The sequence below is a fragment of the Delphinapterus leucas genome, chromosome 2 (assembly GCF_059928025.1).
Source record: "Delphinapterus leucas isolate spDelLeu-1000000601 "Yukka" chromosome 2, BTC_Dleu_Yukka2, whole genome shotgun sequence".
In the NCBI taxonomy this organism is placed as follows: Eukaryota; Metazoa; Chordata; class Mammalia; order Artiodactyla; family Monodontidae; genus Delphinapterus; species Delphinapterus leucas.
The window spans coordinates 131003934-131076022 of record NC_143130.1 but is presented as its reverse complement, the minus strand read 5'-3'; positions in this window follow the sequence as shown (position 1 = coordinate 131076022).

The window sequence follows — 72089 nt, the reverse complement described above, 5'->3', positions numbered from 1 at the left end:
CAGGGCACAAACTCTGGAGCCTGCTAAACCTGGGCTGAATCCCAGATTACAACCACCTACAAGAATATAACCCTGAGCAAGATATTTAACTTCTCTAAACTTGGGTTTCTTGTATGTAAAATAGGGATAATAATACCTTATCCCCAGGATAACTTGGGTTATTTATTTATTTAACTTTATTTACATATCACTTACTATATGCCAGGCGCTGCTTTAAATGCTTTGTAAATATTGTGTGGATTAAATGGTAATAGTGTAGGTAATGTGTCTAGCACAATGTCAAGCCATAGTAAGTGTGAAAACAAATATCTGTCATTGTCACTCTTATTCATATGAGCTCTACATGAAATAATTTTTTTCTAGAAAAATCCACAAATATTTCTCTAGGAAATTGAGACTGTTCTTTAGCAACCACTACTCTCTCTGATAATTAAAGCATAGTATATTGACAATTGAAATTCTGTCAGTCAGAAACTATTTTTTCTATTAAATGTGTGACTTTAAAAGCTTTGCTGTATTCTTTTCTTTTGGCCGCTTGGCTTGCAGGATCTTAATTCCCTGACCAGGGATTTGAAAGCATTGAGTCCTAACCACTGGACCACCAGGGAATTCCCTAGGTTTGCTGTATTTTAAAGTGTGATCTTTATAATGTCTCAGGGACCCCTTCAATGTGAAAACATATTTGAAATACACATAAATCAATTAGAATATAATTTGATTTGCAGAACCATGTCTACATATAAACTTTAGCGTTGCATAAAACAAGGCTCTTCCATCCCACAGCACAATTAACATGTCCTCAACGTGTTAAAGAAAAGTTGAGTGCAGTTCCACAGATGGACACTAGGCGGCACTCTTGTAAGGCAAACTCAGGCTTCCCTACTAAAAATAAGTCTGGGTTTTGCTGGTAAAATGTAGTTACTCTAAGTTGATTCTCTTGTTTAGTAGTAAGATATTCATGAGAAATAGAGAAGAATTGATTTATTCTGATACTCTAAAAGAGACATTACAAGGAGCAATCTTACAAACCCTGTAAATGTAGGACGTAATGGGGCACCATATTTTGTAGAGTTGGCCCAGAACATAAGAAATCATCAAGTACTTTGGTGGAAGTGGGTAGTACTCACTTCTATTTTGAACATTTTAAGCTCAGCACTTACAGATAGATATGTCTTTAAACTAATTTTTTTTCGTTTCCAGTTTATGCTTTCTCCTTCAACTGACAATGTTTGGATGGACTTTGTGAAGAAACAGTGGGAGAGAGAGCACATAGGAATACAGTTTGGGAAGCTTCATTTTCATCTACACACAGTTCAGCAGCAATCCCTCTTTTCAGAATAAATTAGTGCTATATATTGAAGAATATGTGTAGGTTCCTTGCCTCAGCTCTCCCACTGAGTTGTGGTGTGTCTTAGGGATCTTGAGTCTGCGCAGAAAGGAGAGATGTTTATTCCGACTTTCCTTCTTTCTCCCACTGATCCTTCCCCCAGGGCTACTCTTCCCTCTGACTCTCTCCTGCTTCTCAAATGTGCCTTAGATTCTGTCTTCTACAGTCAAAAGGAATGGACTTTTTGTCTGATTGATTTTTATTAATGGTCATGGAAAAAATTGTTACATATTCTAAAGAAAGGAGAAGAGGGAAATCATACTAAAGTAATCAAACTAGTTTTCATTCCTTTAACAATGTTGCTATGATAGAATATTATTTGGTATGGGAGACACTTTGGGGGATCCTTTAGTTATAGGTAATTTTGATATTTAAAAAAGAATTTGCCTTGATGGTAGGAGGGCATATTCTCACCTGTCTCCTCATCTTTCCACAGGCTTTGTAGTCTGCTGAGGATGCTGGGTCTGTTTTTACCCTCATTACTATCTATCCATCTATCCATCCATCCATCCATCCATCCACCCATCCATCTCCCTCACTCTGGTGCCTTTCCCTCAGCTGGAAAACATGCCTCAGTGTACCTTCTGCTCCAGGTGAGATCTTTTTGAATCAGAACACTCACATTTTCACAAGCAAAATTTTAAAAAAAGGAAAAACTATAGATGTATATGTGTCATCCATGTATGTGCTGTTCTTTAGCTACTAATTGGAGATGAGGCTCAGTAGCATTCAGGCAACATAAAGATGTGACCCAAAGAAGCTTCACGCCTAATGCATGGGTTTTGGTTATAGTGGGCGACAGTGCTGAATCCCAGCAATAACAGTGTTCATTAGCACTTTCACATGCTTTTGTGTACATAGCCTCAAGATTTGGATGCCAAGGCAATGCTGAAGCTGTGTGAGGCCGCCACTGGGACTGCAGAGATGCCTTTGGGACTGCAGAGATGCCTTTGGGTGTGTGTGCCTCTCACAGGAGACCCTCCTTTCCGCCTCCGTCATTTCCTCCTCGGAGCCAGAGATCCCATTCATGTGGTTATTTTTCTTTCACAGATCTTTCTCTCTGTCTCTCAGCTCACTTGCTCCAGGGGCTCTTGCCTGGGCAGGACTTCTCCCAGGAGGTAAAGGAGAGTTTAATTAGAAAAAGATCCTCTTGCCTATGGTGGCGATTATCATACTTTATCATGGGCCGCAGTCTTGACCCTGGCCTCCTCCGCAGTTTTAGTGCTTGGCTGGGAAGCCAGTTGTCTAATTCCCACTGCTGATGGAGGCTTCTGTGCTGCTCTCCCGTGGCTTGAAATGCAAAGGCACCTCTCTCCCCACCTCCATCCCTTTAGCTAAGCTAAATGGTTCTGTGAAAAAGCTTTGCACAACGCTTTAAAATCACTCAACCGCGTTTCAGGTAAGGTCAGAAAAAGAGTTTTTGGTGAGGATTTTATGAGCCCAAACTAGGAGGCTGTCATTGCATTTGCCAGGAAATAAGGCCCTAGAAACACATGCTCTCTGGGTGCCTCCAAGGTCATTGCTGTGGAGTGCATGGAGCCAGGGGCTTAGAATTCCTTCTTCTGATTAGATGTGGTAGGCTGATGGCTAAACACTTTTAAGAGATGCAGCTTGTATGTTTAAAGACTAAGGTTGGGGCTTCCCTGGTGGCGCAGTGGTTGAGAGTCCGCCTGCCGATGCAGGGGACGCGGGTTCGTGCCCTGGTCCGGGAAGATCCCACATGCCGCGGAGAGGCTGGGCCCGTGAGCCATGGCCGCTGAGCCTGCGCGTCCGGAGCCTGTGCTCCGCAACGGGAGAGGCCACAACAGTGAGAGGCCCGCGTACCGCAAAAAAAAAAATAATAAAAATAAATAAATAAAGGCCAAGGTTGGGCTGATGAGGATAGAGCACGAGGGCTGTGGGTCTGGAGGTCACAGACTCAATCTTCCCTCTGTGACTTAGAAGCCATGTGCTTTGGCTCTGACATTTTTTTTTGAAGATTTGGGTACTATTGCGGTAAAGGAACCTGCCTGGCTGCCTGTTGGCCCAAGCTGAACTCCACAAAGGGCGGCTTAACTTCCAGAGGTGTGTTCTCCCTGCCCCAGAGGTAGGAGAGGGATCAGTAAGGCCAGGGCTCCCCCGCGATGGGCCAGGAGCCACTGAGACGACATCTCTTACTACACCCCACCCCCGGCCCAAGCCGCACGATCCCAGCTCTGTTAACAAGTCTCCAAGTTCATAGTGGAACACCATGCACAGCCCTGGAGAAGTGGTTGGGGATGTGTATGCAGGATACACCTTGTTCCAAACTTCCTGATGTTCTGGGCATCTGGCTATCCAGACAAAGCCTTCAATTAAAAGAAAATTCAGACTTTCTGTCATCATGAGCTGTAGTTGGAGTCTGCTTTTTCAGGGAAAGGATTGGCAGTCATCAAGGTAGCAGGTTCTCAGAAGGAGAGGGCTCCCTGGCTAAAAATACCTGCTTGTCCTCTTCCTGTTGCAGAATCTTTCTTTTGGGTCAAGGAATTGCTCACTCCAGATCCCCTTTTTAAAAATTCTCAAACCTCTGAGAGGTAAAGGACAGGCAGCTGTTGTTACTCATGAACACTATAGCCTGAATTAGTTGGCTAGTAACTTTCTAAAAAGTTTTTTGGCCCCGCTGCTTGCGGGATCCCCAACCAGGGATGGAACCCGCGCCCTCGGCCGTGAAAGCGGTGAGTCCTAACCGCTGCCAGGGAATTCCCAGGCTAGTAACTTTTTAATGGGAGCGAGGTGGGGGCTTAGTGGGGGAAGCAGAGCTTAGCTGATACATGTGTGTATGAGTGTGCTTGGGGGAGTAGGAGTAAATGAGGGGGGTTCTGAGCACCTGGGGTGGGGGGATGCTCCAAAGACAGTTTCTTCCTCTGGTGTAGTTTTCCTCAGAGCACTGTTTCTATGGCATCCCCACCCACCAGAGGGCCACAGAGCCATGGTGATCTCCGTGTCCTCGGTGCTAACGCAGTTATTGAGCAATGGAGCCAGGTAATGAGAGAGAGCCCGATCGGAGGAAGCATTTCCCTGCACCCGCTCTCTCTTCCTACTTTAAAATGACCTTGGAACTTACTAACTGTATTGTCTTCTTACGGTTTTTACACTTTTCTGCTTGTAAATGAATACAGTTATTTTTGTTTGGAGCTCTTTTTGTGTATGGGAGGAGATGAACAAATCTCACATTTTTGAAAGGCTTTACTTTTTTTTCTTAATCTTTTTCTTGGAGTGGTGTCTTGATGCAGGAATCCAGGCTATACACAGGCTGTTAGCTGGTACCCCTGGCGTGGCCCTGTCTGTTGGTAAAATATTGGTGAACTTTTTATACATGTGGAGTCGGCTGCTGCCCTGAAGTTCCTGACAGCCCTTCCAGTCCCTCATCTGGAAGCCCCTTCTCCCCACAATCCAATAATAAAAAGGTTAATGCCTGGACCCACTGGAGGCCTCCACGCCTGTACCAGCTCCATTGCCAGTAGAAGCTCCCGGAGGATGAAGTTTTGTGATCCCCTTCTCCTTGCCAAGCGCTATTTAAAAACTGCTTTCTTTTTGTTTTTTACTTTTTCTATAAATTTTAAAGCTTACACCGCTCCATTTACAGTTATTGCAAAATATTGGCTATATCCCCCATGTTGTACAATGCGTCCTTGTAGCCTATCTACACCCAATAGTTTGTACCTCCTACTCTCCCCCCCATATTGCACACCCCACTCCCCACAGGTAACCGTTAGTTTATTCTCTATATCTATGAGTGTGCTTGTTTTCTGTTATATTCACTGGTTTGCTGTATTTTTTTAGATTCCATATATAAGTGATGTCATACAGTATTTCTCTGTCTGACTTGTTTCACTTAGTGTAATGCCCTCCAAGTCCATCCATGTAGCTGCCAGTGGCAAAACCTCATTCTTTTTATGGCTGAGTAATATTCCATTATGTATATATATCACATCTTCCTTATCCATTCACCTGTTGATGGACACACTTAGGTTGCTTCCATATCTTGCCAATTGTAAATAATGCTGCTGTGAACATCAGGATGCATGTATCTTTTTGAATTAGCGTTTTTGTTTTTTTCAGATATATACCCAGGAGTGGAATTGCTGGGTCATATGGTAGTTCTATTTTTAGTTTTTTGAGAAACCTCCATACTATTTTCCACAGTGGCCACACCAATTTACATTCCCACCAACAGTGTACGAGGGCTCCCTTTTCTCCACATCCTCACCAACTTGTGTTATTTGTTATTCTTTTAAAAAATTTTTTATTTATTTGGTTGAGTCAGGTCTTAGTGGCAGCAGGCGGGCTCCTTTGTTGTGTCTCGCTGCCTCCTTAGTTATGGGATGCGAGCTCTTAGTTGCGGCATGCATGTGGGATCTAGTTCCCTGACCAGGGGTCAAACCCTGGGCCCCCTGCATTGGGAGTCTTAACCACTCAGCCACCAGGGAAGTCCCTGTTATTTGTTATTCTTTTTGATGATAGCCATTCTGAAAGGTGTGAGGTGATATCTCATTGCAGCTTTGATTTGCTTTTCCTTGATGATTAGCGATGTTGAGCATCTTTTCATGTGCCACCAAGCACTATTTTTTAAAAATGCCAGTCATATCATAATTCAGGGGTCTGCAAATCTGGCCTGTGGGGCAAATCTGGCCACCTCCCTATTTTTTATAAAAAAGTTTTATTTGACATGGCCACACCCACTCATTTACATAGTGTTCTGGCTGCTTTCACGCTACAGAGTTGAGTAATTGCAGCTGAGACTCTATTGCCCACAAAGCCTAAAATATTTATTATCTGGCCCTTTGCAGAAAAAGTTTGCTGACCTCTGTTTATCCGTTCCTCAGACGAGCAGCAGATCTGAGGCATTTGCTTGCCGACCATGCTGTTGACTTGGCACCATCAGCTGGTCAAGGAACCTCTTGTTTTCCTGACTTTGGCTTCTCCCTCCCTCTTTCTTGCCCTGCATCCTGCATCACTCTACCATTAATAAATGAAAAAAGTAATGAAGAGAAGGGAGCTAGTAATTGATTTTTTAAACAAATGTCAAAAAAATCCTTTGCGTATTTCTGACATTTCAAAAAAAAAAAATGTTGGTGGTTCTCTATTTGCATAGAGTTTTATGTGGTTCAGAAAGCCCATCTGTAATTCATTTGAGTTGAAGTCCCATTTGTCACTGCTGTCAGGATGGTAAAATATATTTGAAACCTTTTTGCTTTAAGGAAAATAGAAGGCTTCGCTGCACTTGACATTGAGCTGAAAACTTTACCACTCTCAGGGAAATGTCAATTCTGAGAAAGACTTGTGCAAAATGAGGGTTGGACAAAATAATTATCCTTGCAAAAGGGTTTTGCTTTTTTTGCTTGAATAGGATCCATTTCCCCCAAAGCCCATAGGTTCCTAAAACAACAAGAAGCCGTGAGAGGGTTAGGGTTGGCGTCACCATCACAAGTAGCCTTCACTTCACTTACCCCCTTAATGGGAGGTCAGTAGCATGAATAATCCCAAATGGCAGAGAACCCAGGCAACTTCCATTTAGCTCTGGGGTGTGTTTTGTAGTTACTTCTATTTTTTTTTTTTTTTTTTTTTTGCGGTACGCGGGCCTCTCACTGTTGTGGCCTCTCCCATTGCAGAGCACAGGCTCCGGACGTGCAGGTTCAGTGGCCATGGCTCACGGGCCCAGCTGCTCCGCAGCATGTGGGATCCTCCTGGACTGGAGCACGAACCTGTGTCCCCTGCATCGGCAGGCGGACTCCCAGCCACTGTGCCACCAGGGAAGTCCTTGTAGTTACTTCTAGAACAAAAATTTTATGTATTTAGGTAAAAATGGTAAATCACTATCAAAAATACATCGGTATAGAGAAATACAATTTGGAGAAACTTAAAAAAAAAGGGAATTCTAAATCCCTCTTTTCACCTATGAGAAAATGTGTCTGATAGTCTTGTGCTCTCTGAAGTTGGAGCCCGTTGAAGAGCTATGTTGGGAGGAGCAGGAAATGTGGCCACTTTAACCTAAGGTCTCCTCAGCACCAGACCCTCCTTGGCTGCCTTCTTCTATTCTGAGGAATGACTGTCACAGAAGTAACCTCATCTGAAAAGGTGCATCCCATTACATTCTTGCTTTTTCTGGAGCAGAGGAATGGTTGCAAAGGTCATTTTTCAGCCTTTCTGGTTGATCAACTATGGAAAGATCCTGTTAGGGCCATCCATGGGTTTAGTTACTCAGATCAGAAGACAGTTAAAAAATGGCCAGTGACTTAATGACATCCAATCCTGAGGGAGATAACTTTACAGAGAAGAGACAATTGGGTGGCAGTATTTCCTACAGGACCTGCAGGGGTGGCCCCTGGGCTATCCAGGCTCAAATGCCAAGTAGACAGGGCTTCAGGCAAAGTGCTTTCAATTCACAGATAATCTGGCTGTGCCCTAAAACTGAAGGGTGTTCTCAGACAAGGTTCATGTTAGTATATTATCGCTTCTCTACTGTTCCGTGTTATTTTCTTTTCTCACTTTCTCCCATCCGCCCACGCTTTTTCACATGTGGTAGAAAGAGTCAGGAAGAAAGAAAATCAAGAAAAGAAGCGTGGAGGGAATGGGGGATTGGAAGGGTAAGGGAATGGCAGTGACCATATAGACATTTGAGTCAAAAAGAAAGAAAGGAGGAAAAGAAAAAAAAAAAGAAAAGAAAGAAGACATAACCACTATCATTTTAAGAGGCAGAAGTGATATTGGAAGCCTGTATAATGCGCTTGTGTCCTATCCTGAGAGAGTTCTACAGGAGCCGTCTCACAGGGGATGACTGAGGGCTGTGGAATCTTTAGGGAAATCTTAAGAAATAGGCAGTTTGTATAGACCATTTTGTTTCTCTGAGTAATGAGTTTTTACATGGAGAAGAGTTGACTTTTTTCTAAGAGTGCGAGTACTAAAAGGGAATAAGGAAATAGATGTGTGTGTGTGTGCGTGTCCTTTCCTGTTTCCATCTAGAAATCCTCCCTTTCTTCCTCCCATCCTTTTTCCTTCCTTCCTTCCTTCCCTCCCTTCTTTTCTTTCTTTCTTTGCCAGAGAGCGGACTGCCTCAGATCTCTCTGTAGGCCATGTGAGACTTTTTAATGGATACATATAAAGTACATGTTCCTTATTTAGAAGAGAGACATAAAAAGGAATCGGCACTCTTCTTGTGATGAGAATCCAGGCATAAGCCTTGAGCACACGGCAAGCAGATGTGGAAAAAAATTCTTAGGCGCCCAAGTGTGAGAAGAAAGCAAAGTTTAGGTCGAAGGTTTGAGTTGAGCTTAGTCATGCATTGAGTACCCCACAGAGTCTAGTTATTTTTGCTTGTCAACTCATGTTCCCCTGGGGCTCTCCTCTCTGGTAATGTGACAGGGGGAGGAGGCCAGGTCTAAATCCAGGTCAGTCACGGAGTGTGGGAGGGGATGGGAAGGAGAGCCCCAGGCACTGCAGGGTCACTGTGGCCACTTCCATTTGCTGTCGTGTGCCCGGGAGCTCCTCTGGTCTTCAAACCCTTAGGAAGAAATGATGTTGGAAGAAGCGGTCTCCTTAGTTTGTGATTCACCAGCTTTGGTGTTTGGGGTGGGGGTGAGGGGATGGGGCTGAAGGCTGCAGGCAGCTTGTCACTTGTTTTCATCACACATGGAGAAACTATCCATTTGTTTTTAGAAACTGCTGTAAAGCATTGCCAAGCCTGCGTCATGATCTCTGTTGAAAAGTGTGCTCTTTTGTAGTGCCAGCTTTAGGCTGAGTAGAACTTGCTACAAAATCAAGAGCATAGAAGAAGCTAAGGAACTGTGTCAGCTACACCTGTGTTTGGTTGAAGGCAAGAAGAAACCTGACTTGCAATAGGTTGAACAAATGGGTGTTTATTTTTCTCAGATTGGAAATTTTGAAGTTGATGGCTGCCGCTCTTGTTTCATAGGCTCAGTGATGTCAAGCTGGCATGTCTCAGAGTCTCTTAGCCTTTCCTTTGTTCTTTTTACCTCTTGCCCCAACTCAAGAAATCAGGTTGGAAATCAAGGCAGAAAGGTGAGAAAAGGGAGGTAATGCCAGCAACAACTGTCTTCTTTATCAGGGGAGCAAAAACTTTTCCAGAAACTCCAATCAGACTTCTATTTGTATCTGATTGACAGGAGTCATGTTACATGGCTATCCTTGGAAAGGCTTGGAAAGAAAGTAGGGGTAGATGTCAAAGTATAGTTTTCAAAGAAATTAAAATGTGACTATCATACAGATAAAGAATGTGTGTCAAACATTTATTTAATTTATTAATAAGGCAAGCAGCAGGATAGGTAAAGGAGGTTCAAAGAAGAATTTGAAGAATAATACGCTGAAGTAAGTTTACTAGGTTAGAAACAAAACTGGCTAATAAAAAATAAACCATAACCTTTGGTATTCTACTACACAAAATGATATAACATGTAAAAAACATATAACATGACGTTAACATGTAACAGCACAGATTTCGGGCTTTGTTCCCCAACCACAAAGATTTTACTGAAAGGGTTTTCCAGTGAAAGAAAAAAGAATTATATTCATCTAATGTCTACTGGACTTTTTACATTGTTAAAATTCAGTCAGAATTAGAACGGTCTCCTCAAATCTAGAGGGAATAAAAGAAATTGATGAATGATTTTTAACAAGTATGATTGAGTAAGGAATCATGCCTATGTAACTTCAAAGTCATGAAAAGATATTAATCTTAATCAAATTTCCTCTAAGAAAACACTTGAAACAGAGATCAGATGCCAGGCTAATTGATTACACAACTATAGGACGCTCACCCTGACAGTGGCAGGAATACGATGGTTTAGACTCAGTGTCTAAATATTTAATACCAGGTGGGAAGCAGGGAATTGGAACAAAGGCTGTAATGAGAAATAATAGAAATCAGCTAGAAGGGCAATGGATATGTCCCTATTGATTATGTAGTATGTAAAGAGAAAAAGTGATTAATAGATACAAGAGAATGAGAAGCAGGAGTGACTTTTTGTTTTTTTTTTGTTTTTTTTGTTTGTTTAAGCAGCCAACAGAAACCACACACTTGTAAAGGTCATGTCCAGCCATTTAGAGATAAAATATCTATCTTCAAAAAAAGTAATATTGCTTTAAAATGGTAATGCAGAAACCTTATATTCTGCCAGATTTCTGAATTCTTGTGTTCCTTTTAGTTGTAAAACAGTATAGTTTTCAGCCAGCCAAACTTTTCAGTTTAAAACCAGTGGACCACATAGTTTTTAGTGGATCTAGTTTGGAATTGCTTAAAAGGAAGAGTGGTTTTGGTTTTCTGGGTTCTTATGTTTTAAGGCTCTTTCTTCTTTTTTTAAATTTTTTTTTCTTTTTTTTGCGATGCGCGGGCCTCTCACCGTTGTGGCCTCTCCCGTTGCAGAGCACAGGCTCCGGACGCGCATGCCCAGCGGCCATGGCTCACGTGCCCAGCCGCTCCGCGGCACGTGGGATCCTCCCGGACCGGGGCACAAACCCGTGTCCCCTACATCGGCAGGCGGACTCCCAACCACTGCGCCACCAGGGAAGCCCAAGGCTCTTTCTTCTTATGTGGGCATTAAATGTCCACAGTCTGGAGAAAAAGACAAAAGAGAGTGTTTTTCAGTTGGTGAGATGTTGTCTGGAAGGGTCTGTAATGGGTGTTGGGGTAACTGAGAATTAACGCTAATTTACCTGAAGCTGCCTTAAGTACTTTTGTTTTATGTCATAGCCTTCCTGTGCTACCCATGTGGTTGTCATTTCCTTCTTTGATCTTTGTCCCACGACATTACACACAGCAGTATAAACTGCGGGAAGGACAGGGGAGACACCACCCTGGCAGAACCAACTGTTCCTGTTACACAAGCCATCCATTTCTGCTGTTCAATGAACACCACGTTCATCTCTGGTAGTGACCTCTCTTGCACTCCATTACTGGCTAGTGTGCTTAAAAGCTCTGGTACCTTGGATGGATGTTTCTGGAGAGATTTGCTTCTTAAACTATCTCCCAGGGAGGAACTTTTGTTCATGCCCACTGTCCTTTTCACTTTCTCATTTACTTTTCCTCTGTCCCTTTTCTCTCTGGAGAACTCGGAGCACATTTTTCTCCTAAGGGCTTAATTATACTGTCTTGTACTCTGCAACTACTCCGTAGGTGGCTGTTGATTGTAGGACACCCCATTTGTCTTGAGAGGCTCTCTTTTCAGTGGGCACAGAGGCTGCCATTATTTGCTCCATTACAGCTCAGGACACTGCAATGCAGACAAAGGACACTTGCCTGAAGTCGTGTGGAAAGTTGAAGCCTGAGACCCACCCAGAACTCAAGTCTTTTGACTTGGTCGACTGCTCTCGTGCTTTTGTTGCTCCTGCAACACACACACACACACACACACCCACACACACATGTTGGGCAATGCTACTCTTCTCCTGACCTCCATGCCTATTCATAAAAAGACACTCCAAAGACAAATAAGGTGCTCATTGTGGATGCGTGGACGGCTTCCTCTTGTGTTAGGAATGAATCACCGAGAAAGCCCAGCAATCATGTACATAAGGCATGCTAGTGAGGTACTTAGCACACAGTAGATGGTATTGTGGCTTATCATTTAGTATTTAAAAATGTAGATTTGTCTGTGATTACTTCCTGTATACATGTCACACATGGAGACCACTACAAGTACATGTTGCTTCTCCTAGGTGATGGATTTAAAGATTTATGAATCTTAGCATTGGAAGCAATTTTATTTTATTTAATGTATATATGTACTTACTTGTGTGTGTGTGTGATTCAATTTCCTTTTATTTGTTTTTTTTTTTTAATGGTAGTATAGTTGATTTACAATGTTGTGTTAGTTTCAGGTGTACAGCACAGTAATTCTGTTATCTATATCTATATCTGTATCCATATCTATATCTATTTGCTTTCAGATTCTTTTCCCTTTAGGTTATAAACTATTGAGTATCGTTCCCTGTGCTACAAGGTAGGTCCTTGTTGGTGGAAAGGATTTTAGATGTGAACTGCTTAGTGTGGAATATACTGAAAGCATCATCTCCCTCAAATCAGGCACTGCACTTCAGTTGCTATATTTTAAGTTGTAGCCTCTTTTTTTTTTTTTTTTTTTTTTGTGGTACGCGGGCCTCTCACTGTTGTGGCCTCTCCTGTTGTGGAGCACAGGCTCCAGACGCGCAGGCTTAGCGGCCATGGCTCACGCGCCCAGCCGCTCCGCGGCATGTGAGATCCTCTTGGACCGGGACACGAAACCTGTCCCCTGCATCGGCGGGTGGACTCTCAACCACTGCGCCACCAGGGAAGCCCCAGTTGTAGCCTCTTTTGATTGTAAAGTGAATCACTCTGAACTTACATTCCACTAAGACCCCCTAAGTCGTTTTCTCACAGACTCCGTTAAGGCCCGTTTTCCTGTATCTTGCATTTTTGCAGTTGAATTTCTAAATTCAAGAGCTGGGTTTACATATCCCTATTACGTTCCATTTTTCTGAATAGTCAAGCTAATTCTGAGTTTCTGTTCTGTCATCTATCAAAAATCTTGGGGTCATTCTTGGCTTTGCAATTCTTTTCATCCTTCATGTCCATTCCATCTGCAAAGTTGGTCAACTCAGCCTTTAAAATATACTGGATGCAGTTATTGCTCATGCATTTCCATTATTAGTCTAGTCTAAGCCTCTGCCATCTCTCGCCTGCACTAATGTATTAGCCCCACTGTCCTCTCTGCTTCCACCCTTATTCTCCCACAGTCTATCCTGCTCCATTGTTAAAGTTTAATTATCTTCTTTTGAGGATAGGGGAAAGGGCACAGACACACAGAGAACAGCAGCCTCAGACATGAGTCAGAAGTAAACACAAAGCCCAGTTTGTCAGGTCTCAGCAAAAACTCACCAGTCAGCAGAAGCAAGAAGAACTACAATCCTGCAGCCTGTGGAACAAAAACCACATTCACAGAAAGAGAGACAAGATGAAAAGTCAGAGGGCTATGTACCAGATGATGAAACAAGATAAAACCCCAGAAAAACAACTAAATGAAGTGGAGATAGGCAACCTTCCAGAAAAAGAATTCAGAATAATGATAGTGAAGATGATCCAGGACCTTGGAAAAACAATGGAGGCAAAGATCGAGAGATGCAAGAAATGTTTAACAAAGACTTAGAAGAATTAAAGAACAAACAAACAGAGATGAACAATACAATAACTGAAATGAAAACTACACTAGAAGGATCAATAGCAGAATAACTGAGGCAGAAGAACGGATAAGTGACCTGGAAGAGAGAATGGTGGAATTCACTGCTGCAGAACAGAATAAAGAAAAAGGAATGAAAAGAAATGAAGACAGCCTAAGAGACCTCTGGGAAAACATTAAATGCAACAACATTCGCATAATAGGGGTTGCAGAAGGAGAAGAGAGAGAGAAAGGACCCAAAAAAATATTTGAAGAGATTATAGTCAAAAACTTCCCTAACATGGGAAAGGAAATAGCCACCCAAGTCCAGGAAGCACAGCGAGTCCCATACAGGATAAACCCAAGGAGAAACACACCGAGACATGTAGTAATCAAATTGGCAAAAAGTAAAGACAAAGAAAAATTATTGAAAGCAGCAAGGGAAAAACGACAAATAAAATACAAGGGAACTCCCATAAGATTAACAGCTGATTTCTCATCAGAAACTCTACAAGCCAGAAGGGAGTGGCATGATATACTTAAAGTGACAAAAGGGAAGAACCTACAGCTAAGATTACTCTACCTGGCAAGGATCTCATTCAGATTCCATGGAGAAAACAAAAGCTTTACAGACAAGCAAAAGCTAAGAGAATTCAGCACCACCAAACCAGCTCTACAACAAATGCTAAAGGAACTTCTCTAAGTGTGAAACACAAGAGAAGAAAAGGACCTACAAAAACAAACCCAAAACAATTAAGAAAATGGTCATAGGAACATACATAGTGATAATTACCTTAAACATGAGTGAATTAAATGCTCCAACCAAAAGACACAGTCTTGCTGAATGGATACAAAAACAAGACGCATATATATGCTGTCTACAAGAGACCCACTTCTGACCTAGGGACACATACAGACTGAAAGTGAGGGGATGGAAAAAGATATTCCATGCCAATGGAAATCAAAAGAAAGCTGGAGTAGCAATACTCATATCAGGTAAAATAGACTTTAAAATAAAGAATGTTACAAGAGACAAGGAAGGAAACTACATAATGATCAAGGGATCAACCCAAGAAGAAGATATAACAATTATAAATATATATGCACACAACATAGGAGCCCCTAAATACATAAGGCAACTGCTAACAGCTGTAAAAGAGGAAATCAACAGTAACACGATAATAGTGGGGGACTTTAACACCTCACTTACACCAATGGACAGATCATCCAAAATGAAAATAAATAAGGAAACAGAAGCTTTAAATGACACAATAGACCAGATAGATTTAATTGATATTTATAGGACATTCAATCCCAAACCAGCATATTACACTTTCTTCTCAAGTGCGCACGGAACATTCTTCCAGCATAGATACACCTTGGGTCACAAACCAAGCCTCAGTAAATTTAAGAAAATTGAAATCATATCAAGCATCTTTTCTGACCACAACGCTATGAGATTAGAAATGAATTACAGGGGAAAAAACGTAAAAAACACAAACACATGGAGGCTAAACGTTAAGTTACTAAATAACCAAGAGATCACTGAAGAAATCAAAGAGGAAATCAAAAAATGCCTACAGGGTTTCCCTAGTGGCACAGTGGTTAAGAATCCGCTTGCCAAGCAGGGGACATGGGTTCGAGCCCTGGTCTGGGAAGATCCCACATGCCGTGGAGCAACTAAGCTTGTGCACCACAACTACAGAGCCTGTGCTCTGGAGCCTACGAGCCACAACTACTGAGCCCACGTACCACAACAACTGAAGCCTACACGCCTAGAGCCCGTGCTCCGCAACAAGAGAAGCCACTGCAATGAGAAGCCGGCACACCGCAACAAAGAGTAGACCCCACTTGCTGCAACTAGAGAAAGTCCACGCACAGCAACGAAGACCCAATGCAGACAAAAATAAATAAATAAAATAAATAAATTTATTAAAAAATACCTAGAGACAAATGACAATGAAAACACAACAATCCAAAACTTATGGGATGTAGCAAAAGCAGTTCTAAGAGGGAAGTTCATAGCTATACAAGCCTACCTCAAGAAACAAGAAAAATCTCAAGTAAATAATCTAAACTTACACCTAAAGGAACTACAGAAAGAAGAACAAACAAAACCCAAAGTTAGCAGGCGGAAAGAAATCATAAAGATCAGAGCAGAAATACATGAAATAGAAACAAAGAAAATAGCAAAGATCAATAAAACTAAAAGCTGGTTCTTTGAGAAGATAAACAAAATTGATAAAGCATTAGCCAGACTCATCAAGAAAAAGAGGCAGAGGACTCAAATCAATAAAATTAGAAATGAATAATGAGAAGTTACAACAGACACTGCAGAAATACAAATCATCCTAAGAGACTACTACAAGCAACACTATGCCAATAAAATGGACAACCTGGAAGAAATAGACAAATTCTTAGAAATGCACAACCTTCCAAGACTGAACCAGGAAGAAATAGAAAATATGAACAGACCAATCACAAGTAATGAAATTGAAACTGTGATTAAATATCTTCCAACAAGGGCTTCCCTGGTGGTGCAGTGGTTGAGAGTCCGCCTGCCGATGCAGGGGACACGGGTGCGTGCCCTGGTCCGGAAGGATCCCACATGCCACGGAATGGCTAGGCCTGTGAGCCATGGCCATTGAGCCTGCGTGTCCGGAGCCTGTGCTCTGCAACGGGAGAGGCCACAACAGTGAGAGGCCCGCGTACTGTGAAAAACAAACAAACAAAAAATCTTCCAACAAAAGTCCAGGACCAGATAGCTTCACAGGTAAATTCTATCAAACATTTAGAGAAGAGCTAACACCCATTCTTCTCAAACTCTTCCAAATATTGCAGAGGAAGGAACACTTCCAAACTCATTCTATGAGGCCACCATCACCCTGATACCAAAACCAGACAAAGATACTACAAAAAAAGAAAATTACAGACGAATATCACTGATGAACATAGATGCAAAAATCCTCAATAAAATACTAGCAAACAGAATCCAACAGCACATTAAAAGGATCATACACCATGATCAAGTGGGATTTATCCCAGGTTTGCAAGGATTCTTCAATATACACAAATCAATCAATGTGATACACCATAATAACAAATTGAAGAATAAAAACCATATGATCATCTCAATAGATGCAGAAAAAGCTTTTGACAAAATTCAACACCCATTTATGATTAAAAACTCTCCAGAAAGTGGACATAGAGGGAACCTACCTCAACATAATACAGGCCATATATGACAAACCCATAGCAAACAACATTCTCAATGGTGGAAAACTGAAACCATTTCCTCTAAGATCAGGAATAAGAGAAGGATATCCACTCTTACTGCTATCATTCAACATAGTTTTGGAAGTCCTATCCTTGGCAATCAGAGAAGAAGAAGAAATAAAAGGAATACAAATGTAAAAGAAGAAGTAAAACTGTCACTGTTTGCAGATGACATGGTACTATACAAAGAGAATCCTAAAGATGCTACCAGAAAACTACTAGAGCTAATCAATGAATTTGGTAAAGTAGCAGGATACAAAATTAATGCACAGAAATCTCTTGCATTCCTATACACTAATGATGAAGAATCTGAAAGAGAAATTAAGGAAACACTCCCATTTACCATTGTGACAAAAAGAATAAAATACCTAGGAATAAACCTACCTAAGGCGATGAAAGATCTGTATGCAGAAATCTACAAGACACTGATGAAAGAAATTAAACACAATACAAACACATGCAGAGATATACCATGTTCTTGGATTGGAAGAATCAATATTGTGAAAATGACTATACTACCCAAAGCAACCTACAGATTCAGTGCAATCCCTATGACTTCAGACTATACTACAAAGCTACAGTCATCAAGACAACGTGGTACTGGCACAAAAACAGAAACATAGATCAACGGAACAAGATAAAAAGCCCAGAGGTAAACCTACGCACCTATGGTCAACTAATCTATGACAAAGGAGGCAAGGATATACAATGGAGAAAAGACAATCTCTTCAGTAAGTGGTGCTGGGGAAACTGGACAGCTACATGTAAAAGAATGAAATTAGAACACTCCCTAACACCATACACAAAAATAAACTCAAAATGGATTAGAGACCTAAATGTAAGGCCAGACACTGTAAAACTCTTAGAGGAAAACATAGGAAGAACACTCTTTGACATAAATCACAGCAAAATCTTTTTTGATCCACCTCATAGAATAATGGAAATAAAAACAAAAATAAACAAATGGGACGTAATGAAACTTAAAAGCTTTTGCACAAAAAAGGAAACCATAAACAAGTCGAAAAGACAACCGTCAGAATGGCAGAAAATATTTGCAAACGAATCAACGGACAAAGGATTAATCTCCAAAATATATAAACAGCTCATGCAGCTCAATATTAAAAAAACAAACAACCCAATCCAAAAATGGGCAGAAGACCTATATAGACATTTCTCCAAAGAAGATGTATAGATGGCCAAGAAGCACATGAAAAGTACTGCTCAACATCACTAATGATGAGAGAAATGCAAATCAAAACTACAATGAGGTATCACCTCACACTAGTTAGAATCACCTTCATCAGAAAATCTACAAACAACAAATGCTGGAGAGGGTGTGGAGAAAAGGGAACCCTCTTACACTGTTGGTGAGAATGTAAACTGATACAACCACTATGGAGAACAGTATGGAGGTTCCTTAAAAAACTAAAAATAGAATTACCATATGATCCAGCCATCCCACTACTGGGCATATACCCAGAGAAAACCACAATTCAAAAAGACACATGCACCCCAGTGTTCATTGCAGCACTATTTACAATAGCCAGGTCATGGAAGCAACCTAAATGCCCATTGACAGACGAATGGATAAAGAAGATGTGGTACATATATACAATGGAATATTACTCAGCCATAAAATGAACAAAATTGGGTCATTTGTTGAGACGTGGATGGATCTAGAGACTGTCATACAGAGTGAAGTAAGTCAGAAAGAGAAAAACAAATATCGTATATTATCGCATATATGTGGAACCTAGAAAAATGGTATAGATGAACCGCTTTGCAGGGCAGAAATTGAGACACAGATGTAGAGAACAAACGTATGGACACCAAGGGGGGAAGCCGCAGGGGTGGTGGTGGTGGTGGTGGTGTGATGAATTGGGAGATTGGGATTGACATGTATACACTGATGTGTATAAAACTGATGACTAATAAGAACTTGCTGTATAAAAAAAAAACCCCCCAAACAAGGAAACCCTCACCAGTCAGTTGCAGCACTTTGCGTCCAGCAGGGGGCGACACGATGCATGTCAAAACTGCCTTCGCTGTCATGTTCCTTGACCCAGGCATGAGTCTCTGTTTCAGTGGGGCACAGAACTTTTCTCTATTTTTATTTGGAGTGATTTGAGCTCATAGTTGACAGGCCAAACAGCATGAAGATTTTACTGATAGTTGGAAATTAAAATGTGTAATCTGTGGTTCAGGATGGGACATGAGTGAGTTCTCCACACTGTTGTTGAGACCACCCAGTGACCTGAGTAAAGTACAGTTTCATGACTCGGTGGCAAAGGGACAGTTGTTCCAAGGCCAGGACACATCAGAATTTCTCAAGACAGCTGATAAATAAAACGGTAAAGGATAAGGAGAACAGCAGACTCCCTGTTGTCTGCCACCCAATGGAAACCAGATGGTCAGAGCATAGAACAGAAACCTGTCTCCTGATACCATTGCTACTTACAGAGGAAATGAAACAGTAGTCATGTGCAAAACAGAACCAGACCTGGCTAAGAACCAGACTTACTCCAGGAAGCAAGAGACAAATGGTTAGAAAGAGAAATTGAGTCATTGGGAGTAAAAGGTACATCCCCATAGCCTTTTACTTCAGGAGCTGAGAAAGTCAAGCCTGGAATAAAGAGGTCTGAGTTGTATATTTATCAGGCAACACAGCTAATTAAGCCCCAGTGGGTGAAAGAAAAACTCAGAAATAAAAGCAATAAGAAAAGAAAAGGACCTTTACTTGGAATATTTGGCAAGGAAGACCAGCCTTCAGAATTGGCTTTCCAAGTAAATGACACAGCAAGTATTTAAGAAAAAAAGCCCTTCAAGGTTATCACTGGTTAGCTGTTCATGATGGGAAACAGTGGCAGTTTTCTCATGTAATTATTCTATCTGTGAAAATGGAGAAGTTTTATGTAGATTTATTTTCCTGTGATGTGTGCATACATTCTGTCTCATATGCAATAATTGTACTTTCTCTGTGTCTTAATATTAACTGAAGAAGGTATGAATAAATCATGACTGATAAGATTAAAAAATTTATCTGTAGGATTGTCTAATATCTGTAGATGCTGGTATTGCAAAAGTCAGGGGTCAACATGTTCACTCTTTAGTTAGCAATTTTTGGGAAAGGGCTCAAGGTCTCATTTATTCTGAGGGTTAATGTTTGATAGGATATTCTGTTTTTAAAGTTTACCTCCAGATGTAAAATGCTTTTTAAAAAATTCAATTTTTTAAACATCTTTATTGGAGTATAATTGCTTTAAAACGGTGTGTTAGTTTCTGCTTTATAACAAAGTGAATCAGTTATACATATACATATGTACCCATATCTCTTCCCTCTTGCATTTCCCTCCCTCCCACCATCCCTATCCCACCCCTCTAGGTGGTCACAAAGCACCGAGTTGATCTCCCTGTGCTATGCGGCTGTTTCCCACTAGCTATCTCTTTTACGTTTGGTAGTGTATATATGTCCATGCCACTCTCTCACTTCATTCCAGCGTACCCTCCCCACTCCCTGTATCCTCAAGTCCATTCTCTAGTAGGTCTGTGTCTTTATTCCCGTCTTGCCCCTAGGTTCTTCATGACCATTTTTATTTTTTTGGATTCTATATATATGTGTTAGCATACGGTATTTGTTTTTCTCTTTCTGACTTATTTCACTCTGTATGACAGACTCTAGGTCCATCCACCTCACTACAAATAACTCAATTTCGTTTCTTTTTATGGTTGAGTAATATTCCATTGTATATATGTGCCACATCTTCTTTATCCTTTCATCTGTCAATGGACACTTAGGTTGCTTCCATGTCCTGGCTATTCTAAATAGAGCTGCAATGAACATTTTGGTACATGACTCTTCTTGAATTATGGTTTTCTCAGGGTATATGCCCAGTAATGGGATTGCTGGGTCATATGGTAGTTCTATTTGTAGTTTTTTAAGGAGCCTCCATACTGTTCTCCATAGTGGCTGTATCAATTTACATTCCCACCAACAGTGCAGGAGGGTTCCCTTTTCTCCACACCCTCTCCAGCATTTATTGTTTGTAGATTTTTTGATGATGGCCATTCTGACTGGTGTGAGATGATATCTCATTGCAGTTTTGATTTGCATTTCAAATCAAATGTAGTTTTGATTTGATTTGCATGATTAATGATGTTGAGCATTCTTTCATGTGTTTGTTGGCAATCTGTGTATCTTCTTTGGAGAAATGTCTATTTAGGTTTTCTGCCCATTTTTGGATTGGGTTGTTTGTTTTTTTGATATTGAGCCGCATGAGCTGCTTGTAAATTTTGGAGATTAATCCTTTGTCAGTTGCTTCATTTGCAAATATTTTCTCCCATTCTGAGGGTTGTCTTTTCAACTTGTTTATGGTTTCCTTTGCTGTGCAAAAGCTTTTAAGTTTCATTACGTCCCATTTGTTTACTTTTGTTTTTATTTCCATTTCTCTAGGAGGTGGGTCAAAAAAGGATCTTGCTGTGATTTATGTCATAGAGTGTTCTGCCTATGTTTTCCTCTAAGCATTTTATAGTGTCTGGCTTTACATTTAGGTCTTTCATCCACTTTGAGTTTATTTTTGTGTGTGGTGATAGGGAGTGTTCTAATTTCATTCTTTTACATGTAGCTGTCCAGTTTCCCCAGCACCACTTATTGAAGAGGCTGTCTTTTCTCCACTGTATATTCTTGCCTCCTTTATCAAAATAAGGTGACTATATGTATGTAGGTTAATCTCTGGGCTTCCTATCCTGTTCCATTGACCTATATTTTTGTTTTTGTGCCAGTACCATACTGTCTTGATTACTGTAGCTTTGTAGTATAGTCTGAAGTCAGGGAGCCTGATTCCTCCAGCTCCATTTTTCTTTCTGAAGATTGCTTTGGCTATTCGGGGTCTTTTGTGTTTCCATACAAATTGTGCAGTTTTTTGTTCTAGTTCTGTGAAAAATGTCAGTGGTAGTTTGATAGGGATTGCATTGAATCTGTAGATTGCTTTGGGTAGTATAGTCATTTTCACAATGTTGATTCTTCCAATCCAAGAACATGGTATATCTCTCCACCTATTTGTATCATCTTTAATTTCTTTCATTAGTGTCTTATAATTTTCTGCATACAAGTCTTTTGTCTCCTTAGGTAGGTTTATTCCTAGATATTTTATTCTTTTTGTTGCAATGGTAAATGGGAGTGTTTTCTTAATTTCACTTTCAGATTTTTCATCATTAATGTATAAGAATGCATGAGATTTCTGTGCATTAATTTTGTATCCTGCTACTTAACCAAATTCATTGATTAGCTCTAGTAGTTTTCTGGTAGCATCTTTAGGATTCTCTTTGTATAGTACCATGTCATCTGCAAACAGTGACAGCTTTATTTCTTCTTTTCCAATTTGTGTTCCTTTTATTTCTTTTTCTTCTCTGATTGCTGTGGCTAAAACTTCCAAAACTATGTTGAATAATAGTGGTGAAAGTGGACAGCATTGTCTTGTTCCTGATCTTAGTGGAAATGGTTTCAGTTTTTCACCATTGACGATGATGTTGGCTGTGGGTTTGTCATATATAGCCTTTATTGTGTTGAGGAAAGTTTCCTCTCTGCCTACTTTCTGGAGACTTTTTATCATAAATGGGTGTTGAATTTTGTCAAAAACTTTCTCTGCATCTATTGAGATGATCATATGTTTTTTATTCTTCAATTTGTTAATATGGTGTATCACATTGTTTGATTTGTGTATATTGAAGAATCCTTGCATTCCTGGGATAAACCCCACTTGATCATGGTGTATGATCCTTTTAATGTGCTGTTGGATTCTGTTTGCTAGTATTTTGTTGAGGATTTTTACATCTATGTTCATCAGTGATATTGTACTGTAGTTTTCTTTCTTTGTGACATCTTTGTCTGGTTTTGGTATCAGGGTGATGGTGGCTTGTAGAATGAGTTTCAGAGTGTTCCTCCCTCTGCTATATTTTGGAAGAGTTTGAGAAGGATAGGTGTTAGCTCTTCTCTAAATGTTTGATAGAATTCGCCTGTGAAGCCATCTGGTCCTGGGCTGTTGTTTGTTCAAAGATTTTTAATCACAGTTTCAATTTCAGTGCTTGTAATTTGTTCATATTTTTTATTCCTTCCCAGTTCAGTCTCGGAAGGATGTGCATTTCTAAGAATTTGTCCATTTCTTCCAGGTTGTCTATTTTATTGGCATATAGTTGCTTGTAGTAATCTCTCATGATCTTTTGTATTTCTGCAGTGTCAGTTGTTACTTCTCCTTTTTCATTTCTAATTCTATTGATTTGAGTCTTCTCCCTTTTTTTCTTGATGAGTCTGGATATGGCTTATCAATTTTGTTTATCTTCTGAAAGAACCAGCTTTTAGTTTTATTGATCTTTGCTATCGTTTCCTTCATTTCTTTTCATTTATTTCGGATCTGATCTTTATGATTTCTTTCTTTCTGCTAACTTTGGGGTTTTTTTCTTCTTCTTTCTCTAATTGCTTTAGGTGTTAGGTTAGGTTGTTTATTTGAGATGTTTCTTGTTTCTTAAGGTAGGATTGTATTGCTATAAACTTCCCTCTTAGAACTGCTTTTGCTGCATTCCATAGGTTTTGGGTCATCGTGTTTTCATTGTCATTTGTTTCTGGGTATTTTTTGTTTTCCTCTTTGATTTCTTCAGTGATCTCTTGGTTATTAAGTAGTGTATTGTTTAGCCTATATATGTTTGTATTTTTTTACAGATTTTTTCCTGTAATTGATATCTAGTCTCATAGCGTTGTGGTTGGAAAAGATACTTGACACGATTTCAATTTTCTTAAATTTACCAAGGCTTGATTTGTGACCCAAGATATGATCTATCCTGGAGAATGTTCCATGAGCACTGAGAAGAATGTGTATTCTGTTGTTTTTGGATGGAGTGTCCTATAAATATCAATTAAGTCCATCTTGTTTAATGTATCATTTAAAGCTTGTGTTTCCTTATTTATTTTCATTTTGGATGATCTGTCCATTGGTGAAAGTGGAGTGTTAAAGTCCACTACGATGATTGTGTTACTGTTGATTTCCCCTTTTATGGTTGTTAGTATTTGCCTTATGTATTGAGGTCCTCCTATGTTGGGTGCATAAATATTTACAATTGTTATATCTTTTCATGGATTGATCCCTTGTTCATTATGTAGTGTCTTCTTTGACTGTTGTAATAGTCTTTGTTTTAAAGTCTATTTTGTCTGATATGAGAATTTCTACTCCAGCTTTCCTCTGAGTTCCATATTTGCATGGAATATCTTTTTCCATCCCCTCATGTTCAGTCTGTATGTGTCCCTAGGTCTGAGGTGGGTCTCTTGTAGATATCATATATATGGGTCTTGTTCTTGTATCCGTTCAGCCAGTCTGTGTCTTTTGGTGGGAGCATTTAAGCCATTTACATTTAAGGTAATTATCGATATGTATGTTCCTATTCCCATTTTCTTAATTGTTTTGGGTTTGTTATTGTAGGTCTTTTCCTCCTCTGTGTTTCCTGCCTAGAGAAGTTCCTTTAGCATTTGTTGTAAAGCTGGTTTGGTGGTGCTGAATTCTCTTAGCTTTTGCTCATCTGTAAAGGTTTTCATTTCTCCGTCAAATCTGAATGAGATCCTTGCTGGGTAGAGTAATCTTGGTTGTAGGTTTTTCTCCTTCATCACTTTAAATATGTCCTGTCCCTCCCTTCTGGCTTGTAGAGTTTCTGCTGAAAGATCAGCTGTTAACCTTATGGGGATTCCCTTATGTGTTACTTGCTGTTTTTCCCTTGCTGCTTTTAATATGTTTTCTTTGTATTTAATTTTTGATAGTTTGATTAATATGTGTCTTGGCATGTTTCTCCTTGGATTTATCCTGTATGGGACTCTCTGTGCTTCCTGGACTTGATTAACTATTTCCTTTCCCATATTAGGGAAGTTTTCAACTATAATCTCTTCACATATTTTCTCAGTCCCTTTCTTTTTCTCTTCTTCTTCTGGGCCCCCTATAATTCGAATGTTGGTGCATTTAACGTTGTCCCAGAGGTCTCTGAGACTGTCCTCAATTCTTTTCATTCTTTTTTATTTATTCTGCTCTGCAATAGTTATTTCCACTGTTTTATCTTCCAGGTCACTTATCTATTCTTTTGCCTCAGTTATTCTGCTATTGATCCCTTCTAGAGAATTTTTAACTTCATTTCTTGTGTTGTTAATCAGTGTTTGCTTGCTCTTTAGTTCTTCTAGGTCCTTGTTAAATGTTTCTTTTATTTTCTCCATCCTATTTCCAGGACTTTGGATCATCTTTACTATCATTATTCTGAATTCTTTTTCAGGTAGACTGCCTATTTCCACTTCATTTGGTAGGTCTGGTGGGTTTTTGCCTTGCTCTTTCATCTGCTGTGAGTTTCTCTGTGTTCTCAGTTTACTTAACTTACTGTGTTTAGGGTCTCCTTTACACAGGCTTCAGGTTCGTAGTTCCCGTTGTTTTTGGTGTCTGTCCCCAGTGGCTAAGGTTGGTTCAGTGGGTTGTGTAGGCTTTCTGGTGGAGGGGACCAGTGCCTGTGTTCTGTTGGATGAGGCTGGATCTTGTCTTTCTGGTGGGAAGGTCTGCATCTGGTGGTGTGTTTTGGGGTGTCTGTGGCCTTGTTATGATTTTAGGCAGCCTGTCTGCTAATGGATGGGGTTGTGTTCCTGTCTTGCTAGTTGTTTGGCATAGGGTGTCCAGCACTGTAGCTTGCTGGTCATTGAGTGGAGCTGGGTCTTGGCATTGAGATGGAGATCTCTGGGAGATTTTCACCATTTGATATTATGTGGAGCTGTGTCGTGTTTTGTGGAGCAGTGTCCTGAACTTGGCTCTCCCACCTCAGAGGCACAGCCCTGAGGCCTGGCTGGAGCACCAACAGCCTGTCATCCACATGGCTCAGAATAAAAGGGAGGAAAAAAAGAAAGAAAGAAAGAAGAAGATAAAATAAAATTATTAAAAAATAATTAAACAATTTTTTAACAAAGTAATAAAAAATAAAAAGAAATAACGGAGAGCAACGAAACCAAAAAACAAATCCACAAATGATAACAAGTGCTAAAAACTATACTAAAATAACAAACACACACACACACACAAAATGGACAGACAGAACCCTAGGATAAATGGTAAAAGCAAAGCTATACAGACAAAATCACACACATAAGCATACACATACACACTCCCAAAAAGAGAAAAAGGAAAAAAAAATATATATGTCATTGCTCCCAAAGTCCACGTCCTCAATTTGGGATGATTCGTTGTCTATTCATGTATTCCAGAGATGCAGAGTACATCAAGTTGATTGTGGAGCTTTAATCCTCTGCTCCTGAGGCTGCCGGGAGAGATTTCCCTTTCTCTTCTTTGTTCGCACAGCTCCCAGGGCTCAGCTTTGGATTTGGCCCCACCTCTGCGTGTAGGTCGCTGGAGGGCATCTGTTCTTCGCTCAGACAGGATGGGGTTAAAGGAGCCGCTGATTCAGGGGCTCTGGCTCACTCAGGCCGGGGGGAGGGAGGGGTACGGAGTGCGGGGCGAGCCTGCGGTGGCAGAGGCCGGCGTGACGTTGCAGCAGCCTGAGGCGCGCCGTGCGTTCTCCCGGGGGAGTTGTCCCTGGATCACGGGACCCTGGCGGTGGCGGGCTGCACAGGCTCCCGCGGAGGGGAGGTGTGGATAGTGACCTGTGCTCGCACACAGGCTTCTTGGTGGCAGCAGCAGCGGCCTCAGCGTCTCATGGCCGTCTCTGGGGTCTGCGCTGATAGCCACGTCTCGCGCAGGTCTCTGGAGCTCCTTTAAGCTGCGCTCTTAATCCCCTCTCCTCGCGCACCAGGAAACAAAGAGGGAAGAAAATGTCTCTTGCCTCTTCTGCTGCTCCAGACCTTTTCCCCGACTCTCTCCCGGCTAGCCTTGGCACACTAGCCCCCTTCAGGCTGTGTTCACACAGCCAACCCCAGTCCTCTCCCTGGGATCCGACCTCTGAAGCCCGAGCCTAAGCTCCCAGCCCCACCTGCCCCGGCGGGCAGACAAGCCTCTCAGGCTGGTGAGTGCTGGGTGGCACCGACCCTCTGTGTGGGAATCTCTCCCCTGTGCCCTCCACACCCCTGTTGCTGTGCTCTCCTCCGTGGCCCCGAAGCTTTCCCCCTCCGCCGCCCATCATCTCCGCCTGCGAAGGGGCTTCTAGTGTGTGGAAACCTTTCCTCCTTCACAGCTCCCTTCCAGAGGTGTGGTGCCGTCCCTATTCTTTTATCTCTGTTTTCTCTTTTTTCTTTTGCCCTACCCAGATACGTGGGGAGTTTCTTACCTTTTGGGAGGTCTGAGGTCTTCTGCCAGCATTCAGTAGGTGTTCTGTAGGAGTTGTTCCACATGTAGATGTATTTCTGATGTATTTGTGGAGAGGAAGGTGATCTCCGTGTCATACTCTTCTGCCATCTTGAAGCTCCTCTCCAAAATTTAATTTTTAATTTTTTTTTTTTACTATGTAGTGTGTTTGGTCACAGTGGTGGCAGGGCAAGGTGTTAGTTTTGCTTATTCATTATATGCATTAGTTTCTGTGATTAATGTCTATCTTGTACTTTATCTCTATTAAAGAAAATAACTTGTGTATTTTGTTCTCTGCCATATCCTGTTACCTAGACTAGTGTCCTGGCACATAGTAGGTAAGTATGCAATAAATATTTGCTGAAGGAATGAATGGATTTAAGGTAGCAGGTCTTCGTTCCTGCTTTGGGCATCTATGAATTTGATAAAACTACTTTCTCTGTCTTCAAACTAGTTGTTGATATGACATTGAACATCAAGGGAAGCATCTTTGAGCAGATCGATGTTAATCCACTAATTGATGACTCTTGGGGACAGTTAATGGAGTGATTTCTCTCATACTGATGTCCCCACATTCTTGAATATTGAAAGCTTCATAGTAGATGAGTTGGTAGGGGAGACTTCACTTAGGGCTGAGAGTGGGACAGTAGAGGACAGCAGTGATTGTTCCAGAAAAACCCCTCCAAGGCAAGAGTTGATTCCTTCTTTTCCCAGGCATGGCTCAGTCTAGACAGCACTCTTGATTGTATTGATTATTATCAATACCTTATTCAAAAGTCAGCTCTGTGGAATTAAAGTTTTTTGGGAAGCAGAGTATTTTTTTCACTGCTAAAATTGGTTTCATTGTTAATTAACTACATTTTATTAATAAATTAGATTGGCTGTTAGATATACAAAAATGAAGGTTATATGGTTTCTACCTTGAAAGAGCCAAACGTCCTATGGGAAGAATACTGTATAAATGATAAATAATCATGGTCCTGTGTGCAAAGTGTTTACAATGTGCTATGGGAGTAGATGGGAGGCCAGGGAGCAAGGAGGCCTCTGTTTAAATTATCCAGGTCAGTTGTGATAAGGGCTGTCATGAAGGTAGAGATAGTAGGTATGGAGAAGAGGGGACAGAAATGAGAGATGTCAAAGCAGTCAAGGTTTATTTACCAAAACCTTATTGAGCATCTCCTATAGGACAAGCACTAGGTTAAAGTACTAGATTATAGATATGAATAAAGCATAAACTCAGACTTCAAGGAATGGATAGTCTTCTAGGGTAGATAGACACAAAAATAAGTGCTATGTTGGAGGTATGTGTGTATGCTGTGAGCTCAAAGAGGTGAGTGGGGTGGCAGGTGGTGGAGGGGAGATTATGAAGCTGGTATTGAGTTGAGTCTTATTATGAGTTTCTCAGGTGGACCAGATGGGGAAGGCAACCCAGGAAAAAGAACAGAATGTACGTAGGCAAAGGAGGCTCTGGAAAAGTTGAGTCATTGCTACTTGAGACAAAAAAGGAAGGTGATAACCAAAGGAAAAGATTTAGATAAATCTATCATTTAGTTTTTGGTGTGTAATACACCACCCCCAAACGTAGTGACTTAAAGCAACAACCATTCATGATTCTGTAGCCCAGCAATTTGGGCTGGGCTCAGATGGGCATTTCTTCTGGTCTTAGCTGGGCTCACTTATGTATCAGCTGTTGCTCTCAGGGAAGCTGGGAGATGGGCGATCTAGGATGGCCATAGTTGGGATGACTCATCTCTGCTCCATGTGGTATCTTTCCTCTAGTAGGCTAGCCAAGAGAGTGAGCAGAGCATGCTCAATTCTGCTGAGGCCAAGATCGGAACTTCCACAGCATCACTTCAACTGCATTTTATAGGGCAAAGGGAGTCAAAAGATTTGTCCAGATTTATGGGGTAGGGAAATAGACTTCACCTCTTGATGAGAGGACCTTGAGATTCACATTGCAAAGGGTGTGGATACAGGGAGGTGTGAACAGCTGTGACCCTTTTTGCTATTTACTATAATATGTATGAAAATGAAAGAGAAAGATAACTTATGGCTTCTCTTCTCTGCAAATGTGGATTGGGGCAGAAAGCTTGAGGAAGTTGACAAGTCTTGGGACTATCAGGCTTGGGGGTATGATTGGCCAAATGAATGGCTTCTTGAGTAAGATGGAGGGTCCAGCTGAGAATGGAAACCATATGCTGGAAACCAATCACATTTAGGCTGTTTTTCTCCTCTGTCAACTATGATTAACAGCAAAGATTGATCTGCATCACTATGACTCTGATAGTTTTTCTCATGACACACTTGTAGAATGCTGGCAAAGATTTGATTCTTGAAGCATTATTTACTGATTAATATAAATAACGACTTGGTGGCAGGTTTTTAGTTAAATTCAAGTCATTTTATTTTCAAGTATTACGGCAACAGTTTTCACTTTCATTCACTCACACACTCATGCATTCATTCACTATTTCAATAAATATTTCTATTACATACCTATTCTGTGCCAGGTACTGTTCTAAGGATGGGAACTACATTAGTGGTCCAAACAGAAAAGAGAGCTTTTGTGGAGCTTACATTTTAGTGAGAGGGGCTAGAAAGTAAACAAGATAAATTTAAAAACATAGAGTATGTTAATGATAAGTGTTAAAGATAAAAATAAAGTAAGGAAGGGGGATATGAAAAAAATTTGAAAGATTGTTGAATACAAGATGGCCAGGGATGGCTTTGTTACCAACCAGGGTTCTTGGCCTCTTTAATCAATAGAAATTGATAAGAGACCAGACAAGAAATTCTGGCAAGGCTTTATTGGGGTGCCTGCTGCAGCAGGGGGGAGCAAGAAGTAATAGGTTCCCTTTCTCACTTGCTCAGTGGGGGCGAGCTGATTCCTTATATGGAGTGAGGGTAGTGGTGTGTCCAGGGACTGGGCCAGGGGGTGGCTTAGGTAGTTTGCCCACGCCTTTGGTGGTGTTGTGTGCACGGGGCATCCGCAGTATACTGCTTTTGCTCCTGGCTTTTCAGAAGTGGCAGTTGTTTTTTTTGGTCTTTTTGTATCTTGTTGTCCATAATTTGCCCTCACTGCGCATGCACACAGTTATTTTTAGTCCCTTGTAGTTTCTTTGTATTTTGTTGCTCGATAAGATGTTTGTTCAGGTGCAAGCACTGCAGCAAAGAGTCTCAGGTCCCACGTCCCAGTCTGTCTCAGCTTTACAGAGAAGGCGCCATCTGAGTGAAGACCAGAAGGAAGTATGGAGTAGAGGGGTGCAGGTGGTGACAGAGCTTAAGACCTGTAGTCAATGTAAGGACTTGGACTTTCCTCTGAGTGAGCTGAGAAGTCCATTGGAGCATTTTGAGCTGAAGAGTGAGGTCATCTGACAATATTTTGAAAGGATTAAGTGCCGGCTGTCTAGAAATTAGAACTTCCCCTGAGACGTCGGGCAAGGACAGGGGTGGGCGGGGTGCAGTTAGGAGACTGTTGCTGTTGTACAGTAGAGAGAGAAGCTGGTGGTAGCAGTAAAGTTGTTGAGAAGTGGTCAGATTCTGGACATACTTTGATGGCACAGCCCAGTCTCCATCTTCTCTGTTGGACATTTTTTTTGTTTTTATTTTTGCAGTTCGCGGGCCTCTCACTGTTGTGGCCTCTCCCGTTGTGGAGCACAGGCTCCGGATGTGCAGGCTCAGCGGCCATGGCTCACGGGCCCAGCCGCCCCACGGCATGTGGGATCTTCCCGGACCTGGGCACTAACCCGCGTCCCCTGCATCGGCAGGCGGACTCTCAACCACTGCGCCACCAGGGAAGCCCTCTTTTGGACTTTTAATGTATTGATCAAAATTATTTTAAGTGCTTATCATCTAAATGGTACTGCTTCTTTTCCTTGTTTTTTTCAAGGAACTTTCTATGTAAGTTTTTTAGAAGAGTATCTAGTCTGTGAATGATCCTTGAAGTTTACACTTGATAAACAAGGACGTGAGGAAGCGGGTTAGGTGAGTGTAAAGTGAAGGGGAGAAAAGGGAAAGAGGACATAACTGTCTGATTTGTGCCAGGACTGATTCTAGTCAAGGAGAATAGAAAGTCTTGACAAAAGTATTGCTCTTCTTTTCAGATTGTTTGGTTTTATCCTGGAGAAAGGAATAGGAATGTTTTGGCAGACTCATTGTAAGATTTTTGATGATTAGGCCAGGAGAGTGGGCCATGCCATTCATTGGCTAATATTTGTTGCACACCTACTATGTGCCAGGTACACTGTAGATGCTGGGGCTATAAGGACAATAAGGCACAGGAACAGCCCTCAGGATGCTTTCAGTCTTGTGGGTCACACAGATGAGCACACAGGCAATTTTAATACAGGGCTATGTGACATATGGGAGGAGCATCTGACTTAGCTGTAGAGTGTCAGAGAGGACTTCCTGGAGAAAGAAGGCCGGGATGATGAGTAGGAATACTAGGCAAAAGTGAAGGGGTAAGAGGGTAGTATTTCCGGCAGAAGAACAGAATATGCAAAAGACGGGAGATGAGAAAGAGGTAAATTCGAAGTGTCTTAACTGAAGGATACTGGGAAATGGTAATGGATGAGACCAGATTTTATATATATAGGTCCCGCAAACCACGAGACTTCCACAATATAAGACTTGTGTCATGTTCCTTTCTCCTGGCTTTTTTTGTTTTATTCTGGAAGGAGCTATGTTCACTACTGTACCACCAATGTCTGTTTTTATTTTGTTTGAGCTGCTTGGGTTTTTTCTATTTTCCATCAACAAGGGTATTAGAAACGAATCAAGGACGAATCAGGGTTCACTATCAGCCACTGCAGATTTATTACTGATCTTAACAACTTCAGTCTTAACTTTGCCTACTTTAGTGTTTGCTTCTATTGTTTATTTTAAAAATTATTTATTTATTTATTTATTTTTGCGGTACGCGGGCCTCTCACAGTTGTGGCCTCTCCCGTTGCGGAGCACAGGCTCTGGACGTGCAGACTCAGCGGCCATGGCTCACGGGCTCAGCCGCTCCGCGGCATGTGGGATCTTCCCGGACCGGGGCACGAACCCGTGTCCCCTGCATCGGCAGGCGGACTCTCAACCACTGAGCCACCAGGGAAGCCCTATTGTTTATTTTTTATGAGCATGTAAAAATCTCACAGAAACAGGGGCCCTGCCACTGCACCTTCCAGCTTTTGATGGAGAACATGAAAATAAGACACGTTTCCACATATTATTGGTGAGTCTATTTTCTTTCTGGTCTTCTACCTTCATTCTTTTATCCTTATTTCATTGGACTCACCCTCCTCTGATGACCAGGGCAGGAACTGTGCCTCATGTGGTCCCTGGAAGCACAGAGAGTCTGTTTATAAAGACTTAATAAAGGCATGGAGACTCCAGGTGAGGGAGAAAATGCAAACTTCAGTCCAGTGAAAACTTTTTCTCAAAGGGAGATACTTTATAATGACAACAGTGCATTCTCTCTCTCCTCTCCCAGAAATCCTTCCGTTTGTGCTCAGTCAGCCTTATCCTGTCTTTCCAATTCGCTCTCTTGCTACCCTGCAAGGAGAGTAGATGTTGAATTATTCACTTATTGCTTAGGAGACTTTACATCTAGAAGAGAATTTAGAGATTATCTGGATTATTGTTCCCCCACTGCTAATAAGGAAACAGCCTCAGAGAGGTAAAGAACTGGCCTAAGGGCACATGTCCAGCCCACTGCAGAGCCCAGATAAGCCCTCAGACTAGAAGCCAGGTCTTCTGACTTGAATTTGAGGGTCTGTTCCCTTCAGCTGTTAACTCTCACCAGAGGCAAAACTTTAAAAAAAATGAGGAAAAATGGTAGTCTTGAGATCCCGTAGGCTTTTGCTTGACATGACTACTTGTTCAAGATGCTTAGGCAGTTGGGTGTTTCTGTTAAAGCAATTGACCTCTAGACATTTATGCAAAGTTATAAAATAGGGCAAATAGTATAGATTCTAAGATTAATACAGGGATATTAGAAAGTAACTAGTCATTGTGTAAAGTGTTTTACTGTGTAGGTACTCCTTTAATTTGCTAGTTATATATATAATATATAAAAGAAAAATATTTTAGAAATATAAACCTTTAGACATATCTATATATGGCTGGTTATCTATGATTTATTTACTTATTTATTAATTATTGAAGTATAGTTGATTTACAATATTGTTAGTATCAGATATACAGCAAAGTGATTCAGTTACATATATTTGTACTTTTTCAGATTCTTTTCCCACGTAGGTTATTACAAAATGTTGAGTATAGCTCCCTGTGCTATACAATAGGTCCTTGTTGATGATCTGTATTATGTATAGTAGTGTGTATATGTTAAGCCCAAACTCCTAATTTATCCCCACCTTCCCATTTGGTAACTATAAATTTGCTTGGGTCTATTTCTGTTTGTCTATTTATGATTTATGTGCAATTTTCCAGGAATCTGTTGCATCAAGGGAAGCCTGTTCATGGACCAGGATTTTATAACTCACTCTAGCTGTGTTAAAAGGCGCAATGAAAGTTTTTTATTTTCGTGCTGAATTCTGCAGCAATTTGTGGCAGGTCAGTTACGGTTTATGCCATAGAGTTCCAGCTGAGTGTGTGACTGAGCCAGCAAACATGGGACTTGGGTAGGAAATAGGAGACACTTTCTGTTTTGTGGAGGTGAGAGAAGATTTGACTTATCCTGTCTTTATAGACCTCTGGTGAGCTTTTCTTATGAAAGGATGCTTTGAATCTTTAGGCTGGGACCTGTTCTGTGATCATTACAGCCTTTCGAGTCCTGATATGTACTTATCAGGACTCTCTTTAGGAGGCTTCTATATCCTTTAGAATTTTAACTCTTTATGATGTTGTGATAAGTAAGTAAGCAGTGGGAAGCCACCATCACTATTTCTTCCTGGAGAGTCAAAAAGATAAAAGTTCTGAGTCTATCCAGATGACTTAGGCCCGTGTTAACAGGTATGGATAATCTTTTTAATTAATTAATTAATTAATTAATTTTTGGCTGCATCAGGTCTTGGTTTCTGCACGTGTCAAGTGGGGGCTTCTCTTGTTGCGGAGCACGGGCTTTAGGCGTGCGGGCTTCAGTAGTTGTGGCTCGTGGGCTCTAGAGCGCAGGCTCAGTAGTTGTGGTGCATGGGCTTAGTTGCTCTGCAGCATGTGGGATCTTCCCGGACCAGGGCTTGAACCTGTGTCCCCTGCATTGACAGGCGGATTCTTATCCACTGCACAGCCAGGGAAGTCCCAGTATGGATAATCTTAATGCCTAAATAACATTGTTTTATACTGACAGCTTATTAAACGTGTATAGCAGTTTCTCAAGCCTGCGAAAGCCAAATAATGTTTAAAAAATAGGTTTAATGGTATTTAACATCAAAGAAACAGAAATCCCTTAAAATTAGAATAAATATTGAGGATGAGAGGCAGCTACTGACTAAAGGGTAGGAGCACAGTGTTACAATCAACCACATTTGTTCTTTCTGACACCCAGTAGTTGGGTTGATTAATCCCCATTCTGTGAGATTAGTGAGATGAGTCAGTCTGCAGCATTACCTCACTTTTTCTATAAGTTGTCCCATTATTCTGTCATTAAGATAGGCTAGGTGAAGGCACAGTAACAAACAAGCCCTTACATTTTGATGGCTTAAATGCAACAAAAGTTTGTTTTTGGCCCATGCCATGTGATCAATGAGAATTGACAGGAGCACTGTGCTTATCATAGCCTTACAGAAACACTCAGGATGATGGGAATTCCAACTCAGTCTGAGCTTCTGTGATCCCCAGGAAGGGTGAATGGAGTTCTGCAGAGTCTCACCCTGGTGATTAAATGCTTCTGCCTGGAAGAGACATATCATTTCTAGTCACATTTCATTGGCCAAAGCGAGTCACATGCCCACACCCAGTTCAAGGGGTCAGAGAAACACAGTCCCACCAAGGGTCTGGAAAGAGTGAAAAAGACTAATGATACAACTATGTTATAATAGCATGTTGGTAAGATATCATCTGTAATACTTTTCTCTCCTCTTTGCATTTTCAATAAATGAAATGAAGATATTTCCAGTGATAAGTGATTGATTTTTATTTAAAAGGCCAAGTAGGTTATTCTGAATACCCTCTTTTATTTTTTCTACATGGTTGCAGTGTATGGACCTTGAGCCCATAACCGTTTAATTTGTTTATGTCATACCCAGAAAACTTACTTAAATATTGAATTAAATTGTTAGTTTTATAACTTCTAGAGTTTGAATTACTCTTTGCCGATTAGGTTTCTTCTAGAATTTAAAAAAATTTGTTTAATTGCTTGAGAGTCTCTCATAGAAAAATTAAAAAAATTGTCATGTCATACATGACAATTAGAACCTTCAATCTAAAGGCTATAGCTTGTTGAGTATGTCCTATGTGAGAGGCGCATGACTAGGTACTTTTCCTACATTATCCCATTTAATCACCCCAGCAGTTTTATGTGATAGGCATTATGGTCTCCATTTTACAGGTGTGGAAACAGAGACTCATAGTAGTTAATCAGTTAACCCAGGGACACTCCATTTATGGAGCTGGGATTTGATCCAAGTCAATTGGACTCCACATCCCAGCCTCTGTCCTCTGTAATTTGCAGTGTCCATGTACCCAAATTAATTCTGTAGCATAACAACTGTTATTGTCTATCTGGGCCTATAGATTTGATGATGTTGTTAATGATATATGTACAGAAAGACCTAGAACATCAAAACTCTGATTAGAGCCCTTGAGCTACATGAGGAAGCAGCATGATTTGGTAGTTAAGAGCAGAGACTTTGAAACCAGTCTGTCTGACAGTTACTGTACTTCTCCCAGCCTCAATTTCCTCCTCTGTAAAATGGGGTTAATAATATACCTTACCTACCTAATCATGTATGAGGATTAAATGTGTCATCATTTGTAAAATGCTCAGGACAGTGCCGAGAACAGAGTAGGTGTTCTACAGTTGTTTCACATGAATAAAATCTGTGGGTCTTTGTCATGAGGGTACAGAGTTGTGCTGTGGTCCTTTTGGTTAATGTTGAGGTTCAATGTGGCTACAAAGGCATGTGAATATGTTTGCCCTGGACTGGAGAAAGGGTTTTCAGAGGAATCGTATGAGATCTTTGGGATGAGGGAGAGAAGATCTGTGGTCAAGGCAATTTCTACTGAAGAGGTTGAGTTTTGGTTTGTGGGCTTCTTCACTTTTCTTTGTCGAGGGCAGGAGGCTTTCTTTTGTTGGATGTCCTACGATGTCGGTGCTGCTGGAGCATTGGGTGCTACTGTATCAGAGTTCTTTCACAAGCCCTCAGCCACTGGCATTTGACTCTTTTGCTTGAAGCTGGCCTGCAAGGAGATAAGAACAGAGGGAGGGTATGAACTTTCCTTATGCCAACCTGAAATTCTAAGAACAGTGAATTCTGGGATGATTCTGATCTCAGGGCATGAGACTGGGCATTGGGTTATAGTTCAGGCTGAGAGCTTTGTATCCCCAGGGAAGGGAACTGACATTTATGAAGTGACTACTTTGAGCTAGACGTTGTGTTGGATTTACATACGTTAACTTAAAAAATATCATCACAGCAAACCTATGAAATACATTTATTTCCCTCATTTTTAAGATAATGAAACGGGGACTTAGAATGCTTAAAACACATGCTCAAAGCCACCTAGGTAGTAAAGAGACGAGGATATGGTTTGAGCTGCTGTTCATTCATTCCACAGGGAGAGTGGGACTAAAGGCAGAGGAATCCGTTCAATCATTTCTGTAACTGGATTGTTTTTAAGTTGAAAACTGGTCTGGACCTAGGAGTGTGAGTCTGGGTAAAGTGGAGGTGATGGGGCAGTTGTTACCTATTTTTTTTTAAACCAAAGGGTTTGAAAATGTAAATATACCTGTCACTTAAAAATTTTTGAAATGCTGAACAACAAAGAATTCCCAAGAGAGTAGGGGCAGAAAACCAGGAATATCTTTTTTAGACAGAGGGAAGCTGTCTGGGTTTTGAAAAGAATGGAATAAAACTCTAATCTTCAGTTATATTTTGGAGGAGAAGGTATACAGGCTCCATCTATTTTTTAGGTGGTTGGGTGGCCGATCCTTCTCTCATTTACTTAAATAAACTATTGAGTTACCTGATTAAAACAGAAGGTCCGTAACTAACTTAGGCATAGGGAAGGTGCTTCATTACTTGAAAGAAGGTTAGGGAATGAGTTTCTTGAGTTTCTGTGAGTCTCACCCACTCCTCCCCCCTCACACAGTGCTTTGTATGTTATAGGTTCTTAATATTTGAAACTCAAGTGGGCTGTAGTAGTAGTTTTTTTTTTTTTTTTTTTTTTTTTTGCGGTACACGGGCCTCTCGCTGTTGTGGCCTCTCCCGTTGCGAAGCACAGGCTCCGGACGCGCAGGCTCAGTGGCCGTGGCTCACGGGCTTAGCCGCTCCACGGCATGTGGGATCTTCCCGGACCGGGGTACGAACCCGTGTCCCCTGCATCGGCAGGCGGACTCTCAACCACTGTGACACCAGGGAAGCCCTGTAGTAGCAGTTCTTGATGGCTTCTCTAGTTAAAATATAATGAAACCTCTGTTTAAATTTGCAGATTCTTCCTCTTTTTAAAAATTATGGACAGGATAGCTATTAGGCAAAACTCAGAGCCAAGGATATGCAGCTGTGCAATTTGAAAGGAGCTTTATTATTTATCAAAAATATTCTGTTTTATGTTTTTATCTTTTTATAGTAAAACTGAGGTAATTTCCTTTATTTGACCTATATTTGGTATATTTGGAGTTTTTCTTGTACTTTGGTTCATATCATAACCACCTGGATTTGTTCTATTTTATTACAGTGAATTAAACTGAAACATGATAACACTTGTGAAGTTACATTACTAAAATCAACAACCACAGCAAAACAGCAACATTTAATTCTTAACTGCTTTACTAATGTGTGAAAGGAAAGGCATTTGTTAAAAAAATTTTTTTTTTCACCTTGGGAATAACATTTTAGGACAATCAGTGAAATTTAAAGTCAGTCACCAGATAAAAACTCTCTTTTATGTATATCAAAATTCTTCATTTCTGAATTTAAACCTTATACTTTTTGGACCATCATGCCTTTTCCCTTTTCCCTTAAAAATTAAAAAAAAAAATTGTGGTTGAAATACACACAACATGAAATTTACCATCTTACCATTTTAAAGTGTACAGTTCATTTGTGTTAAGTACATTCAGATTGTTGTGCAACCATTCTACAAAACTCTTTTCATCTTGCAAAACTGAAACTTCTGTGCCCATTAAAGGACAGCTTCCCACTCCACTGTACTTCTAGCCCCTGGAAAGCACCATTCTACTTTGTGTCTCTATGAATTTGACCTCGTATAAGTGAAATCATATAGTATTGTCTTTTCGTGACTGGCTTATTTCATGTAATATAATGTCTTCAAGGTTCATGTAGCATGTGTCAGAATTTCTTTCCTTTCTAAGTCTGAGTATTATTCCATTGTATGGATCTGCCACATTTTGTTTACCCATTCATCCATTGATGGACACTTGGGTTGCTTCTGCCTTTTGTCTAACGCAAATAAGGCTGCTTTGAACATGGATATACAAATATCTCTTTGAAAAGAGACCTTGCTTTCAATTTTTTTGGGTACAGCCCCAGAAGTGGGTTTGACGGATCATATAGTAATTCCATTTTTATTTTTTTGAGGAACACCATACTATTTTTTATAGCTTTTTAAAATTCACTTTAAATTAGTTTTTACTTTTGTCAAAGCAACCTGGTTATGTCACATATTTTGGTTAAATAACCAGTGTTTACATTATTATGACTATTGTAAATATTTTGTGTTGTTGAGCCACTATGAGCCGTATGATAGATTTATTTTCTTTTGCTAATTTTTTTTTCAGGTTGACTATAACATTTCAGGATAATCAGTGAAATTTCTTTTTTTTTTTAATCAGTGAAATTTCAAGTCAACAATTAAATGATGAGATGCCATCTATGTTTCTTTTTATTATTCCTGGAATTGTTAATATCTCATTTTTTATTACCTTTGTCTCTGTGCCTATTGCTATATTTCTCAAATGCTTTAATAGAGCTGTTGAATGCTGTTACTAGTTTTTCCCAAATGCTCAAGCACACAGTTCATCCTATTGGTTCCACTGTTTCCCTCGGCAACCTTTCTGCTGCAGCTCCCACTCCACTCTGGCTGGGTTGAGTTCTAGGCTTGATGCACAGCTGATGTCCCAGGACTTGTCTTCACTCACTTTGTGTGTTGGATGCTCTTCCTCTGTTCTCCTGTCTTATGCTTCCTTTTGCCTTACTCTGCCTCCCTTTTTTCTTCCTGGAAGTTTTAGAATCTTTATTCCTGGTCTGAGTCTTCTTTTATTCACTGTGCTTGGAACACTGTGGGCCCTTTTGTATTATTTCCTTGATGTTTCCTCTCCTCTGTTTTCCTCTGTTCTCTCTTAATGGAGCTTGTCTTATTTCTGGTTGGATCTCTCAAACTAATTCTCTCATTTTCTTACTCATCTCCTATTTTCCATTTCTTTGTGTTTTTTTCAACTTTGGGAGATTTCTTTGACTGAGATCATACTGCAAACTTTACTGAGTTTTTTTCTTCTTGCTTTCATATCTATTTAAAAATTTCCAATAACTCTTTCTTGTGCCCTCATTTAAAAAAAATTAGCTTCTTGTTTCTGTTTCTTGAATGCGCTACATTCTTTTCACTCACTGAGGACATTTAATATGGATTTTAAAAAGTTTCTCTTTTTCTTTGCTTATAGTTTATCCATTTCCTCCAAGTTCTTCTTTTCTATTTGTTTTTATGATCTCACTCTTCCATACTGAACTCTTTTCTTAAATTTCTAATCATCTTTGGTTATCTGTTCCCGTTTAAATGTGAGGCACAAAAACACTGATAGAAAACTCTGTGAACATAAGGTGGACTAATCTGTGTGATCAGGTTATAAGCATACCTTATGTTCAGGGGAGCCTTAAAGATCAGGATTGTTAGGTCTTTTCTCTGCGCCATTCAGTTTCTCCCCCAAATTCCTTGTCTCCTGCCAAGAGATGTGTACCTGGACATAGAATGGAGGTTTTAATAAGCAGGCTTCATTTAATTGTGATTTTTTGTTTGGCATCTCACTCCTGCCCTCAGTTCTCAGTGCCTCTGAGCCTGGTGATTCTAACACCGATTAAACTGCCTTTCTAAAGTGTGTAAGTTGCTGTTTCTCAGTTCTATTATAATTTGCCTTACTGGTGATATCTGAGGTTCTATGACTGATAAGTTAATAGAATTAAAAATAAATCAAACACATTTAACGTTCTGGAAAGACAGCAAGTACTTTTAAAAAGTTACATGCACAGAGAAAAATTAATCACAGAGAAAGGAGGAAGAGATGCCCCTAGGCAAAAATGTTTCCAAGAGATTTAATTTTTGACCTGATAAATACAACTGATTAAAAATAGGAATAACAAGTTACTAAGCTGCTGTTATGTGGGATCTAGCAGTGATCTAAGCCATGGTAGAACTCACACACGGGCAGCCACATGACCAAGATGGAAGTAGTAGTTTGAAACAAAAACAGAAGGTGAAACAGACAAAAACTCACAGACGCACCCTCTGAAACCTGGAGGGCAGGAGGGGTTTGCAGGGGAAAGTGGAAGTTCTTTCTTAAAGCCAAGAACAGGGAGAAACTGCAAGGCAGAGAAAAGCTCTAGCGTGGAGCATGGTATGGCTAATGTACAAGTAGGAGCCTTAAAGGCTAAGACCAAGAGGTGCTGAGTGACCATGATGGCTTTGATTCATGACCATGAACCATCTCCTCCTTGCTAGGGGAGCAGTGAGACAACCCTGTCCTGGGACCGTGCCCCTTACATCCTAAACTACAGTCTCGCCAGACCCTGCTGTAGGATGGTCCCTTGGGTCTGGCCAGGTGGCTGATTCAGGTCTTCCTCATGTCCAGTGGTGGAGGGAGCCTTTCTTTTTGCCATTAAGAGCAAATACAAGGCCTTTATAACTAGAGTGTCAGAAAATATCTCTACTCTTCTGGCTGTTAGCACTTCTGGCAGGCTGCCTCTTATATGCAGAGACTTAACAGTGGCTTTATAGCTCTCGCAAAGAGTTTGTCTCTCACTTTTACTACTTCCCCTCTAAGTTAACCTCTTTCCTTTTCCTGCTTTTGCAGAGGGATGACCGAGGCCTCGGGATTAGTGCCTCCCAAAGCTTGCCCTTTCCCAGACCACTTCTTAGACTCTGCAGGGTCAGACCCAGTCTGGGGGAGGGTGAGTGAGAAGAAATTGGTCCACGTTCATGGGGCACCCTGATTCCCTGGGGCAGGCACTGCTGTGTCTGGGCTGCAGGGAACAGGGGGACTGTGCTTCCTGGGACAATCTGTTGGGGGTCCAAAGAGCCTTCTGCAAAAGCACAACCTTTCTGTGAAGTGTCCTGTTGTATTTTGAAAAACACTCATGCAATTAAAAAATTTAAAATCCATACTATATTTGTATTGTTCTAATATTCAACTATTAGAATGATATAAAGATTGCATAAATAATATTTCCCCTCCAGTCTTCAAGTACACATGATACACATGCTTTATGGTGTGACCGTGAGCCCTTGGTGACTCTCTTCTGTGACCCTCAGGGGTCATGTACAGACTAGTTTGACAAGTAAAGGATTGGAAAGAACATTGAACCAGACATTGCAGTACGTGGCTATGCCCTTTGTTCTCTGCTCACAGGCCATGTACCTGAAGGTCAACTGCCTACTCTCTCTGAATGAACCTCTGTTTTCTCACCTGTAAAACGGGGAGGTTGGAATAGATGCCCTCTTTTTTTTTTTCCTCATTAGCATTTCTGTCTCCTGAATTACGTAGATTTTGTCTCAACTTTTGTCTTCTGCTTCACTTCATACAAAATCATAGCCACCCTGTAATCTCTACGGACCCCCTTATATCTGCAGTATTTGTGGTTAAATGATATTAGTGCTCCCCACAGGGTGGTTGGAAGCCATCAAGAATAAAAGTTACTGCAAAGCTCTTTGCATTAAGTAGAGAATAACATTAAAGTCATGTTAATTGATTTTATGCTTATGTGGTTTCAATTCCATCCTGGCCTTTTCATTTGAACATACATATGTATTTATGTATGGTGTGTGTATGAAGTGTGTAATTAGGTTTGTCAAATTACGTTCTTGGCTTAAAGTCTCTTGCAGGCATAATGCTTAAAAAAATCAAAACAATTAATTAAAAAGTAGAATTGTTTTGACTATTACCATTAGAGGAGAGATGTTAAAACCCGCAGTGGCTCGGAGGTGTTTTGAAGACACATGCACGCAGGTCTGAAACACTGCTCTGCGTCTTTGATGTGACAGAAATTGATACAGTGTTTCCAAATGATTGTGTTGGGATTTAGGGATTTCTTTTTATCCTTGGCATAGCATTCGGTTATTTTTCAGAGGGACCGAAGTCCTGAGGTAGAGTAGGTACCCTTTTATAAGGTATTACTCCATCTTACATGGGATAATCTACAATTTACTCACAAGACTTGGATGCCAGGTCCAAGGGAAGGGAACTTGGGGGATGTTACAGTTTCAAAATTGGCCCCGAGGTCAAAGACTCAGGACCTGGGGAGGAAGATTTTTTTTTTAATTTTAAAAAATTAATTAATTTTTGGCTGCGTTGGGTTTTCGTGGCTGCACACGGGCTTTCTCTAGTTGCAGCAAGTGGGGGCTACTCTTTGGTGCAGTGCACAGCCTTCTCATCGGCTTCTCTTGCTGCTGAGCACGGGCTCTAGGTGCGTGGGCTTCAGTAGTTGTGGCTCGCAGGCTCTAGAGTGCAGGCTCAGTAGTCGTAGTGCACGGGCTTAGTTGCTCCACAGCATGTGGGATCTTCCCAGACCAGGGCTCAAACCCGTGTCCCCTGCACTGGCAGGCGGATTCTTAGCCACTGCACCACTAGGGAAGTCTTAGGGGAGGAAGATTTTAGCAAAACTTTCTGGCCAAGGAAACACCTTAAAATCCACAGAGACATTTGAGCCTTTGTTCTCAGGCTACGAATACTTACCATTTGATTGGTTATACGAGCAGAATGTGTGCTTTCTGAGAACGTGGCTGTTCTCTGAGTGTTTATCAAGGGACAGTCCTGCTCAGATAAGCCTGGAACTTCCCACCTCTCCAGTTCCATCTCCTGCCATTCTGCCCAGTTATCCCCAATCTCTAGCCAAGCTGAACAATTTGCTATTCCTTAGACAAAACCACTATGTACCTGCATGTTCCTTCCTTCTTTGCCCAGCTGGTCAGATCTCACTTACCCTTCAGTGGAAGCTCTAGCATCATCCTCTGCAGGAATTCTCTGCTGGTGGCACCCCTGCCCCAGAGGGAGTGAGAGGACCACCCGCCACGTGCTAACACTCTCCTTGCTCATCACTCTTCTCACATGGGTTGTGATTTTGGGTAATTGTCTGTTTTGCTGCTAGATTGGTCACTCCAACGGGGGGACGAGGGACCGGGTCATATTCAAGGTTGTATCCCCAGACTGACCCAGGCTCAATAAACATTTGTTCAAATGACGACTGCCTGTTGTGCCTACTTGGGTCTGCGTTCTCTCTGGACCATTTTGTCTTTTTTTTTTTCTCCTGCTCACACTTGGCACTTTATTAGTGAGGAGCTGTGGTCTGGGAAAGGGGGGGCTGGGATGGACAGTTTCAGTGCCCATCTCATGGTCTTGCTCGTCTTCCCATGCAAGCAGTTTGGGCATCAGGAAAATGCCAAGAATGAGGAGGTCCTGAATTGCCTCTAGTATGTCTGCCCATTTTGTCTTTAGTCTTCCCCAAATCAATCAGATAGGCTATGTGGGGTAGTGTTTTGAGTGCATGGACTATGAAGCCAGTCTGCTGATTGGAATCATGTATCTACTACTTACTAGCTGTATAACTGCTATCAGCCTCAGTTTCTTCATCTGTAAAATGGGGATAATAGTAGGCTTCACCTTATAGAGTTGTTCTGAGGATTAAATGAGTTAATATTTGCAAAGTCCTTAGAAGAGTTTTTGACGGACACTGAGGTTGTATTCTAAATAAGTAAAATAATTTTGGGGAATCTGAATCAACACAACAGATGGAAGGGTGATAACTGTGGGTTCAGTAGACATGACTCTGGAGTAGATCTCATTGCAGGAGTGAAAACTTTATTATCAACTGAAAAACATCCCAGACCTGTAGCTCAGGAAAAGAAAACAACTTTAATGCCCTTGTCACCTAATTTTTAAGAAATTTGCCGCTCTCATCTGAACATATCACTACTCTGTTTAACACTTTGTCTCCTCATTGCTCCAAATTTCTCACTGTGGCTTCCAAGACTCACAAAACCTGACCTTAGGTACCTTCTACAGCCTCATCTCTCTCTCTCTCTCTCTCTCTCTCTCTCCTTTTTTGGCGGCGCCACGGGGCATGCGGATCTTGGTTCCCTGAGCAGGGATCGAACCCGTTGCCCCTGCAGTGGAAGCGAGGAGTCTTAACCACTGGACCGCCAGGGAAGTCCCAACAGCCTCATCTCTTGGTGCCACTCCCTTTGTCTTTCCTTTTCCCTGTACGAAGTTCCAGATACGCACTCCTGTCCATTCCCAAACGTGCAGGGCTCTTTCCCGACTTCCCTCAGTGCTTCTTCTTCCTTTCGTCTGTATAAACAGAACTCCTCCCGTTGCTCTGGTTTTCAATTCAAGGTAAGCATCATGACTTCTCTACTAGCTTAGGGACCTTGGCTATCTGCTCCCCTAGTACCTGGACCTCCCTTACCAGGTACCATACCTTTTGTCACACCGTGGTGCATTTTATTGCTTAATTGTAAGCCTTCCCCATTAGATTATAAGCTCCGATGGGGCAGGGGACAAGTCTGTTTTGCTCACTGTTATTCCAACCCTAGTATCTTAAATAAGGTCTGGTGTGCAGTAGGCAGTCAATCAATACTTACTGAATGGTGTTTAATTTTAGAAATCAGAAGCTTTTAAGTCTAACCCAACCCAGATGTCAGCTCCCTGGGTGTCCCCAAGTCCTCCAGCTTGTTGCAGTGAGATTGTCCATTAAGACTGAGTGAAATTGCCTAGAATCTCCATCCTGTTTATGGTGGGTCATCTCATCTCTGGGTCTTTGGAGGATTGTTCTATTTCTCCCAGTCATCTCTGCTGACCTTTTGCAATTTACTTCCTTACCTGCTGGCCCTTTTCTCTCCTGCAGCTTTCTGCCAGACACCATCCCAGTTCCCTTAGTACACAAAGCGCTCCCTCTTAAGGCTCTGTGAGCATGGGGTGGTTACTCAGCAGTGCATCACGGCCAGCCGCTTAAAATAAAATATGACACGTCTCCTTTTTGAATGGTCCTATGTCTATTCCCATCTCTGAGCTTTTTCTTATTCATCTTTTGGACTTGGATGGCAACTTCCTGTGATGATTCTGGGTCTCTCTTTGTCTTTTGCCCTGTTCCTAAATTCCACAATTCCTGTTAATCTCTTATGCAGACACAGCTTAGCTGTTTCATTGTCTGGCTTTTGCTCATTCAGATTCTGTCCCTAGGATTTTATTTTCATGATGAAACCTGTCCATAATCACTAAGCAGAGGCAACAGAGGGTCGTGTTAAGAGGGTGTGCTCTAGAGCCAAACAAGCTGGTTCCAAATTGAGTCTCCACCTTCACTGCTAGTGTGGTTTCCCCATATTACTTCACTTTTACCTGTCTCAGGGTTCTTGTCTGTAAGATGGTCATTGTCATGATGTAAAATGGTAATTGTAACGAGGATCTAATGAGTTAGAATGAAATGAAATGAAAAGTACTTCGAAAATGCCTGGCACATAGTAAGCACCTAATAAATCCTTTGTTTTTGTTACCTGATCTTTTTTATTGAAGTATAGTTGATGTACAATATTACATAAGTTACAGGTGTACAGTATAATGATTCACAATTTTTAAAGGTTATACTCCATTTACAGTTATTATAAAATATTGGCTGTATTTCCTGTGCTGTACAATATATCTCTGTAGCTTATTTTATACATAATAGTTTGTACCTCTTAATCCCCTACATCTATGTTACCCCTCCCCCTTTCCCTCTCCTCACTGGTAATCACTAGTTTATTCTCTATATCTGCGACGCTGCTTCTTTTTTGCTATATTCACTAGTTTGTTGTATATTTTTAGATTCCACATATGAGTGATATCATACAGTATTTGTCTTTCTCTGTCTGACTTATTTCACATAATACCTCTAAGTCCATCCATGTTGTTGCAAATGGCAAACTTTCATTTTAACTTTTAAAAAAAAATTACGATATATGCATAATCAAGGCAGCTTTCTCCCTGAAGAAATTCTTCAAAAAGCTATTTAAGCAACTGTGCTTTTTCCTCATTACACTAATTCCAAGTCACCTGTTTATTTTCTAAGATGTTTTTTATTTTCTAAGATGTTTTCTAACTATTGGCAGAATATAGGACTGGCTAAGAGCACCAGCTCAGAATCAGTAGGGCTTAGAACTTGGTTCCACTTGGTTTGCCTTATGTGATCTTCAGAAACGGATTAAATTTTCTAAGACTCAACTTCCTCATCTTTCAAATGGGGACACTACTGCCCTCTACAGTGTGTGTGTGTGTGTGTGTGTGTTCAATGAGCTCATGTATGTAAAGCATTTAGCACAGTGTCCAGTGTGTAATCAGTACTTTATAACTGTGATTATTACTATTATATTAGTATTATTGTTACATTTTTTTAATAATCAAGAGAAACAACATGTGCTTCTGAAAGGCTGAAGAATTAAGTAGCACCTCACTTCATCACACCCTGAAATATCTTCTTATTTATTTAGAAGAGGCTATTAGCCTTGATGATCAATGGAGCTCTTACAGAAGAGGCAAGGGAAAAGGCATGAAATACATTTTGTGAAAAGAGCGATGGATCTGTCCCACGTGGCATTTTACCATTGGTAGAATTAAAAACTATGATATAGAAAGTTTCTCTTCTCAAGGGGCCATAGCTCTCCAGGAGTAGAGACTTCTGCTCTCCTTTGACTGATCAGTGCATGGATGAATGTAAACTTGCTATCCAGCAGAGAGTCTGATTGAGTGATACCCTAATGGAGCCACTGGCAAAGGATAAACCAGGACAGAAACAAAGCTGCATTCCAAATAGTGCTCAGTGCCTTTCTTGATACTTTCCATTATAATTCATTCCCATTAGAGGCACTTTGGGCCATTTTAAAGCTATTACATTGTAATTTCAGAGCTGACTGTAAATTCAAAAGAACACACATACATGGTCTCTTAACAATTCAAAGAAAATAGAAAGAAATATTAGATTTGCCATCCAGAATCCGAATTCCAAGACCAGTGAGATGTTGAAATACTGCTCTGCATTTCATTTGAACTCAGTAGACAACACATTTCAGAAAAAAATCCAAACTTTAAATAATCATTACTGTGCTGATCATATAAACACATGTATCAAAGAGCGTAGGGACTTCCCTGGTGGTGCAGTGGTTAAGAATCCACCCGCCAATGCAGGGGACGCAGGTTCGAGCCCTGGTCCGTGGAGATCCCAAATGCCGTGGAGCAACTAAGCCCATGCGCCACAACTACTGAGCCTGCGTGCCACAACTACTGAAGCCCATGTGCCTAGAGCCCGTCCTCTGCAACAAGAGAAGCCACCGCAACGAGAAGCCCGCGCATTGCAACGAAGAGTAGCCCCTACTCCCCACAACTAGAGAAAGCCCACGCACAGCAATGAAGACCCAATGCAGCCAAATAAATAAATAACTAAATAAAATAAATAAATAAAAACCAACCAAACAAACAAAAAAACCCCCAAAGAAGGTAGAGCATCAAAGATCCAAAGGAGGAAAGGACCTTTCAAGAATCAAAGGATCCTGAATTTAGTTAGAATCTAGAGCTAAGTTGTATGAAACTAGTATGAATAGTTGCTTCCTTGTTCAGGTGGCAGTTAAGTTATATGCCAAATCATTAGAACAGTACAAAGAAGAGCGTATCTGCTACAAAAAGCAAGTGCCTGATACGTTATTCAATGGCACTGATTCTTCTCTATCTGGGCCAGCCAAGGGGAAAAAAGTCTGACTTAGTCACATGAAGGCTCTTGCTAAGAGTTTTAAGACACACATTTTACTAGGTAATAAAGTTTATATAGCTATACCAAATGGACCATTTTGCAGGCAATCTGTAGTTCAGGCACACTGCAGAATTTATTATTTTTCTTTTAATAAATATTCCTCACCGTCAGACTTGTTGTCTGCTTTAATTGAAAGAGCTTCAGCTTCTAATACCTTCTTCCTAAGTCAGTAACTGCCTCAGGCAGCTTTGGAATAGAGGGGGAAGGAGTAAAAGGACGAAGTTAGAACCACATTCTTTATTCTGCTGCCAGGTGGTGTCCCTCCCCTCCCCTAAGGTAGAGGAAAGGGCTGCCTTCTCCCCAGCCCAGCATCGAGAGACCCCATGATCAACGCAGGACCATTTCTGGGCCTAGAGTCAATTTTCCCTGACATTTGCTGTGGTCCTGGATGTAGTGCTGAAGCTCGTCATAGCAGGAAATAGTGGTGGAAACTTAAAAAAAAACCCAGAAAACCCAAACCCATTCCTGAGTCATAAGTGAAGAGTCCTGGAAAGAATTTTAATGATTATCTAGTCCTAATACCTCATTTTACAAACGAGAAAACTGAGGCCCAGAGAAGGGACCTTCACAAGTCACATGACGAGTTAGGGTCCAGCAGGAACATGTGTCTTCCCCACCCTCAGCTTCCTGACATTTTGGAGGCACATGCTCTGCTGTGTTTATCTACTTGAGTTCATCCTTTTTTGGAGAGCAGCCACACTGCTCGGCACACGATGGGCTTTATGCCCTCAAACAACTGACTGACATTCTTCAGCTCTACATAGAAACACTGAGTTTATTCATCAATATTTGTGCACCTGGATGGTATTGCAGTGTCTTCTTTGAACATGGTGAAACTTTTGGGTTATTATGTAAAAACAACTCACTTTTGGGAGAGGTCTTTTCTACGTGGAGCACCAAGGAGGCGAAGTCTTCATCTTCTTTCCTATACTCCTCCAGTGAGAGCTCTTGTAGAGTAGGTACAAGCTGGTGCTTCCCAAGTAGTAGACTGTCTCCTGAAATGTACATAGTTCCAGCGGGCCAGATTCAGTGGTAGTTGTGGCTTGAGTGTTTCAGTTATCTATTTCTAAAAATGTTCCAGGAGCATCTACCCACTGAGAGCCTCGTATGGACCAACCTGGGATTCTGCCCTAGACTTCGGCACCTCCTCATGTCAAGTACAGCTCAAGGATTCCCCAGCAGACGTAGGATTAGACAGTGAAGCTTCATTGCTTCAGTATCAGTCTTTCACCTCTCTCATTAACCTCTCAAACGTGGAGGGTAAGAGAGGCATACATTTTTGAAACACTTTTGAGTTTTTTCTGTTTCTATATTCAGCCTAATTGACATTTGAATTGGGTGCAAATAGTGATCATACCTCTAGGTCTTTCTAACAATCACACATTACTGTTCTGCTTACATCTAATGTTCTGTGGTCATCTTCAAAGACTCCCATTAAAAGCATCCCGTTTTGTCTTCCCCTCCCCCTGCTGGGGAAGCCCTCATCATGCTGAAGTTATTTTCATTCATCTCTGTTATCTAATCCCCTTTCTCACGTAAATCATGTTTTACATGCACTCCACTTTAACTTCCCAGTGTATATTAGAGGATTTATGTGATACAATTCATCTGCACAATAATCCTATGAGATTAAATTCTATTATTATCTCCATTTTATAGATGAGAAAACTGAGGTTTAAGAGAATAGATCATTGCTCGTAAGTCGTAGACGTGGGATTTAAACCTTAGGCTTTCAACCAGTACACTATACCAGTCCCACCCGCCTTAAACTGGTTTCAGCATCGCCTTAAATCTTGCTGTTGAGGTTACACACAAAATTCTGACATTTCTTGGTGACTGTTGGTACCAAAGCCAAGCCAGGAGCAGCCAGGAAGCCAGGATTATTTCTGAACTTAAATTCTCATATCTTTAAAATCTCTTGTATTACTTGTACCTTGACTTTGCATTGCCACATTTTGCAAACATCTTTGGTACTGAACTCTACGAAATCTATTCTTCTTTTGTTTTCCTTGATTCTATTGTCTTTTGGGTGTATGGTCCTCCACATAAGGAGGTGGACAGAGAAGGAACTCAGCAGAAATGTGAAGACCTTAATATTGCATTTCACTTTTGGCTGCCTTCACGTATCATGTGAAAAACCACATATTCATGTTTCAGCGACAATCTAGGAAGGAGAATGTTTTTCTTTAATATCTCTAGAAAAACCTTCAAGAATGGATTTTGTGTAATTTGAGAGTGGTTCCAGCACAGAAGTAGAAAATTTGTTCAATTTGTACCTATTGTTTTAATTTTTAGCTAATTTGGGTATTGTATGGGTCATCTTTGATCTGAAAACCTGTTTTGAAGGCATTTCACATATTGAAGGAGACAAATTAATAAGGAATATGGTGACGCCACCTATTTCATTAAAAAAAAGTCAGCTTCACAAATGTATGGACACCAAGGTGGGAAAGAGGGGGTGAGTGGTGGTGGTGTGATGAATTGGGAGATTGGGATTGACATGTATACACTAATATGTATAAAATAGATAACTAATAAGAACCTGCTGTATAGCACAGGGAACTCCACTTCTCTGAACAGTAGAAACTAACACAACATTGTAAAACAACTATACCCCAATTAAAAAAAAAAATCAGCTTCTGTAGCAAGACTTTTGTGTGGCTTTGGGTTTGTGAAGCTGTGCAGTAGGTGTTTTTAGATATAGAAATATATAGTTAGGGAGAAATTTTATTGGATTTGGGCTTAGTAAAGTAGAAAGTTTGGAACTTGGAATGGTCCCTGAGTGTCTGAGTCTTATAGTAGCGATAATTAGAGAACTTTCTTTCCATTTGGTTGGAGAGAAGTCAAATGGATTGAGTAGAAGTTTCCTCTGACAGTATCTGAATAAAAATTCAGCTTACTGAGACAATACAGACACCACCAGACTACTATTTTATCCTAGATAAATGGGGTAAATGTGCCATCAAATAGGACTGACTCTGAAATCTCCAGATGTACACAGTGTCTGATTTCTCTGGTGCATGTTCTGGTTATATTTAGTCAAAACTCCCTAGAGTGTTGTTTTGTCCTTTCTGTTTTGTCCAAGTTTAATGAGAATGCTTGGTTGTACTTGTTGAAGGAAGACTAAGGGTAGGAATGTATTAATTTATTCTGGATGGCAATTAGGGAGATCTATAACTATTATCGTCATGGATCCTGTCATCTGTCAATTTGCCAAGTATGGAAAAAGTATGATTGCTGCATAGTCCCTAATGGAAAAAATGGAATTCTCCTCAAATTTGTAACATTTTTATTTACATGAAGACACAGTGGGAGTGGCTACTTGAATTCTGTGAGTTCAGTTGGTTTTTGAGAACAAATGCAACCAGGAATTTTCACATTACGTAGTCAGTTTTGCAGAAACTTCACTGTGGTTGCTTCTGTTTACTCGTCTAACCATTGCAAGTATAAAATTTTGGGAATTCACAATATATGCTGATACCTTGATGAAGGAATTTTCTGGAAAGCAAGATTTATCACAACAGCAGTGTTGAAAAGAATAAACCTGAAGCCCATGTAAACTGTGCAAATGCTGGGCTTGAGTTTGTGCCATTTTGAATAAATTAAATAGCACCAATCTCCAGGTGCCTCTAATTGATGGTGACCACCTCTGTGAGGTTGGACTTCAGTATCCTCAGCCCTTCAATCTTTCCCATCATACCTCAGTGCCTTCCTTTCCCCCAAAGTTGGGAAAGATCTGAGATCAAGCAATCACTTGTGTTTGTTCACTGTATTTTTATTATAGTGCTATCACAACTAGGCATTTACAGGCTGAGCCTTTTTTTTTTTTTTTCTACTTAGGGGAATTCTCTGCCTCCATATTTCTGAAAAAGAATGTACTTAGGAACTCACTCTCTTCATTAGTAGAATAAAATAAAATTCTACCACAGTAGGTCGTCAAATTATGTAAGTGTTCGATATCCTTAGCAAAAAATACCAGTCAATACCTTGACTTCCTAGTTTTGGATATAATCACTACAAATAAGGAATAGAGAAACTTTTCTTTTGGGAGATTGGATTGGTAGTGGCTTACTATCTTTTCTTTTTTTTGAATTTTATTTATTTTTTTATACAGCAGGTTCTTATTAGTTATCCATTTTATACATATTAGTGTATACATGTCAATCCCATCTCCCAATTCACCACACCATGCCCCCCGCCCCCCTGCCACCATTTTACCCCCATGGTGTCCATACGTTTGTTCTCTACATCTGTGTCTTAATTTCTGCCCTGCAAAGCGGTTCATCTATACCATTTTTCTAGGTCCCACATATATGTGTTAATATATGATATTTGTTTTTCTCTTTCTGACTTACTTCACTCTGTATGACAGTCTCTAGATACATCCGCATCTCTACATATGACCCAATTTCGTTCCTTTTTATGGATGAGTAATATTCCACTGTATATATTTACCACATCTCCTTTATCCATTTGTCTGTCCATGGGCATTTAGGTTGCTTCCACGTCCTGGCTATTGTAAATAGTGCTGCAGTGAACATTGTGGTGCATGTGTCTTTTTGAATTATGGTTTTCTCTGGGTGTATGCTCAGTAGTGGGATTGCTGGATCATATGCTAATTCTATTTTTAACTTTTTAAGGAAAATCCGTACTGTTCTCCACAGTGGCTGTATCAATTTACATTCCCACCAACAGTGCAAGAGGGTTCCCTTTTCTCCACACCCTCTCCAGCATTTGCTGTTTGTAGATTTTCTGATGATGCCCATTCTAACTGGTGTGAGGTGACACCTCATTGTAGTTTTGATTCGCATTTCTCTAATGATTAGTGATGTTGAGCATTCTTTCATGTGTTTGTTGGCAATCTGTATATCTTCTTTGGAGAAATGTCTATTTAGGTCTTCTACCCATTTTTGGATTGTGTTTTTTAATGTTGAGCTGCATGAGCTGTTTATATATTTTGGAGATTAATCCTTTGTCCATTGATTCATTTACAAATATTTTCTCCCATTCTGAGGGTTGTCTTGTCGTCTTGTTTGTAATTTCCTTTGATTTGCAAAAGCTTTTAAGTTTCATTACATCTCATTTGTTTATTTTTGTTTTTATTTTCATTACTCTAGGAGGTGGATCAAAAAAGATCTTGCTGTGATTTATGTCAAAGAATGTTCTTCCTATGTTTTCCTCTAAGAGTTTTACAGTGTCTGGCCTTACATTTAGTTCTCTAATCCATTTTGAGTTTATTTTTGTGTATGGCATTAGGGAGTGTTCTAATTTCATTCTTTTACATGTAGCTGTCCAGTTTTCCCAGCACCACTTATTGAAGAGACTGTCTTTTCTCCATTGTATATCCTTGCCACCTTTGACATAGATTAGTTGACCATAGGTGCATGGGTTTATCTCTGGGCTTTCTATCCTGTTCCATTGATCTATATTTCTGTTTTTTGTGCCAGTACCATACTGTCTTGATGACTGTAGCTTTATAGTATAGTCTGAAGTCAGGAAGTCTGATTCCTCCAGCTCCGTTTTTTTCCCTCAAGACTGCTTTGGCTATTCGGGGTCTTTTGTGTCTCCATACAAATTTTAAGATTTTTTTGTTCTAGTTCTGTGAAAAATGCCATTGGTAATTTGATAGGGCTTATATTGAATCTGTAGATTGCTTTGGGTAGTATAGTCGTTTTCACAATATTGATTCTTCCAATCCAAGAACAAGGTATATCTCTCCATCTGTTGGTATCATCTTTAATTTCTTTCATCAGTGTCTTATAGTTTTCTGCATACAGGTCTTTTGTCTCCCTAGGTAAGTTTATTCCTAGGTATTTTATTCTTTTTGTTGCAATGGTAAATGAAAGTGTTTCTTTAATTTCTCTTTCAGATATTTCATCATTAGTGTATAGGAATGCAAGAGATTTCTGTGCATTAATTTTGTATCCTGCAACTTTACCAAAGTCATTGATTAGCTCTAATAGTTTTCTGGTGGCATCTTTAGGTTTCTCTTTGTATAGTAACATGTCATCTGCAAACAGTGACAGTTTTACTTCTTCTTTTACAATTTGTATTCTTTTTATTTCTTCTCTGATTGCCGAGGGTAGGACTTCCAAAACTTTGTTGAATAATAGTGGTGAGAGTGGACATCCTTGTCTTATTCCTGACCTTAGAGGAAATGCATTCACCTTTTCATGATTGAGAATGATGCTTGCTGTGGGTTTGTCGTATATGGCCTTTATTGTGTTGAAGTAGGTTCCCTCTATGCCCACTTTCTGGAGAGTTTTTATCATAAATCGATGTTGAAATTTGTCAAAAGCTTTTTCTGCGTCTATTGAGATGATCATATGGTTTTTATTCTTCAATTTGTTAATATGGTGTATCACATTGATTGATTTGCGCATACTGAAGAATCCTTGTTGCATCCCTGGGATAAACCCCACTTGCTCATGGTGTATGATCCTTTTAATGTGTTGTTGGATTCTGTTTGCCAGTATTTTTTTGAGGATTTTTGCATCTATGTTCTTCAGTGATATTGGCCTGTAGTTTTCTTTTTTTGTAGTATCTTTGTCTGCTTTTGGTATCAGGGTGATGGTGGCCTTATAGAATGAGTTTGGGAGTGTTCCTTCCTCTGCAGTTTTTTGGAAGAGTTTGAGAAGGATGGGTGTTAGCTCTTCTCTAAATGTTTGATAGAATTCACCTGTGAATCCATCTGGTCCTGGACTTGGTTTGCTGGAAGATTTTTGAATCACAGTTTCAATTTTATTACTTGTGATGGTCTGCTCATATTTTCTATTTCTTCCTGGTTAAGTCTTGGAAGGTTATACCTTTTTAAGAATTCATCCATTTTTTCCAGGTTGTCCATTTTATTGGTGTAGAGTTGCTTGTAGTAGTCTCTTAGGATGCTTTGTATTTCTGCCGTGTCTGTTGTAACTTCTTTTTCATTTCTAATTGTATTGATTTGAGTCCTCTCCCTCTTTTTCTTGATGAGTCTGGTCATGGTTTATCAATTTTGTTTATCTTCTCAAAGAAACAGCTTTTAGTTTTATTGGTCTTTGCTATTGTTTTTTTGTTTCTATTTCATTTATTTCTGCTCTGATCTTTATAATTTCTATCCTTCTGCTAACTTTGGGTTTTGTTTGTTCTTTCTCTAGTTCCTTTAGGTGTAAGGTTAGCTTGTTTATTTGAGATTTTTCTTGTTTCTTGAGGTAGGCTTGTATTGCTATAAACTTCCCTCTTAGAACTGCTTTTGCTGCATCCCATCAGTTTTGGATCATCGTGTTTTCATTGTCATTTGTCTCTAGGTATTTTATGATTTCCTCTTTGATTTCTTCAGTGATCTCTTGGTTATTTAGTAACGTATTGTTTAGCCTCCATGTGTTTGTGTTTTTTACGATTTTTTCCCTGTAATTGATTTCTAATCTCATAGCATTGTGGTCAGAAAAGATGCTTGATATGATTTCAATTTTCTTAAATTTACTGAGACTTGATTTGTGACCCAGGATGTGATCTATCCTGGGGAAAGTTCCATGTGCAATTGAGAAGAAAGTGTAATCTGCTGTTTTTTTGGATGGAATGTTCTATAAATAGCAATTAAATCTATCTGGTATATTGTGTCATTTGAAGCTTGTGTTTCCTTATTAATTTTCTGTCTGGATGATCTGTCCATTGGTATAAGTGAGGTGTTAAAGTCCCCCACTATTATTGTGTTACTCTCGATTTCCTCTTTTATAGCTGTTAGCAGTTGCCTTATGTATTGAGGTGCCTCTATGTTGGGTGCATATATATTTATAATTGTTATATCTTCTTGGATTGATCCCTTGATCATTATGTAGTTTCCTTCCTTGTCTCTTGTAACATTCTTTATTTTAAAGTCTATTTTATCTGATATGAGTATTGCTGCTCCAGCTTTCTTTTGATTTCCATTTGCATCCCCTCATTTTTTCCATCCCCTCACTTTCAGTCTGTACGTGTCCCTAGGTCTGAAGTGGGTCTCTTGTAGACAGCATATATATGGGTCTTGTTTTTGTATCCATTCAGCGAGCCTGTGTCTTTTGGTTGGAGCATTTAATCCATTCACATTTAAGGTTATTATTGATATGTATGTTCCTATTACCATTTTTAATTGCTATGAGTTTGTTTTTGTAGGTCCTTTTCTTCTCTTGTGTTTCACACTTAGAGAAGTTCCTTTAGCATTGTTGTGGAGCTGGTTTGGTGGTGCTGAATTCGCTTAGCTTTTGCTTGTCTGTAAAGCTTTGATTTCTCCACTGAATCTGAATGAGATCCTTGCCAGGTAGAGTAATCTTGGTTGTAGATTCTTCCCTTTCGTCACTTTAAATATGTCATGCCACTCCCTTCTGGCTTGTAGAGTTTCTGCTGAGAAATCAGCTGTTAACCTCATGGGAGTTCCCTTGTATGTTATTTGTCATTTTTCCCTTGCTGCTTTCAGTAATTTTTCTTTGCCTTTAATTTTTGCCAATTTGATTACTACGTGTCTTGGTGTGTTTCTCCTTGGGTTTTTCCTGCCTGGGACTCTCTGAGCTTCCTGGACTTGGGTGGCTATTTCCTTTTCCATGTTAGGGAAGTTTTTGACTATAATCTCTTCAAATATTTTCTCAGGTCATTTTTCTTTCTCTTCTCCTTCTGAGACCCCTATAATGTGAATGTTGTTGCAGTTAATGTTGTCCCAAAGGTCTCTTAGGCTGTCTTCCTTTCTTTTCATTCTTTTTTCTTTATTCTGTTCTGCAGTAGTGAATTCCACCATTTTGTCTTCCATGTCACTTATCTGTTCTTCTGCCTGTTATTCTGCTATTGATTCCTTCTAGTGTATTTTTAATTTCAGTTATTGTATTGTTCATCTCTGTTTTTTAATTTTTCTAGGTGTTTGCTCTTTAATTCTTCTAAGTCTTTGTTAAACATTTCTTGCATCATCTTGATCTTTGCTTCCATTCTTTTTCCAAGGTCCTGGATCATCTTCACTATCATTATTCTGAATTCTTTTTCTGGAAGGTTGCCTATCTCTACTTCATTTAGTTGTTTTTCTGGGTTTTTTTCTTGTTCCTTCATCTGGTACATAGCCCTCTGCCTTTTCACCTTGTCTATCTTTCTGTGAAAGTGGGTTTTGTTTCACAGGCTGCAGGATTGTAGTTCTTGCTTCTGCTGTCTGCCCTCTAGTGGATTAGGCTATGTAAGAGGCGTGTGCAAGTTTCCTGATGGGAGAGACTGGTGGTGAGTAGAGCTGGCTGTTGCTCTAATACACATTTTTATTAGGCAGAAGTCAATGGATTCTTTGAGGATGAATCTTTGGAAATACATAATAACCTTTTACTTGGCAATTGAGAATTGAAATATTTCCACTGCCTCCCATATGTAATTCTTGGAGCTCAGGTTCCCCTAGACCAGGGCTTGGCAAACTTTTCTGTCTAGGAAAGCTGCAGGCGATCAGGGGAGGTGCAGTCCAAACTCAAGATGTTCCGGACAGTCCTCAGCAACCTGCTAGTGTTGGAGGGTCTCCTGCAGAGGTGGGGGGTGGCTGTGTCTCACCGTGAGGACAAGGACACTGGCAGCAGAAGTTCTGGGAAGTACTCCTTGGCATGAGCCCTCCCAGAGTCCGCCATTAGCCCCACCAAAGAGCCCCTCTATTTCTTAATGACTATACAATTCATAACCTCTGTAATCCATAAACATTGTCTATTTCCCTTTTTGTGCATCTGTTTGGCATTTCCAATCACTAGACATTCATTCATTCATTCATGCTACTGCATAAGAGCAACTGAATAGCATGGGCAAAGAGAGCTGCAATTGCAACCCAGTCCACATTTAAAAAATTTTAATTTATTTATATATTTAGTGTTGGAGATTGATTTATGCCTTGGAGCAGGGCCAAAAGAAGACTATTCAGCCCCTATGGTATCTGTTGCTGGGGGAGCATCAGGCCATCTGCTAGGCTTTAATGAAATGTGGCAGTAACGTTTCGGTTTGAAACACAGAATGCTTTTCCAAACCAAAATTAAACTTTGCTAGTAAGTGCAACTCAGCCCCTTTCTAATGGAAACTCCCTAGCTTGCTAGAAGAACCTCACATTCTGACTGGCTTTGACATCAAAGGGTTAGTTGGAGTCAGTGTATTTATTTTCTATTACAGCTGAGACAAATTATCACACACTTAGTGAGCTAAACAATACAAATTTGTTATTTACAGTTCTGTCATTCAAAAAGTCCAACATGGGTCTCAAGGAATAGGCAGGGCTGCATTTCTTTTGGATGTTCTAGGGGAGATACATTTCCTTGCCTTTTCTAGCTTCTAGAGGCTGCCTTTTCCTCAGTCTTCCTTTGTTCGTGTCCCTCCCTCAGTCTTCAAAGGTGGTCAAGTCCTTCTAACATTGAATCTCCCTGCACCTTCTTCTGTCTTTGTATCTCTCTCTCTAACCACAGCTAGGACAGTGTCTCTACATTTAAGGACTCATATGATTAGAATGAACCCATCCAAGTAATTCAGGATAATCGCCTTATCTCAAAGTCCTTAACCTTAGTGACCTTTTTTTTTTGCCATATAAGTTAACATAGTCACAGGTTCGGGGGAATAGGATGTCAAAATCTTTTGAGCCATTATCCTGCCTTCTGCTGCAGGGTATGGAGAAGCTGTTCAACTCTGACAGTCTTTTCAATAGTACATAATTTTAAATAAAGAAAAGTGCTATTTAGTAAAACAGTCTCCTTATTTAATAAATGAAGGATAAATCTACTTTCTTGGCTAATTTACCAAAGAGCATGTTAACAGATCTATTAGATGTTGTATTTGGCTCCTAGAGGGCAAATGCTTTTCCATCACTACAGCAGAAGCACTCTGAGAAACTGAACTATTAATAACGAAAGATTCAGTAAATGGAGAATTAAACAAGATCCACAGACTTGCCAAATCCCAGGAAAATCTGGACTCATGTGCTGTATTGTATTTCCTTTCTTACAAGAAAAGACAAAGCCCAAATAGTTTAACTGAATACAGAGAATTTCACATGAACAAAGACAAGTTTCCGTTTTTCCAGCATACATACACACACTTTCTCTTTTTCTAAATAGTTTACTTTCTGGGTGAATTTGGTCAAAATGGAAAAGACTGGAATGCTTCACTGTTTTGGAACAAACTGGATGAGAAAATGTCTTATTGCAGTCTCCTAATTGGTACACACGGAAAATCTCTAAAATGGCACACTGTTTTCTGAGAAGTTAAAGGATTCCCAGTGCAGAGATGGCAGTGATGGGACGTGGATGAAGTGATGTTTGACCATGAAAAATGGACAGGTAAGGAATTCCCTGGCAGTCCAGTGATTAGAACTCAGTGCTGTCACTGCCAAGGGCCCAGGTTCAATCCCTGGTTGGGAAACTAAGATCCTGAAAGCCTCACGGTGCGGCCCAAAGAAAAAGGACAGGTGATGGAGCTGCAGTGTCATGCACATAACTGGAGGCAGGCTTAACATGAGCCATCACTTCATTTTTTTTCTAATTTTATTGGAGTTGATTTACAATGGTGTGTTAATTTCTGCTGTACAGCAAAGTAACTCAGGAAATATATTTTTTCATATACTTTTCCATTATGGTTTATCACAGGTTACTGAATATAGTTCCCTGTGCTGTACAGTAGGACCTTGTTGCTTATCTATCCTCAATATACTAGTTTGCATCTGCTAATCCCAAACTCCCCGTCCTTCCCTCTCCCACGCCCCTCCCCCTTGGCAACCACAAGTCTGTTCTCTACATTTGTGAGTCTGTTTTTTATCATTGATATGTTCATTTGTGTCATATTTTAGACTCCACATATGATATCATATGGTATTTGTCTTTTTCTGACTTACTTCACTTAGTATGATAATCTCTAGTTGCATCCATGTTGCTGCAAATGGCATTATTTCATTCCTTTTTATGGCTGAGTAATATTCCATTGTCTATAGATACCACATCTTCTTTATTCATTCATCTGTCAATGGACATTTAGGTTGCTTCCATGTCTTGGCTATTGTAAATAGCACTGCTATGAACATAGGGGTGCATATATCTTTTTGAATTAGACTTTTGTCTGGATATATGCCCAGTGGGAGTGGGAGTGCTGGATCATATGGCAACTCTATTTTCAGTTTTTAGAGGAACCTCTGTACCATTTTCCATGGTGGCTGTACCAATTTACATTCCCACCAACAATGTGAGAGGGTTCCCTTCCTCTTGTTTTAAATGTAATTTCAGAACTAGCCTTTATGTTTCCTGGTTGTCAGTAGTCATAGGAGTGGAGGGAAAGAGGAAACAAAAGAGAAAATTGAAGAGTGAGCGTAAATGAGAAGGAAGGGAAAAGCTAATAGATTTTTGCAAAAACACTTGATGTGCGGCCATTTAGGATCAGAGAGAAAAAGTCCAAATTTGGATTTCAGTGATCACAGTTAATGATAATAATCATGATCTATTATGGGGTGACAAGCACTGTGTTAAGCCTGACGCTGATTTGGCTTGTTTAATTCTCCACATTCGGTGAGTAGGTATTATTATGGCCCCCATTTTATAGATGAAGAAATTGAGAGAAAAGTTAAGCAAATTGCCTGAGGTCACACACCTATCGGAGCCAGGATTTTAATTTCCGTTTGGTTTACTTATTGTCCCTCTCGCCCCCAGAATGGCTTGGGTTGGGTGGGGGAGATGGCACCTCAGTGGCAAATGTGTGCTGCCTGGCTGGTCTCCCAGGATTGTCCTGAGGGCTGGTGTTCTCCTGGAACTGCCCTGATGTGGCCACTTTTGGGAATTGCTGTTTCCACAGTGGACTGTTGTCATGTGTCAGTGTTGGGCCTGAACAAAGCAGAAGCTTGTGAATGAGGAGCTGGAGAGAACCCCCCTCTACCTGCTTCACTTAGGAGGCTGGGCCATCACCACCTGGCTTCCATCTGGGCAGGTTCTGGGGCATCACAGGGGAGTCAGGTCTTGCAGAGGTTGAGCAGGTGTGACTGCGCTTCTTTCAGGCTAGGGCCCTAAGCTGAGTCTGCATGTCACTAAGTGCAAAGGGCATGTCTTAAGAGAGAGTCTGTGGTTCTTCCCCTCCCCACAGTGGGACAACTTACCTGGTGTTGGTTGGATTATTCTCCTTGCCATGGCGGAGAGTATCAAGCTCAACGCTTAAAATGATGTCCTCGCTGCTCATATAGAGACAGCATCCTGCATGTGAAAAATGTAAACCGAGTGGATGTGTATGTATTTAACAGGTTTTTCCTCCCTACAAAAATAAAAAGAAACTTTGGAACCCAAATGAGCCTGTTGGGTTCTGAGTCTGTTTATTAAGCCAACAAATGTTTACTTACTTATTCAGTGCACATTCTATACTAAGTACCATTTTTGATCCTTTGAGGGACAACATGACTGGCACACAGTAGGCATTAGATGAATGTGGGGGTGAATCCACATAAAGAAGTAAACGACTTGGTTTCTGGTTTTGCAAATGTCAAATCCCAGTTGGAGGAAACTATACATATATGAAACCAAGGAGAAAAATTGGATATATAAATGGGAGCAAATGCCGGAAGGGACAGAGCATTGTAGAGCAGCAGCCCTCAGCAAAGATTTGTTGGATGTGGGTTAAATTGTAAGGAGCACGTAGAAGGAAGTGTAGGAATAAATTGAGAGCGAGTCGGAGGGGGTTTGTTCTGGGAGATTTCCGGGAAGGTGTCGAGCTGGGGACAAATGTGATGCATCACAGGAAGAACAGAAGGAATGCTATGGAGGAGCTGTGTGGCAGTTCCGACACTGATGGAAAGCTGATGTGGTGGAGTTAACGAAAGACGACCTTCCAGAAGGGGTGGCTGATGAGGAATAAGAGAGGATGTGGTTGGACATAGGTCGGGGCTGGCTCACTGATGGCCTTGACCTCCAGAGGAAGTGCTTGTTCTTGATCTGAGTAGATATATATCTGGGAAGTAGATATATCTGGGAAGATATAGGTTCTCAAGACATTCAGTACACACTTGTTGAACTGAATCGAAGACAAACTTGGAAACGATATATAAAATGGATTGGAAGGGATTTTAAACCTGTAGTTCTTTTTTTTTTTAAACATCTTTATTGGAGTATAATTGCTTTACAATGGTGTGTTAGTTTCTGCTTTATAACAAAGTGAATCAGTTATACATATACATATGTTCCCATATGTCTTCCCTCTTGCGTCTCCCTCCCTCCCACCCTCCCTATCTCACCCCTCCAGGCGGTCACAAAGTAAACCTGTAGTTCTTACTTGAAAATATAACTCAAGTTGTTACAGAACCAAACTTGGGTCTGCTCTCCCACGTGCAGTAAAGCCAATCTACGGACACTGGATTGTGGTGAAGGAAAGTGCAGTGTTTATGTTAAAGGTGCCGTGTAAGGACAATGGGTGACTGGTACTCAGAAACCCTGAACTCCACGAAGGGTTTCAGCAAAGCATTTTTAAAGGCCAGGTGAGGGAAAGGGGAGGGGGGGTCTCAGGGTATGTGATCAGCTCATGCACAATTCTCTGACTGGTTGATGGTGAGGTAACAGGGCAGTGTCACAGGGGTTAACATTATCAATCCTTAGGCACCAGTAGGTCTGGGGGCTATGTGCTCATGGCCATCAAGTAGTTAATTTCTTCCACTTGTTGGTGGTTTTAGCATCTGTTAAACAACTCAGGAAATGTGCATCAGATACTATTATCTAGGTGCTTAAGAGAGGAGCTACAGCAGAGCATATGGGGCAGGGATCTGTCCTGGGAAGGCCCTATAGGGTGCTGTCGATTACAAGGTGTTATTACCAAGAATCAGAGGTAGCTTTTTATGGAACTCTGGTTGTGGGGAGAGGTATAACCTAAGAACTAATTCTAAGTGTTACTTTTGTAAAGGTCCCTGCCCACCTCCCCCATTTTTGTTGGGAACAAGGAAGGCAAGGTGACAATAGGAAAATAATCGGCTTTGGGGTTCCAGAGTTCCCCTGGGCCCCCATGGGCCTGTGCGGAGGCCTCGTGTGTGAGATGTGTTTTGTTAGCCTCATGGAACGAGGGGGCAAACAGGAGTGGGAACCAGCCCAAGCCCCAGGCGGAAGCCTGCACATCTCCTCTGGTGCAGAGAAGCTATTGTTCTCCCAGGCACTGGGCCCTGCATTTACTTCATCTGGTAAAACCCTAAGCCCAGTTATTACAGATGCCCTGTGAGGAAGTCACTCTAAAGACCTGTGCGGGGCCCATTAGTGCCTCAGCAGAGGCTCCCAGTGTGCCCGGAAACAGCAAGACATCATTTCAGTGACTCTGGTCTGTCCCCACAGCGTGAGAGCCGTTTAAATCTTGACTTTGCCTCTCATGCTTCATTGTATTTAGAGCTGGGTGTTTTCTGCCATTACTTGGCGATTTTCTTGCAAGGAAGCCATTTTACGAAAAATGCCTGATTGTTGCTGCCAGAAAAATAATATCTAACCATTTCTTTAAATGACATAGTCTTAAAAGTTACCGTTCCTCAGACAAATGCAAATAATTTCAGCAATGACTCTGAACTTAATCACCACTAAATTGGTTCCTCCCCGCGTCCCTTCTTTTGCTCAGCGTGCAGTAATGGAGTGTTTCAGTGAAGTAAACACTGAAGAGAATGTTAGAGGGAAGGTATTCACCCTTTTGCAGCATGTCTTGTAAGAAGCCTGATCCATTTCAGCAGAAACTAGTTGACTACTAGAGTGACCCTGGGCAAATATTGATGCTGTTACATCCCAACAGCTGATCCACGAACATCACACATTCCTTCCAAGTGGTGAGGCTGAGAGTCAGATCTCGGCGCGTGATGAATCCTGAAGCAGGTGAGCGGAGCACAGAGGTGGGCTATGTTAGGGAGTCCCGGGCACTGGGAGCTGAATCCTCCCTTTTTAAAGATGGAAAGTCTGACCATCAGTGAAAGCCTTTGAACAAGGGCAGGTCCTGTGTTGCTTACTCAGAGGCTGTTTGGTTGGTGCCTCTGAGAGCAGATCCTGTGCTCACTGGGGTGTGTGGCATAAGAGTTCTTAACAGCTCTCTGAAAGGGCTAAATGAATGTTTCTGATCTGCTGATATCCAAGAGGATAAATCCAAAGCTTCTTAGGGCCTCAGCTCAGACCCTCACTAACATTCACAGGCAGGGTAATCAGGGCTAAGTAAGAAGATCTGGGCAACATCTTCCCACCTCAGCCAGTAGCAGGAGGAAACTCTGCTAGAAGCCTAGAAAGATATTGCCATCAGACAACTTCTCTCTAAAGAAGAACTTCAAAAACCCCTTTAAAAAGCAAGGGTGAATAAACCCATTACAAGGAAGCGCTCTGTGACCTGCATTGTCACAGAGGGTCTTGTTGGGGAGATGGGGTCTTGTTGACAAAAATGCGAGCTGGGTATCTGTTACCTTGAGATTTCTAAATTGCTGAAAAGTGGACATTCAAGTTCCTTTGCCTTCTGGAAAGGAGATTCTGTTCACAAACTTTATTGAGCACCTACAAAGGCCAGGCATCAAGACTGGCACTTTCCATAGGTAAGTCCACCAGGTATGGCCCCCGCGTGTGGTTGTCTTGAATGTTGGGGACTGTTTGTGTCCCCTATCTTCTGGTAAAAGGGCAGAGTACCTTTGGATGAGTTTGTACCACCCAGGAATCATTATGAGTGGACTAAGTGGGGCTTCGGACTGCTGCGTGCACACTATCTTCTGTAGAGTGAGTATAAAGACAGCTCCGTTCAGCAAACCATTTAGTTTGCTAGCAGCACTCCCCTTGTTTCAGCACAGTTTTTTTTCCCCAAGTGTGCTCTGCAGACCACTTCCATTAGAATCACCTGCTTGTCAAATATGCACCCCAGGAGTGGAGCCCCATTCTTTAGCAGCCCCGAGGAGAAGGGGCTTCAGAGCAGGCTTCTGGGTTCAAATTCCATCTTTGCTCATTTACTCACTGTGTGACTTTGGGCAAGATACCTAGCTTCTCTGAGCCTTAGTTTCTTCAACTGTAAAATGGGTTGATAACTTCATCTACTTCACAGAATGGTTGTGAGGATTACATGAGTTAGTGCACGTGAGGCATTTAGAACAATGACTGGGACAGAGTAAGCATTCAATTAATGTTGGCTGTGTTCATGCTATTATTATAGTTTTTATTATTTTATTATTATCCTGTAGTGAGCCTTGAATCTCTGACAGGCCTTTGTATACCTACTCCCCTTGCAAACATCTACTTCCTTTACCCTATCCAGCTCATTTTCCCTATCATTTGGTCTATAAGCTTAGGGACAGATAGAGTAACTCTTGCCTCTTGCGTTGAAATATCTGTGATGCTCTTTGTATTAACAAGATTCTTTAGTAGACAGTAAAATTCAGATCCATTCCTACTTTCTTACTGCTAATCCATGATGCCCTGACTTCTTCAGGGCTATCCTCTGTATAAATAATATTTTGCATAATTTTGCATTTTCTGCATAATTCTATTTTGCTGCATAACAATGTGTCAGTTCATTTCCCCCCTTTCTGTGCCTTGGAAAGAAAGAAAGTCATCTGAAATGGCTGGCAATCTCACAAGTGTTTGCTCATTAACATTACATCTTTGAAACATTTCCCAGAGGTATGCTAATAAGCAACAAGCAAAACAACAATAAAGAACGTCAAGGGAGAAAAAAATATACACTACTGCAAAACAGATTTGTAGCTTTTAGTGCTTACCAGTCACTCTGCTGCTCAGCCTCCAAGCTGTTAATTGTATGTAATTATGAAGTGCTGAACTGTGAGAATGGTCCTGACTCAAAACTGGGAACACAGAACGAGGCTATATTCAAATGATGCACTGATCTGTAAAGAGAAATATGCTGTTCACAATCTCAATGAGTTGTTTCTCTCATAGTTTTGTGATTCTTCAGATAATATTTTTGGTTGTGGAGAAACAACGAAAAACGGTACAGACGAGGGGGAGCATCTTCCACATCAGGAGTTGAGGGAATTGAATAAAAATGAGATCTGTTTTTGTTAGCTTATACCTCAGGACAGAGGATTTTCATTTTGATAATTTAGACCTAAATCTCACCATGAATATTATGCAAATACTCTTTAAAGCAAAGGAGGAAGGTGCTTGGGAGCTGTAAGAAGAACCAGGAAAGAACCACCAGCTCTAAGTGTGAGAGGTTGTGAGGTCTTAGAAGAGAAGAGAGCATTTTGAGTTGCCCTTTAAACCTTCCTTGAATAGTTTTTGTGGTATGGAAGCCTTGAAGATGGCCACAATGCTTTCTCTTGAACTGTAGGTAACCTTGAAAGTAAATGAGAGCAAGCTAGATTCTGGAAAAATGATAATTGCTCTTGGTTTCATTTAGCTGTTGTTTATCATACTTTCTAAACCCAGAAAAGGCATTCTTTAGGTTGAATACACTGGTGAATGTTTCCATTCATGAAATGACTGAAGGGACTAATAGACCCTCTTGAAGACTCCATGCTTTTTAGTTTTTAACAAGTATTGAAATATTGGGTTCTAAAATCAGTCATTCAAGCTCTGCTATTTACTAACTACATAACTTTATAGCCTTGGTCAGCCTTCAGTTGCCTCAGTCTGTAAAAGGGATATGATAACAATATGTTTTCTTCCTATCTCACCTAAACTTTCAGAGGGTAGAACAAGAAATTGCCTGTGAAAGTCGTTCGTCGACTCTCATGTTCCATTATTATCAGCTGTTACTGTAGACCGATTTCTCTTCCTCAGCTGCATAACTTTTCATCCCACTGATATAAGAGCTGTCATTTTTTTGGTGCCAGAAATTGTGTTAGACACTTAACATATATAGTCTAAGTTCAGTCTTGGAATGATTCCATGAGACAGGTAGCGTGATTTCCCACCTTTGCAAATGGGGAAATGAGGCTCAGCAAATGAAGTAATTTACTAGGGTCACACAGCTAGAAATGGGGGTGGGGCAGGGGACAAGTCTCTATTTATCTGTGTTGATCAGTTAACAAATTAGTAGGAGATCCACACTTACTAGAAATAATAATGCTTTAAATTTAGTAGATACCTACCATGGTGATGGTAGGTATCTACTAAATCTTCTATCATATCTTTGGTTTGATTATGCTTTGTAAGACATTACAAACCACATGATTTGGCAAACTAGACATACTTTAGCATTGTGACTCCCAGAAAATCACTCAAGAAGCTTGTGACATAAGCAGATTCTAGGGCCCAGTCATCCAAGATCCTAAGTTTGGAGGTCTGAGGAGGGGCCTTGGATCTGCCTTTTGAATGAATTCTTCCAGGAGTTCTCCTAGGTTATTGGGGTGACTGGTGGACCACAACGAAGAAACATGGAGAGTCTGGCTGTTTGGGAGTTTTGGGAGAAGGATTTGTCTCTTTGCACGATGCTTTTAACTATTTCCATATAGTTCTTTCAGTTAAATAACATGGTAAGTCTTCTTATGATGACAACGTCTAGGCTGATTCACCTGTGGTTAATGCTGAAGGACATTAAAAAATCAACCTCTGATAGTTTTTTTTTTTTTCTGTAGGCCTTGCAGGAAAGTAAGTGATAATTGCTATAAAACAAAAGCTGAGTAATAAAAAGTTAGGACCTGTTTGAATTTTTGAGCCTCAAAGATGTGTTAAAAAAATGTCCAGCAGCTTTAAGAATCATTAACTAGGATGTAATATAAAGGGCATTATTAGGGGGATCGTTTTGAAAGTTCTTCTTTTATTAGCAAAAGACATGACCAAATACTTTACAAAAGAAGAAATATATATGGAGGTGTCTTCAATCCCAATAATAGTCAAAGAAATAGAAATTAAAGCAGCGATTTATTTTTTAACCTAGCAAATTGGAGAATATTTTGAAAACTGACAATAGTGTAGGTGACAAGAGTGTATGCACTATTTTAAACACTTTACTTAAATTAACTAATTTAACCAGCACAATGACTTTATTAGGTACACAATATTATTATCCCCATTTTACACACGAGGAAACGGAACACATAGGGGCTTTAGTGTACTGCTGGTGGCATTATCTTTTTATTGGGTAATTTGACACTATGTTCAAGAACCTTGAAAACATTCACCTACTTTGACTCTGTAATTGCACTTCTATGAATTTATTCTGTGGAAACAATAAGAGGTTCATGCAAAAATCTATGTACAGGGCTTCCCTGGTGGTTGAGAGTCAGCCTGCCGATGCAGGGGACACGGGTTCGTGCCCCGGTCCGGGAAGATCCCACATGCCATTAATGCCATGGAGTGGCTGGGCCCGTGAGCCATGGCCGCTGAGCCTGCGTGTCCGGAGCCTGTGCTCCGCAGCGGGAGAGGCCACAACAGTGAGAGGCCCGCGTACCACAAAAAAAAAAACAACTATGTACAAGACTGTTCTGGTAGCTTTATATAGAATACAACAAAACAAAACAAAACAAAACAATTTAGTGCTCCAAGGAGAGACATGACTAAATAACTGATGGCTTGCTTACCCCTATGATAGAATATAAAGCCATTAAAAAAAATCATGGTTTTAAACAATGGGAAGATGTTCACAATGGAATGTAAGTTTAAAAAAAAGGACTCAAAACCACATGCACATAACTATTCCAGTGTTACTCAATGTTAATATAAATCAAATGCCTGGTGGTGACTCTAAGACGTTTGTAGGACATAAGCACTTTTTTGCATCATATCAAAAATACAGAACTCCTACAGAACACCTACTGAATGCTGGCAGCAGACCTCAGACTTCCCAAAAGTCAAGAAACCTCCCCATGTACCTGGGTAGGGCAACAGAAAAAAGAAAAAACAGAAGCAAAAGAATAGAGATGGGACCTGTGTCTCTGGGAGGGAGCTGAGAAGGAGGAAAAGTTTCCACACACTAGGAAGCCCCTTCACTGATGGAGATGGGGGGTGGGCAGGGGAGGGGAAGCTTCAGAGCCACAGAGGAGAGTGCAGCAATGGGGGTACAGAGAGCAAAGTGGAGAGATTCCCACACAGAGGATCAGTGCCAACCAGTACTCACCAGCCTGAGAGGCTTGTCTGCTCACCTGCTGGGGGAGGGCGGGGGCTGGGAGCTGAGGCTCGGGCTTTGGAGGTCAGATCCCAGGGAGAGGACTGGGGTTGGCTGCATGAACACAGCTGGAGGGGGCTAGTGCACCACGGCTAGCTGGGAGGGAGTCCAGGAAAAGGTCTGGACCTGCCTAAGAGGCAAGAGACCATTGTTTCGGGGTGCACGAGGAGAGGGGATTCCTTCCCCGTCTGCCCACAGAAGACAGAGCACTGCCTATACGAGCTTCAAAAAGGGTGCGTGCCTCGGCTATCAGCTCGGACCCCAGACCTGGGCATGAAACACTAATACTGCCGCTGCAGCCACCCAGAATCCTGTGTGCAAGCACAGGTCACTATACACATGCTCCCGGGAGCCTGTGCAGCCCGCCACTGCCAGGGTCCCATGATCCAGGGACAACCCCCCCGGGAGAACACACGGCATGCCTCAGGCTGTTGCAACGTCATACTGGCCTCTGCCGCCACAGAGTCATACCGCATTCCAATTATGAGTACCGTACCCCTCCCTCCCTGTGGCCTGAGTGAGCCAGAGACCCCTAATCAGCCACTGCTTTAACCCCCTCCTGTCTGGGTGGGGAACAGACACCAGAGGGAGGCCTAAACACAGAGGCTGGGCCAAAAGCAAAGCTGAACTCCAGGAGCTGTGTGAACAAAGAAGAGAAAGGGAAATCTCTCCAAGCAGCCTCAGGAGCAGCAGATTAAATCCCGACAATCAACTTGATGTACCCTGCATCTGTGGAATACCTGAATAGACAATGAATCATCCCAAAATTGAGGTGGTGGACTTTGGGAGCAACTGTAGACTTGGGGTTTGCTGTCTGTGACTGATTTGTTTCTGATTTTTATGTTTATCTTAGCTTAGTTTTTAGTGCTTGTTATCATTGGTGGATTTATTGGTTTGGTTGCTCTTTTTTAAAATTATTAATATTTTTTAATGTTAATAAAAATTTTTATTTTTTTAAACTTCAACTTTTCTTTCTTTTCTTTCTTTTTTTCTCCTTTTTCTTCTGAGCCATGTGGCGACAGGGTATTGATGCTCTGGCCTGCTGTCAGGTCTGTGCCTCTGAGGAGAGAGAGCTCAGTTCAGGGCATTGGACCACCAGAGACCTCCCAGCCCCACATAATATCAATCAGTAGGAGCTCTCCCAGAGATCTCCGTGTCAATGCTTAGACCCAGCTCCCCTCAATGGCCAGCAAGCTCCAGTGCTGGACACCCCATGACAAACAACTAGCCAAACAGGAACACAAACCCACCCATTAGCAGAGAGGCTGCCTAAAATCGTACTAATTTCACAGACACCCCAAAACACACCACTGGATGCAGCCCTGCCCACCAGAAAGACAAGATCCAGACCCACCCACCAGAACATAGGCACCAGTCGTCTCCACCAGGAAGCCTACACAAGCCACTGAACCAACCTCACCCACTGGGGGCAAACATCAAAAACAATGGGAACTATGAACCTGCAGCCTGTGAAAAGGAGACCCCAAACACAGCAAATTAAACAAAATGAGAAGACAGACAAATATGCACTAGATGAAGGAGCAAGGTAAAAACCCACCAGACCAAACAAGTGAAGAAGAAATAGGCAGCCTACCTAAAAAAGAATTCAGAGTAATGATAGTAAAGATGATCCAAAATCTTGGAAATAGAAAGGAGAAAATACAAGAAACATTTCACAAGTAACTAGAAGAACTAAAGAGCAAATAAACAATGATGAACAACACAATAAATGAAATTAAAAATTCTCTAGAAGGAATCAATAGCAGAATAACTGAGGTAGAAGAGTGGATGAGTGATCTAGAAGATAAAATAGTGGAAATAACTACTACAGAGCAGAATAAAGAAAAAAGAATGAAAAGAACTGAGGATAGTCTCAGAGACCTCTGGCACAACATTAAACTCACCAACATTCAAATTATAGGGGTCCCAGAAGAAGAAGAGAAAAAGAAAGGGACTGAGAAAATATGTGAAGAGATTATAGTTGAAAACTTCCCTAACATGGGAAAGAAATAGTCAATCAAGTCCAAGAAGCGCAGAGAGTCCCATATGGGAAAAAATCCAAGGAGAAACACGGCAAGACACATATTACTCAAACTATCAAACATTAAATAAAAAGAAAAAATATTAAAAGCAGCAAGGGAAAAGCAACAAATAACACACAAGGGAATCCCCATTAGGTTAACAGCTGATCTTTCAGCAGAAACTCTGCAAGCCAGAAGGGAGTGGCAGGACGTATTTAAAGTGATGAAAGGGAAAAACCAACAACCAAGATGACTCTACACAGCAAGAATCTCATTCAGATTTGACAGAGAAATTAAAACCTTTACAGACAAGCAAAAGCTAAGAGAATTCAGCACCACCAAACCAGCTCTACAACAAATACTAAAGGATCTTCTCTAGGAAGGAAACACAAGAGAAGGAAAAGACCTACAAAAACAAACCCAAAACAATTAAGAAAATGGTAGTAAGAACATACATATGGATAATTACCTTAAATGTAAATGGATTAAATGCTCCAACCAAAAGATATAGACTGGCTGAGTGGATACAAAAAAAAGATCCATATATATTCTGTCTACAAAAAATCCACTTAAGACCTAGGGACGCATACAGACTGAAAGTGAAGGGATGGAAAAAGATATTCCATGCAAATGGAAATCAAAAGAAAGCTGGAGTAGCAATTCTCATATCAGACAAAATAGACTTTAAAATAAAGACTATTACAAGACGCGAAGAAGGATGCTACATAATGATCAAGGGATCAATCCAAGAAGATATAACA